The sequence below is a fragment of the Botrytis sinoallii genome (genome assembly GCF_014898435.1).
Source record: "Botrytis sinoallii strain Bc 23 chromosome Unknown BSIN_006, whole genome shotgun sequence".
Classification (NCBI taxonomy): Eukaryota; Fungi; Ascomycota; class Leotiomycetes; order Helotiales; family Sclerotiniaceae; genus Botrytis; species Botrytis sinoallii.
This window is the reverse complement of record NW_024066033.1, coordinates 2511946-2570831: the sequence shown is the minus strand read 5'-3', so window position 1 is coordinate 2570831 and position 58886 is coordinate 2511946. Positions and strand designations below refer to the sequence as shown.

The window sequence follows — 58886 nt, the reverse complement described above, 5'->3', positions numbered from 1 at the left end:
TTATTGATATCTTCATCAATATGTAATATAATTTATTGAAAATATATATATATATAATTCAGATCGATTTAAGCTTATTCTAAAAAATTTAGAATTTTAGAATTCTTCTGGATTGAGATCCAGAGCTTTAAAATATCGATTTTTTGATTTGTATGGGAATCACATACAAATTTAAAACTTTTATGAAATCTTAAATAACTTTTTAACAACAATTATTAAAAAAAAACTATATATCTTTTTGAAAGTTTTGAGCTTAAATTTATATAGAAATTCAAAAAAAAATTAAAAAAAAATTAATAGATATAGAGATATAATATATAATGAGTTTAGAGTAATATAAATAATCCCTGTCATTTTGAGAGTACCCCTTTAAATATTTATTTATAAAAAAATTTCAATTTTTTTTAAATCCTTCGAAATAAATATATTTAAAATTATAGTAAAATTTTATAATTTATTTTTAGCAATTTTTATTAAAAAGTTATTAAAGATTTTATAAAAATTCTAAATTTATATATAATTTTTATACAAATTAAAAATCAATATTTTAAAGCTCTAGATCTCAATACAGAAAAATCCTAAAAATATAAAAATTTCAGAATAAGCTTAAATCGATCTAAATTATATATATATAGATTTTCAATAAATTTTATTTATAAATAAGAAAGTTATAAATTTCATTTTTGATATGAAAAGTGATCGAAAAGTGGCCCAAAAGCGGGGTGGCCAGAAAGTGGGGTACCCCGACTTATGGGGAAGATGATGGTGAGGGGTAAACTTGGCATGAATGAAGGGGCAAAATGGTTCCGAACCGAGAAGTTTTCAACGAATAGAATCAAACAGAATGCAATGAATACCTCGTGGATGTTAAACGCGTGATCCAGGAACTCGGAAGTTATGAGGGTTCTTCCGCCGTGGGCAACGTCACCAGGAGTCAGTCCTTCTTATTAATGATTAAGATTTGAAGTGGACAACTCTTTTCGTCCCTCTCGCTATTTCCTCGAATGTTATACGAGTATACGAGTGGTGAATAACCACGGCAAGGCATTTCGGAGTTTTAGAATGTCCATGTTTACCACGTCGACCTACATATACGATATCCCGAGAACAGAAAAGGGTTAGGGAGAAGATGGATCGGTCAAAAGCTTGACTGGCCAACATAGTATTTCTTAAATAGGGTTGGAATGGGGAAGGAATGCGGAAGGAATGCGGAGGGAATGCGGAGGGAATGCGGAAGGAATGCGGAGGGAATGGATGAAGAAAGATAGAAGGGCTCGGAGTTTCTCATCGTCAAAAGTTTGACCAACTTGCTGTCCAAGGATAGAGAAATTCAGAGCGATAGGGGAGTCCAAGGCAACTTCGTTAGGTCATCTTTTCTTCGAACAGGTTCCCTACTCGCAAACAGAGAAGGAACCACCCACTGCATTAGGATAAAATTACTTGGTGAACCTCATCTTGACACCTCAAACACTCCGTCAACTCAGATAAATCACCCTTGTTTTATTTTGGCAATATCTTTTACTAGCACACACACCCAACGAAAGACCTTTCATTCTGTATCATGGCATCAATGACAATCAATCATGATGTCAACTGCACCCCTCTTACCTCCTTTGACAGAATGTTTTCTCTTCTATACCCCGAACTCCGCCAGTATATCTTCGACTTGACCCGTTTCCACTACCCGCCTCGAATGGTTCACTATGATGCTCGTAAGATATGGGGATCTTCACTTCCAGTCACACTTCTTGCCCTTTGAAAGCAGAGGGCGTTTTCCTTGTCAGAATGAGGATACAATAGATCAACATAAATACACTATGATCCCTCGGGATCCCGATATTAGACGTCATCCCCCTTGTTTTCACGTCTGCCGCGCAGCTCGACAGCAATGTTACAGAACTTTTACTTGGTTAAGAAATGGTGTTTGGTTCGACTGTGATCGGGAAACTCTTTTTATATATGATGCTTCACATCCTGAGGAGACTTTACCGGAGTTTCAACTGCTACCTTCGCCGCCTCCTGAGTGGGATGACGGAAAGCAGAATTGCAAAGAGCTGGATATTGGAAAGCTGAAGTATATTATTATAGATGAAGCTACTGTGGGGAGATTTATCACTAATGAAGATGGACCCGGCTTTCAGCATCTGTTTGAGGTGTTAATGAAGAGATTGATGGAAGTCCAAATTATACGTACTCCGACGTTCCAAACACCATCATGGGGACCACCACTTCTGGCCATACCAATGCCGATTGAGAGAAATGATATGATTGTTACTGGTACAGTTATAAGGCTGACTGGAAATGATATTTGGTCAGATAAATTAGAGGGGGCAAATTGGTAACGGCTGTAGACGACTCGGTGAGGTGTCATCATAATGGCCCCAGGAATCTGAGAGTTCGGATATCAACCATCAACAGCGAAGTAATAGTTAAATCACGTCAATTATAACAGCGACTCTTTCGGAAAAGCAGGTCAATAATGTATTTCTAATTCTTCAATTTGTTTGAATCATTGAATCCATTCCGTCCTTCCCAAATGACAGCTTTATCCTGAGTATCAAATAACAGTCCAATACTCGCAACGTCTCAAATAGTAAATACTCTGGGATATAAGATGACCCACGTTATCCATCACATTTTTGACGGCAGCATGGGCGGGGTGAAGCGACATAAAAAGAAAATGTAATCTTACCTTGAATGAAATTGCGGGATCTTGTGACCGATTTAGTGCTTGTATAAGATGAAATTTGAATAAAAAGGGCAAAGGCAAAGGCAAAGGGTACAAAAGATACGGAAGGTCTGCCAGCTGAGAAGCTGGGTCATTAGAATCACAGATCAGGGGAGACTGGATGGCTTAAACATTCGAGGTATTGCAATCATTCTTTATGTGCTGAATCTTCGAGGCGTTAAGGAATCACTTTGGATTGTTTAATGCAATTATGAGGATGTTTACGGAAAATGATGTTCATGTCAAGTATTTGTCAGTCAGTCAATACGCAAGGTCAAGTGAATTGAAAATATCAAACTTTTCTTATTGGGTTCAAAGGAACAACCTTTAATGAACTATTTACATGTCTTAAGACGAACCTGCAGTCCAGAGTTCGGGAGCCAAAGATTTTGGGAAGAAATTAACTAATATATACAGGTCTTGGGTGCTTGAATTAATTTCCTCACATCTCAGCTAAGTGATCGTCAAGGGCAAAAACTTAAGCGTGGTCAATTGGGGATGGACCGGCGTCAATTGGGTAGGAGAAGATGTTGTTGGGTCCCTCGGCCATCAATCCGTTTCCACCAGGTCTCATTTGGGATGCTGGAAGCAACAACTTCTTGTCAGAGGTAACCCACATAAGATCAGTCCAGATCAAAGCATCATCTTGAACAAGAATGGATGCGTATCCTTCAGGGGTGACCTTCCAGATCGCGAGCAAGTTGGTGTCGCTAACATAGACGTTTCCATCGCCATCGATGGTAGATCCACCGGTGCTTGGGGTCAAGGCGAAGGGCTCAGTGAGGTCACCAAGGCTGGCAGCCATGGTGGCGTTGGTCAATGCGGCATCGACGTAGGCGGTCTCGATACGGTAAAGTCCTCCGTTGCATGGTTGGTAGTAGAGGTAAACTCCGTCGGGGGAGACCTCAATTTGGTCGAGTCCAACGGCGAGTGCGCTACCTGCGGCACCGTAGCCTGGAACAAGGGTGTGTTTGTACATCATAGGGAAGAAGGCAACGGCGGATGGATCATCAACGAGAACGCGGACTCCGTCTCCAGTGGTCATGTTCAAAATGACGAGAGCACCGGCAGTGTCACTGAGATAAGCGATCTCACCGCTGGCACTGAAACGAACATCATCAATACCGCTGTTGGAAGCAATGATGCTGTCGAGGTAGTAGATCTTGTCTACGGTATCGGTGGTAAGGTTGCATCCAACCAATTTGGTGGATCCGTTGACACCGCTTGAACCACCATCGACCAACCAGTAACGACCATCGGGTCCGATTCTGGCACCGTCGATGCTGACAAACTGGAGACTCGGATCAGAGCTGGGGTCGCTTGCGTTGTAAGAGTTCCAATAGACGTCGGGATACATGACAGTTGTGTTGTCGGCGAGGAGCTCCACAGTGATTGGTGGCAGAGTAGTAGAGTAACGCTGGGAAAGGAACTTGCGTCCATCGGCGGAGATGAAGATACCTTGGGTAGGTAACTCGAGCGAGTACTCAAGGGTGAGGCCTGGTGCAGGAGCTGCAGCCATTGGCACTGCTGAGAGGAGGGAAAGAGCAAGAGTAGACAACATGGTGAAATTGATGGAAGATATTGAGATATTGAGACTTTGGATGCATTGGAGCAGTTACTATATATACTTGACTTCACAATGATTCTGCTAGGATATGCTCCATGGTAGACGGGCAAGCCGCAAACGTCATCACAGTGCCCGGTCCAGTTTTTGTTTCTATATGCAGGGGAACCTCTAGATTTCTCGGAGCTAAAATCTTTAATTCAGCAGGTGCTTCTGATACTCGTGTGGCGCTAGAACTTGCTCGATAGGTAACCCTCAATGCGCTAACAAATGCCATATGGTTGCAAACTACAAAGAGATTACCCTTGTTCCTTGGCGTTCAAAACTTCGGAGTTGTGCGCTTTCTGGTGGTCCAGGTACGTGTTCTCGGTCCCGGTGCATAATCTTGATCATAAGCTGTGCTGATCGATCATTTCTTCTTCTTGAATAGGAAGTTCCAATTTCCTTAGCTACATTCCAAGCTGAGAAGTGACTGTCAATATCAGATGCACTTTCAAGTGTTTCTGCTAATCAGTTTCCTGTAAAAGTCTATGACCTTCTATGAAGAATATGTCAGACTAGCTAACGTGACAAAGACTGCTGAGGAACTCTCAGAATAGTAAGCTAAGTACAGCCCCCACAATCAAACCAATCCGGTACTTCTCGGTGGCGTGGAGCTACATGGATACTGGAAGTATCTAACCACAGGTACGTACCCCCAAGCCCTCCCAATATGAGAAAGTTTCTTCATCAAGGTGATTCAAGGGTTGTCGGAGGTGTGTTCATCCCAACAGAGGGCTTACCCCGAAGACCTCGGAAGGAACATTGGTGCCAAACTGGAGTCACGACCATAGTTTTGATAAGATTTGTATGCTGTTGCTTGATTGAATTTTCATCCCTAGTATTAAGTACCGGTACATGGTATGCTTTAATGCTTCGTACTCAACCGGTCCCGAAGCTACTGGAAGCATAAATGAAGGTTATTTGCAAGCCCTGTCAGGCCCATTCTCCACCTTAACTCAAACAATGAAGACAAACATTTAAATGGCTGAAGCAACAAGCTATGCGTAGTCTAAAAACTAGAGTAGATACCATAACGAACGATTCTCCAAACGCAAAACATGTAGTATAGTAATCATGATGTTCTTCGGTCCCGAGTCGGTCCCGAAACCCTTGGTGGATTGGAAATCGCGCAACAACCATGATAAAAGCGCCGGGCAGCACAGTGTTGATGCTTGCTTGAAAGTAAAGGACAACTGTGCGGCGGTGACGATCATTGAAGGACGCGTAAAGGTATGGAGTTATCAGATCAAAATTTAGTCACAACCATCAGATACCTATTAAAGAGTATATATATATTATTAGTATATTATATAGTGTTTTACAGCTCTATTGAACCGAATTAGGGGGTAATACGGTATGAGTGATATATCGAAGAGATATCTCTTTTCTCTTGCAAAAGCCTTTAAACCACCCCTCAGAAAAGGTGAATAAGCTCTCGCATTCAGGATTAGCTTCTTTCCAAAGCCTCCTAGAATGATATTCAAACCACTCCTGTCGAATAGGCTTGCCTAGAGCTCTAGCTTCCAAAAAAGGATTTGTGTAATTGATCTTCAAGATCAGGCCAATGAGGCTTATAATGACGCTGTACCCCTCTAGCATCACGTTGAGAAACCTATATAGTATCTCTCTTATGTATCCAACCACTTATAGTACTCCTTGGGATCTTAAAGTATATAGATATCTCCTCTAGTGTAGGGGGGCGATATCGACTAATTTGAAGTGTTTCCAGATCATATACAGGAATTCGATGACAATCATGAAACATAATGACCTTCCGTTTAGTCTCTGTAGTTCTATGCTGTATAGGACGATCCACTGGAGGTGGTAGAACCCATGTTTCTGCACGCTGTTCGAAAGTTTTGTTGTGTTTGCCTCTTTTCCGAAGGGTTGTTGATTTTGAGGGTGTAATAGTGATATTTGTATTAATTTCAATCTAACATAGGCCTACTAGATGACGAAGACATACTGATAATATTTATAGAATCGATGATATAAAGTGGTTTGATTTATTAATATCAATTCGATATATCAAGCTGGGCCGGGGAAATGGCTGAAATTGATGAGTTGATAACCTATCACCGTGTTCTAAAATCATACAAGCGCCTCAAGCTACTCGGCTTCTAAATTAATGAACCTTCTAGCGTTGTAGCGAATTTTCAAATTTATACAGTAGGCTGAGGTTGGTGCGGGAAAGTACCGCGTCATCTGAAAGGGGGGCAAGTTCTCTTTGAAGTAAACTTAAATAACTCACATCGAAGTTCGAACCTAACCTCGTTAAGTAGCCGTTATATCCTCGCTTTCCTGAAAGTAATAGAAGTTTGTATTGGTTGTCAAATGCCCACCTGTTACTAGAACAAAATTCCTTGATCTTACATGATTCGTAAAACCATCGAACCCTCAATGCGACAATGGCACTGTTGCGTCTTTGATGGATCTAAATACCTGTGCTCACTCTTCAGATGGAATGTGTCCAAGCACAGAATTCATCACAGTTCGATCATTCTCAATCCACGCGTCCCCGTTGGTCTCTGGATCTTTGAACACTATCATGGATGTTACCCCAACTAGTCTTTCATTCGAAGAACATCTAAGAAAATCTATCTCAATCCTTAGGGAGAAGACAGGATACGACAGGGTGTCCAATAGTCCGGGTTGCAGTCCAATAATCAAGAACTTTGGAGTATTCAATCCCCTTCAAACAATGAAATTATTTCATATGTTGAAATAGTCCCAATTGTTAGATTGATTTGAAAGAATAAATATATGAAATCGATGATAGTACAGTCGGTCAGTATCTTCAAAATCACAAAACTCGAACCGTGAACTGGACTTGTAGTCCGGACTAGTAGAAACACTGGAATAGAAAGTTAGGTAGTCGTGGTAGAAGCCATCTATACACACTTCATTGATAGAGTTGCGATAACCTGTGCCCTATAAGAATGTATGTTGCGACAAAGGCGAGATAGATTGAGGTAAGCTCGCAAGGTGCATTAGAATGTTTATTCCGAAAAATTCGAGATAGCTGCAAATAATCTTGTTAACTTGAAAACTTCGTTTCGGTAATGCATTATTCCATACAACTTGATACAAGTGTTTTTCTATTCCGATGTTAAGCCATGACATCCTTAGCTCATGTACCCAGTGGTACGGAGTAGTGTCTCTAGAAATAGCTTCGGTATTTTGGGTGCCAATTCACTTCCTCGCCAGACAACGAAGGGGCTCCGCTCGTCAATTCATGTTCGTGCGTGATTGTGAGTTAATAACAGCATCAAAATCATTTACATGATTGACTTTAACATCGAATCTGAAGTCATGAGCATTGCCTATGAGCAACAGTTGAAATGCTCTGGGTGGTGGCGAACCAATAATGAAAGGAAAGTCTTCCGAGGTGGAGCTACCTTTGTTTGTCTACTAGGTCACGTGCCGACATCTCATCAAAGGTCAAATCCGAATTTCTAGCCTTTCAGTACATCACTCATCTGGAAGCATACTACGCTCGCTACGGCAATCGAATGAAGGATCAAAATTGGACTCGAATTCTCTACACTGTGGATATTTCCCGTGTGAGTCGGGATTTCATGATGTGTTCATGCCCAAGAAATCTGACCGCTTAGGCACAAACAATTCTACTCTATCGGCAAAGTTTCCCAGCTTTCACCTCTCCACTATTTTCGGATTCTTTTGAAGAGTTCCTGACTAGCTACTATGTCGATAAGGTAAGTTAAGCTTATATCAAACACAGAAGAATATTTTTCTTATCCTCAAAAATATCCACAATAATTCTTATCGTTCGAAAGAGAAATGCGAGCAGGCAGGTTGTCCGCAATATCACATTATCAATGTTGTGTTTGTATCTAGATTTTCCAACATTTTGTGGAAACAGTAAGTGAGAGTGTAACAGTTGAAGATAAGTACCTTTCTATATTACCTCTATTTCTTTCTCACATAGTTTGTGTCTTGGGCCGTTCTCTTATTCTCCAATATTGAACCCTTCCATCAGTGTATTGTACTATTTTTCAATATACTTTCATAACCTCATAATTTCCTTGATCTCGAAGATATGACCATTTATTCCTCCTGCAAGCCATGGCTTTGCAAAATGCTCAACGATGCCCCCAAAATACATACAAGCATCCATCATTATATCAATTGGTGGTATTCTATTTGGCCTTGATACGGGGGACTATTGGTCCCCTAACAGTGATGCCTCAATTCGACGAAACGTTCGGCAAACTCTCATCAACAGTTTGTGTGTAGCCACCCTTCTCATTATTTCGCCTTCGCTTGTCTTGCCTAACTAAAACTAACGCAATCCGCCCTCTCCAGCATGGCCTCCTTGTCTCCACAATCCTCATACCCGCAGCTCTCTCCTCAATATTCACTGGTCATTTGGCCAATACTCTTGGTCGCTTATCAGCTACTGCAATCGGCCTCCTTCATCTTTGGTATTGGTGCTGCTATTGAATGTAGTTCTTTCCATCTTCCTCAGATTTTCATCGGGCGCGCTGTTAAGGGTGTTGGCGAGGGCTTTTTCCTAAGCACATTAGTCGTCTACATTACCGAGATATCACCACCTTCCCAACGAGGTACTTTGGCTAGTCTTCCTCAGCTCGTCACCACTATGGGGGTTCTAGTAGGCTATTTTATGTGTTATGGTTCTGTGGGAATAGAATCAAGTTTGAGTTGGAGATTACCATTTGCGGTACAAGCAATTATCGCATTCTTGTTCACGGCCAGCACTATGCTGTTTCTACCGCAAAGTCCAAGATGGTTAGCGGCAAGAGGAAAATTTGAGGAAGCGGAGCGGGTATGGTCAGATTTGAAACCTCCCAGAAAAAGAGAGAGAAAGGGTGGACGATGATGTAGATGATAATGAAAAGGCGGACCAAGAAGTAAAAGCGAAAGACATGTTTGCGATTTTTGCACCAGATGCTTGGAAGAGGACAGTTCTTGGGCTATTCTTGATGGGAATCCAGCAGGCGGCTGGTATTGATGGTGTCTTATATGTATGTCTCTCTAATCTATTCCACATTCTCACGTCTCAAAACTTACAAAACCAGTACGCACCCCTCCTCTTCCAATCCGCCGGCTTAACTTCCTCAACGGCTTCTTTTCTCGCTTCAGGCATCTCCGCTCTCTTAATCTTCCTTACAACTATCCCAACCTTTATCCTCGCCGATAAATGGGGTCGCAGAACTAGCACCATCGTCGGTGGTGCTGGTCAATTCATTGTTATGTTTATCATCGCCTCTCTCTATGCCTCAGATTCGGTACATTCCTCCTATGGCGCCGGTCGCTGGGTCGTTATCATCTGCATCTATCTCTTCGCCATTATATTTTCCGCCACATGGGCCGTAACCTTTAGAGTATACGTAGCCGAGATTCAAAGTGCAAAGACGAGAGCCGGAGCAACGAGTTTGGGATTGAGTGCTAATTGGGTGGTGAATTGGATAATAGCATTTACGACGCCTATCTTTCTGTCAAAGAGCACGAGTGGATGTTATTGGTTGTGGGGAAGTGCCGCTTTAGTAAACAGTCGTTGTGGCAGCGTTTTGGATGCCGGAGACGAGGGGGAAGAGTTTGGAGGAAATTGATGCTAGTTTTAGGAAGGAAATAGGAAGGGTGCAATCAGGGGTGGTGGAGTTGTGGAATTGGGGCCCGTGGAGTATCTGGGAACACAACATGAGGAGAGATGCGAAAAGGACGGCAAGCATGATATGAAAGTTACTTCACGGGTGTGGTAGATACTCCAGCTTCGAGTTCTGCTGTATCGCTATCGTGATTTGGTGTGGTATGACATTTCAAGAAGTGGACGGAGGATTTTATGGATGGCTTCCATGGTATACAACCATGGTGCAGTGCACCAGTTTAACGAGTAATGACAACATAAAGTAGATGGCTAAGAGGTATAGAAGATAGAATGGTAACGGGAAAGATAGAATCGGTATAGAAACTAGAATTTCAATGAACTGGTAATGATTATTTACAAATCGAAATTACATTCAATTTTTCTTCGGTCAATCGTAAGTAGAGCTCGTAGTACTGCAATATGATAAATAGACTGATTTCTTTTTTCTTCATGTTTTTAACCTTACCAACCGTAACCGAATTTGAAACCGTATAAGGTTAAGCCCATCGAATCTAATACACATCGGACCCTTTTGAGTCAAGACTATCCCTTGTTTTACATTTCCAGATGGAAGAAGCGTAGATACTTTGTTCAATCTTACAATACACCTAATCGTACCTCCATTCAAATCTCATTCAATATTGAGGCAAGTATGTTTTGGATTTGGTAATTTTTATTCGTTGTTGAGAATGCCCTGATCACATGACCAAGTCTGACGCGTCAACGGCTCATCACACGCTCCACGACATTCCTACACTTCACAGTACAAAATCTCCCCGAACAGAGATCAAAAACGACGATCCAACAATTCGGACCGCCATGCCGTATTTTCAGATAGTGAAAAGCCTCGCAAGATGTTTTGTAATGACACACGTGCTCCAAGCTCCGAATACTTCGTTGAAGAACAGGTATTTGTCTAGTCTCAATATTCGACGATCATTCGATGATCAGAATCTCCTAAAATAGTTCTCCCTCAGCTGCATATGCAATTGACATCATATGCCCCTGATAGACTTGATTCTTATGGACCTGAGGTAAATCTTAATTTGGACATTGGCCATCCGACAGTATTGACACCGTTATCGATGTTCCTGTCGCAGTTGAAAGCATCAAGGTAAGACGGGCGATAACATGCACGAAGATAGGTGGAGATGAGTAGTGCGAATACAGTTGTGTCACTACCACAAATATTGGATAGGATGGCTAGTTGATCCAGATTTCCTATTAGGAAGTGACAATGGTACCCGCGTGGACCTAGTTTCATTTTGTATTTGCTTTTATATCAACTTTCTATTGCCGTGTCTTCAATGTCTTTTTATTTTTGTTTTTCTATTCAACTGACTAAACACAACGTCGACATTCATTTGTTTGTTTATATCTCTTTTCAAATTCATACCCGATTCGCTCACAGAATGAACTTTTATTAAATTCCAAAACATTCGAAACACCTTACAAATATGGGCGTCTATCATTTCTTTCTATTTCTGTCTTTAAATCTATTATTTAAGAGCGTGATTTCGATCCTCACCTCTACTACTACTATTCAGCTTGCGTCAGTCAAAGGCTCATTGGCTATCTCCAGTCCGCTTGGGAAATTTAATAATATCACCACGACAAGTCATTCTTCTGCGCCATCATATTGGCTCGAGGAAATCGCTCATCAGGGACTTGCCCCTTTCAATTTTAACGACACTTCATATCAAGTATTCCGCAATGTGAAAGATTTTGGAGCCAAAGGTTGATATAATCATACTTTTATACCCTTTATTAGTGCTTTCTAACATCGTCAAGGGGATGGTATAACAGATGATACTACTGCAATCAACAAAGCCATCAGTTCTGGCGGAAGATGCAAACCTGGCGACTGTCAATCTACAACAACAACTCCTGCCACGGTCTACTTCCCAGCTGGGACTTATATCATCTCATCTTCCATCGTTGATTACTACATCACTCAGATTATAGGTAATCCAAACCAACTCCCAGTAGTTAAGGCTACTGCAAATTCACTGGGTTGGGTTTGATTGACGGAGATACATATGGGGCCAATGGACTCAATTTTGGAGCCACAAATGTCTTCTATCGTCAAATTCGTAATCTGGTGTTGGATCTGACGGAAATCCCGTCTAATTCATCAGCCTATGGAATCCACTGGCCTACTGCACAAGCCACCAGTCTACAGAATATTGTATTTCAAATGAGCGATGCAATTGGAACTCAGCAGCAAGGCTTGTTCATCGAGGGAGGTACGTTGGCCACCTGGCGATTCTCACTTCTTATAGCCACCCACTTTGTTTATGTCATAACCCCAATGCTTAACGCTTACACATAATAGGCTCCGGTGGCTTCATGAATGATCTAATCTTTAATGGCGGCAAAACGGGGGCCGTATTTGGCAACCAGCAATTTACAGTTCGAAACTTAACCTTCAATAATGTTGTAACAGCCATTGACCAAATCTGGGACTGGGGATGGACATATATGGGAATCAATATCAACAATTGTACCACTGGCTTAAATATGTCCTCAGGCGGATCATCAGACCAAGCTGTAGTGTCTGTCACACTGATTGACAGTAGCTTCAGAGATACTGACGTCGCCATCATCACAGCTTACAATAATTCATCTTTGCCAGAGGCTGCAGGAAATCTTATCCTTGATAATATCCATTTGACGAATGTTCCAATTGCCATACAGGAATCGCAAAACACTGTTTTGGCTGGAACTAGCAACCAATCAATGATCATCAATGGATGGGGAGAAGGAAACCAATATACACCAAATAACTCAACCCGCTTTGAGGGATTTATTGTTCCCTTTCCTCGCTCTGAGTCTCTTTCTCCCCGTGGAAAGTTCTACGCCCGTTCAAAACCTCAGTATGAAGACTGTCCGCTTTCTGAGTTCGTTTCAGTCCGTACAGCGGGTGCTACTGGAGATGGGGTCACCGATGACACGGATGCATTGAACCATGTGTTTGCACTCGCGGCCATCGCCAATAAGATTGTCTATATAGATAGTGGAGTTTACCTCGTCACGTCGACTATTCATATTCCATCCCGTTCGAGGATTGTCGGTGAATCATATCCAGTCATCATGGGATCGGGATCATTTTTCACAGATGTTGTTCATCCTCAACCTGTTGTCCAAGTTGGACTCCCCCTGGAGAGGGGTGTTGTTGAATGGTCGGATACGATTGTTTCGACGCAAGGATATATGGGAGGAGCCATTCTGATTCAATGGAATCTAGCCAGTCCAGCGTGGTCTCCTTCCGGACTTTGGGATGTCCATACGCGTATTGGCGGATTCGTGGGTTCTGATCTCCAGTTGGACCGCTGCCCCGCTACCGCTAATAGTACTGAAATTGTTCTTGAGTGTAGAGCTGCTTTCATGTCAATGCACATCACCAAGTATGCATCCGGTCTTTACCTAGAAAACAACTGGTTTTGGGTTGCCGATCACGATATCGACGACCCTAATCTATCTCAAATCACAATTTATGCAGGCCGTGGACTTTATTGCGAATCTAGAAAAGGAGCTATATGGCTTATTGGGACTGCTGTTGAGCATCATACTTTATATCAATATCAGTTTGATAGTACGAGAGATATTTTTGCAGGGCAAATTCAGACGGAAACTGCCTATTATCAACCGAACCCCATTGCGATTTACCCCTTTCCAGCATTGGATGAATGGAATGATCCCGATTTCGCCAGCTTATGTGGAAATACAACGGGAGAGAACTGTGCAGAAGGATGGGGTCTACGAATCATTGACAGCGAGCATGTCTATGTATATGGCGCTGGAATGTACAGTTTCTTTGATAATTATAGTACTTGTAAGTTTTCTCCAATCTATCTCGATTGGCTACTTTACTAACATATCTGGACCAGCGTGTTCTGCCCAAGGAAATGGCGAGGCTTGTCAAGCTAGAATCTTCAGTCTTGAGGGGGACAGCTCGAAGATCGGTATTTACAACCTGAATACAGTAGGTATCACGAGTATGATCACTATTGATGGGATAGATATTGCGAATTATTCTGACAATATTGCGGGTTTTGTCGATCATGTTGCTTTATTTAAAAGCGAGGAATAATGTTTAGACAGTAGTGCAGTAATGAAGGTCATCAGATCTTCCGCTTCAAGGAGTCATACCATGAAATAAAGAATAGAAATCGCATTGTCTTTCCAATGAACTATGTTTCGTACCCCTATGCTGACTTCTATATATCACATGCCATTCTCAGGGGCATTCTCAAGATGATCGTACATGTAGAAAAACTCCGAAATAAAGCTAGTGTTCCAGATCAAGACTCAGTAGCTTATTTTAGTTAAACCAAAAAAAAAAAGAAAAAAAGAAACAAACGATCATATCGTTTTGTTGCATATCTCACCAAACCTACTTTTTCAATTGTGTTCTCTAAAAGATAGTGTGAAACAAACTGCCAATCAAACTCCTCTAACATCAATCCACTTAACCCATCCATCGAAAAGAGCAAAAATTCCCCCTCCTCTCAACGAACAAAGCTCTAAAACTCATCTCGATCCTAATTTCCCATCCTCCCCAACATCGATTTCTTATTCCCTAGCTCCAACATCTAGGATACTAGTAAGCATCACCACAAAGCCTTACTCCTTGACTTAAAACACTGTTCGCCTCCCCCTATCACCTATCCTCACACTAACAAAGGAATATTCGAAAGGTCGTGACATCCTCTGCACATTCGCCCACAATCGCAAAAGCCGAATTTGGTTCTTTGTTCATCGCATCGATTTTCTGGTCTCGCATCTTGTATTTCGAAAATTATATGACAAAGAAAAAGTAGTTTACCGGCAATTGTCCCCGCGTTCCGGACCGATTTGCAGATGTGCAACAGTTGGGTATCTTCGGACATCAGAGAGGGGGGTGGTGAATCTGTTTCGAGAGATTGTTTGATCAAAAGGGGAATTGGGTCTGGAATTAGATAGCAGAGGAGACGCGAGGAGCGGAGTGGACAAGAGGGATATGCAAACTGATTCTTTCGGACGAAAATGAAATAGACTACTGTGAAAACTCCCGCCTGATCCCGCTAATTTTTGAATGACTTGAATGAATAGATGAATGCTGAACGCCACTAATGCACAGATATCTCCCCTCTGTCTAGCTGCGCATCCCAATATACATACTCCGCTCCACACACATCTGTACAATCTCCCCTCCATATAAACAAAGATATGTAAGGTGGGGTACCCATCATAAACACAACTATCAGCACAGATGCCACAGACCTAAGGCGTCTGCACATATTCATGCGTTTCCGCCCTCAAAGCCGCAATGCCGTTTTCCTTCCCACTGCTACCAGCCACAGCCCCAAGCGTATCTCTCGTATCGACCTCTCCTCCCCAGCTTGAAAATCGTACATGTTTTCCCCTCCATGCTCTTTTTGCTTTCGTGCCTTCCTTTCCTTTTCCTTTCGCATTTTCTAGAGTTTCGTTCTCGATGCCAGTCCCGGGAAGAGTTAATGTGTTATTCATACCTAGTGGCATAGTCATTGGCCCCTGTCCGTTCACCCCCAAAGCCAAACCCCCCAATCTAACCCCCTCCCCGATATTCTCGCCCTCCTCCTCTTCCTCCCTAATCGGATCATAACTCCAAGCTCTCGCTCTCCCACTCCTCGCATTTCCCATCCCCCTCGCATTCCGCGCGCTCTTCATTCTCCTCCCAAATCCATCTTTTGCGCCCACAAATCCCGGATCGCCTTGTAGTAATTTCCTCTTTCTGTATTCTTTCCTGAGTATCCAGACTAGCATTCCTAATATCGATGCCGTGATGAGGAGTACGAAAGCATTAACTCCAATAGCTACTTTCCATGACGTGGGAATGTGAGGACCGGATGGGGGATCAGAGTCGTATTTAGCATGGTGGAATGAATGCGTATTGCTGTGGTATTCATAGTCGCGGAGTTCGAGGCTTTGAGGGGAGGATGATGAGGGGACATTGCAGTTTGATATGCAGATTGGTGGGGATTGGGGGTTCGATGTAATTCTGCGAGATACACAATTAGCAATTTGTTATTGAGGTAGGTTGAGATATGTATGTTGTCAAATCTAGGAAATTGGCACATACTCATTGATGTCAACATTTCTATCAGCAGAAGCTGGAGTTGAAATTACAGCTGCCCAGCTCACCGCCGGCAACAAAAGAAAGGAGAGATGGTATTCCATGTTAATTAGGTATATCTGCACTTTTCGTGCGCACGCAATAGCTTTTCCACGGAAACAAATAAACAAACAAAAAAATAGTTCACTCTATAAACAATCGAAGAGCACCTGCAAGAATTGGTCAAAAAGAATGAAACTGGAGTAAAAATTAAGGAAAGAAATCGTATTAATGAGAGTGAATGCCGAACAATTCGGCGTCGGTAAATGAATGACAAAGATAGATGATGATGGCGGTGAATTGCTAATTAACCAATATATCAATCAATGTCATACAGAAGGGTGACTAGACATTGAAAGACAGACAATAATCAAAATACCAGATGTTTATTGGTACCAAGAAAAAACATCACAAGCATTGACAGCAGCAGGTAAGACATTATTAATATTCGGACCCCAAGTATGCCTACCTTACCGTTCTTAAAATGCAACCTACCTTTCGATCATTAGATTGACAGAAAATATGGAAAACGAGAATTAGAAATTGATGTGTACAATAGTGCTACTGTAGTAAATGAAGTTAAAATTGAGGATCTATGCAGCGGCACTTTTTTCCAAACAGTCGATCTCCATGTCAAAAATGAAGGGGATCTATTGGTTATCTAGCCGCAAATAAGATAAGAATTGTGGCTATGAGGCAAGTGAAGTGGAAGAGATTTGATTAGATTCGTTCGCTTATCCGGTACCTAGCTTGGTGGATCAGGACTGTACCTGAACAAAAGCTTGGCCTTGAGAAAAAGGGGTATAGACACTGGATAATAATTATATGCATATTGAGATCCATGCTTATTAAACGCTCTGCTCCGCCGTGTGACAGAATCCTTCATAGATCCTCTTGGTTTACAATCCAAAATAGATACTGAAACACATGTGTTCGAAAATTCTACAGAATACCTTTTTGCGTTCATGTTAAATTGTGGTTCAATTTGAGCGTCGCGAAAATCACAGACCAAGCGGCGGTGTTGATCGATTGGCCCACTCATTCATCCATGGTGGAACATCGAATTGGAAATGGAAATTGAAAGTCTAAATAATCCGTATTTCAGGGGTTGAGGTTGATAAATATCTTGGAAGTTTTCCCGCCGTGCGAGGCGGATACTCGTATAGCAACTCAAAGTGCATGAAAATACAAACGGAGACTTTTTTCTTTTCTAAAAGTCATGGAAGCAGCTTTCCATAAGGGTGTGAAGTTATAATCAAATTGTGGAGCAGAGAACCATAGTTACATGTCCCAGAAATTGCCCATACTATGCATACATGGTATAATTTCGTGCAAAATAATGCGAAAAAAGAAAGCATTTATATGTCATCCTCGGTAATCGGCTTCTTCGGCTTGAAAAATCGTCCCCCCTTAGTTCTCTTCTCAGGCTTGAATATTCTCTTCGAATCTCTACTTTCCTCAAGACCTTCCATACCATCACGACCCATGATAATATTAAACTTATTCTTCTTCTTCTTTGCCGCTGATTTACTGAGGACCTTTCCTGGTTTGGATCCCTTACTGTTGACTGCACCTTCTCCTCCCCTTCCTAATCTAGGCTGCCGGGGAACTCTCGTTTTAGCACCAAGTGCCCAAAGATCTCCCCATTTGGATTTCCTAGCATCGCGGTACGCTACTTTACTAAAACTTTTAGGGATTGTCCATCGTTCCAACTTACCCGATGGTGTACAAACATCCAAGGTGACATGTCCACGACGTTTGAGAGGTGGGAGCATAGATCGTGGGAGTGATAATGGATGGAATGGTATATCACCCTCTTCAGGCATTTCTGGGCCATCCGGTAAATCATGCTCTTCATAGCCAGCGAATGATTGGTCAGTGGCAGCATCTCCTTGTAGAATAGCTTCTTCTTTCCTAGCGTCAATGCCTCTTCGTACCGCCAGGTAAGTATATCTAACATCTTCGTGATTGCGAGAAGAAGCACCTAAAATCTTCTGTAAATAAGGTGGTCGGAGATATCGCTGTTCGAAATGACAAAAATCCTTTCTACCCGGGGTAAGACCTGGGACTGGATACATTGGACACTTAGTATGATTAGTACACGGTGCAATGATCATACCCTCTTCTTTCTCCGCAAACCGTGATTCGTTGTCTGAAAGAGATTGAAGTTCTTTTTCGACGCTTTCGTCACCAGGCGAAGAAATATGTGAGTCAAGCAGAAGAGACCGAGCGCCTGCTATAGCCTCAAATCCACGTGGTAAGCCCTTTTCTATCAGGATAAGTACACCTCCTTTGGGATCAAGCATTGACCAGAGGTTCTGTACCATGTGTTTCCGGCGAAAATCTTCCTTCAGTGGGAATAAGGTATGCGGGGCGATTATCAAATCATACATTTTCCTAGGTTGTGCGGGTCCACCATCAAGTTGAGCCTCGCCACTGGATGAATGGACATAATCAGGAAGTCTTGGAAGAAAGGTAGTGTTGTCGAGAAATCGTGAAATTCGGTGTCGCAATGTATCTGCTCCAGTGAGAACCGTGTGTTTCCCAGATGGAGGTACGTCTCCTTCGACAATACCATCGTCTTTCAATACATCCCATTCGGCTCGTAAGATTTCCTGCCATGCTACAATACCAGCCCCACCAGCTCCTGCATCGAGAATTCGTGGACCTTGGCCACCTTCCCTGAACAACATCTCACGAATCCATTCGGACCCTAATCGTTTGCGTACCTCAACCAGCGTACTCATAACAGAAGTATAAGTACCTGACATTACACCAGCCAAATATGCATCTGCTTCAATTTCGCTCATCCTGTGTTGTGAAGCATCAAGTCCAACATGTTTTTGTGGTAAAAGCTTAAGCTTTCCTACGTTTGGAGTAGAAGAAGAATATGGTAACCACTTTCCACCAAATGCTTTCTGTGCAGCCTCTGTAACATGTTTCATGCTTGTTCTCTCTAGCAGTTCGGTAATTGGTGTAACAAATTGTTCTTTCGGCAGTGATATAGTACTTGGGGATGTGCCAAATCTAGCGGTCCTAGTATGCGGATGTGTACGAACTTCGTCCGAGCTAATATATGAATCGTATTCGTCTTCCTCAAATTCTTCGGGATCCTCAAATAATTCTTCTTCAGATTCTTCCGACGATTCTTCCTCCTCGTAGTCCTCGTCAAAAACAGTATCTTCTTGCTCTGCTGCTCGTGCCATTGCTTCGTCCATATCGCGTTGTAGCCGTGCGATAGCATCTACTTCTCTTTGGTTTTGAGCTTGAAATGTTAAATTAGTAGAATCCGTTCCCGCAGAAGCCTCTGCTGCCATTGATATTTCCTCGCCTTCCAATTCCACATCAGGTTCGCTTTCTTCCTCAACCCCCATTTCTCCAGCCTCACTGGCAGAAACAAACCCGTCAGTGCCATCTTCTACAACCTTAAACCCCAGCTCTGGATCGAATTCAATCTCTTCAAATTCACCATCAGCGTTCTCTCTCAAAAGAACATTCCTAGATGGGCCATCCTGTCCAATATCCTCTTCTTCAACCTGCAGATATTCTAAGTCCTCCGGCCTAGTTTCACGCAGTGGCGCACCGTACAATCGCTCATATAATTGATATTCCTCAGCAGATAGATAATCCTTTGGCAAAGTTTCTCCGAATGTTTGTCTAGCCTGCCTCACGAACAATTCAATTTCTGTTGCTCTTGCTTCTGTGGCTTTCACTTCGGGCCCTGGTGTAGTTGTGGTCGTTCGAGCTTCATTTGATCGAGCAAGAGTCGTTGAGAATAATCGTAAGGTATTAGGGCGAGGCTGAATTGATCGATGTCGGATATCGCGAAGTCTTGAATGTGTAGAAGCTGTCGAAGCAGTGGGTCTTGTGAATCCATATTCGAACAGAGAAAGAAGTTGGGATCTACATGACTGGCATGCTCTCGGAACTTTACGTGCGGTGAGCATAATTAATTGGTGCTTGAATGGTAAGATTATCAAAACACTCTTCGAAAAGATTGAAGATTGTTGATAACCTTGATCGCTTGAATATTTACCTGCGAACTTTTTTGAAATATTGCTTTCCGATATAAATTACTATATTCACACCCCTGCCCCGCGTGGGGTGATTTCTTAGCCAATGGATTACGAAGCATTTGATATACCGATACTAGAAAATGATATTATACCCCTTGTCTACATTTAACCATCGCCGCTGTTGTGTACTAGGTAGCTAATCGTTGGACAGTGATATCGTGAGCAATTGTTTCCAAAGAGAATCAGATCAGAAGTTATTGATCCAAAACCTTTAGTCAAAGTACCATTAATATCGCACAGATTACACGTTTACAGTATATCTCAAGTGAGTTACGAGAAACTGAGGAAGATGCCAACTCCCTGCCTCACATCAAGGCCAAGCTTTGGAGTAAAATTGTCAATTGATACTTTCTTTTATCCGGCCATGTTAGTTCCACCAATTCAATCTACTCTTGGCTTATTGAAATCATCATAATGTAAGCTTGTCTGTATACTGTACACAACACATGGTCTGGAGCCTGCTATTCCATCTTCTCTATTAGGGTTCTCGATATTTGGATCATTGGCAACATTTTCTGTATTCCATTGCTTCACAAGAGGCGTGACAACGATTGGGCCATTGAGATATCTCCTATGAAGAGCTTTAAAGAAAGCTACATCGACTGGAGCAATTTGTTACTTCAAACCAAACTGGTATAAAATTGGGTTGCGCCTTCGAATGTTACCATATAACTTGTAGTTGCTGGCCACTCTGGAGAAGACGGTTGTGTTGGTGTATGCACTATTGATCTGAGATTTTGTTTAGCTTAATATGTGCTTAGTGGGCGATTTTTGATGATCCTGTGCCTGGCATATCCCCATCAATGATGATCTGGTCAATATCGGAGTAAGAGCGTCGACTTCTTGTTGAAAATACAGCTATCGTCTAGACTCGAAGTGCCAGCGTACAAAAACCTGGGGAGATATTTCCATCAAAATCGCATCAAATCCCATTGTTCTTTTCTGGGTTGCGGATTTCGCAGGTTCCCCTACTATATTCTCGGTAAATGAGAATCTCATAGATGTCAACGGGTTATATTGCCGATTTCGAATCGCTGCAAAAATTAATATCTATAGCAAGGGAAGTCCTCCAAGAACAAAAGGCCACAGAATTTGGGGAAAACCGAGAATTGAAAGTACAGTCACCTTGATGTGCTTTTCAAAATTGTCACTCCATCATACGTGTGCAGGACTCTGTATATTCCACAATGTATTCAAGTATATTCAACTGAAGGCAAACTATTACTTGCACCTGAAGCGAGAAGTGAAGGGGTAGTACGGATATCTTGATCACCTCTCAGCGATGAGAACTGAGAAGGAACCATTATGATGGGAGGAAGTATCTGTTGAAAACAATACATTAGCGACTTTCCATCTTTGCTCTGTGTATATCGAATAAAGCTCTGTTCTTGCTGGAAGTTAGATTTCAATTGGCTCTTACAGACTCAGAATTCTATTCTTAACTTTATGACTGGTCATGTATTCCAAGATATGCAAGCGACGCAGTGTACTAGGCGAACATCGGAAGATTGTGGCCCATAGATGCGTAGAGCCAGTGGGGGTTGACAGAGTTTAGCTAGAGCTCTCGGTATTGATGGTAGTAAATCAATGGACTACCTTCTATTGATGGGCCACCTGTAAAGGGGACCAAGACAGGCCAATGTTTGAAAAGCTTCCACGATTGAGTCAACACTAATCATAAAATCTACTATGTACTAAGCCTTAAGCATAATCATCATCTAGATGACTTTCAAATAATCACAACCGGTTTCATAAATTTCTTTCAATAAAGATTGTTGGGGAATAAAATAACGACCTTGTGTTTTTCGCACTAATTCTTTATTCAACATCAAAGACATTCATGTAAAATGCAATTTTGTTCGAATTTACAAAACCTCTTTGTTGCTTTGTTCTCTATGTCTACAAATTTCAAATGAGCTATGTGCTTAGAGGCGGTATCTTTGCTGATATCATACGAATGATAAACTTCTACAAGATTCCAAATTGTACCAAAGATGCCAATCTCACCGACCCTTTATCAGAAGAAAATATGGTGCTCCTCCGACTCCTATAGCCATTATTATCGGCTCACACCGCAGCGGACTCACCCCAATATCTGCATACAACCTTACCAGTCCGTATGACAATGCCTCCCGTGAAGAAAGAACAGCGTATCAACAATCCAGGTTACGTGGATACACATCGCAACTTCTAGTTGACCTTGACGTTGTATCATTGAAATCATTAACCATTCCAGAAGATTCAAATCCGATCGATCCAGCAATGCAACGAAGCAGATGGGTTGAATCAAGTGACCTAGTACTTCCAATAAGTAGTTCAGAGAAAGAAGGAATTTCATGGACGGCGCAAAATCCTCTCATTTGGGAGCATCTTCAACCGTGTCTAAAACTCGCTTCGAGGTTGTTGGCGAGAATGCATTTAGACCCTTTTGTATGTGTTCTCGGTTCCCTGTGATTTCTAATCGGAAGCTAACGAGAATAGGTTCAAGCTTTACTACTCGGAAGTACTGAGACAATTCCGATCGAAGAATTCAAGCCTCAAGATGTATTTCGTTTTGGTCCTGGAATCCAAAAAAATTTCAAACGCTTCCATCTCCTGCCATACGATTCGACAAACGCTTTTTGAACAAGACAGGAATTAAATCGTATCGAGAAAAAAATCCTGATGCGCCATTATACGCTGGGATTTGGTGTTGACGAGTCTGCCAAAAGCCAAGGTGATGAAGGAATGGAATCATCTGCTCCTCCAAAACAAAGCTTCGTTGCAGTTTCCACATACAACCGTCAAAATATGACAATAGTCACTGAGTATAATATATACAGCTTTCGAGTGCTGATGAACCCTAACTTGTCTGACGCAGAAAGGCTTTCTGAGGAATGGTATGTGGCAACGTCAATGTATCATGAATTTATGGTTTGTTGTTCCACTCTTCATTGTCTTATCATTTCATAACAGTAGACCAGCATGTACTTGGCTATGCTAAGGAATTCACCTTCGATGGAGACTCTCTCAAAGAGGAAATAAACGAAGCGGTTTCTTATGGTGCACTTTATGAGCCAATGTGGCGTCGAGAACAAAAGTCTGAACTTGGATGGGCAGGCGAGGCTTCCGTAAGAAATCCCAGGCAATCCAAAGCGTTCATATTAATTAGATCTACTTTAGGTGTTTGGAGGCACACACTCTAAAATACTGTACAATAAAATAACGGACGGACCTGGTTTAGGAAGCACTCTAGATCCTTGGCCAGAATACGACGCAGCAAGGCATGGTGATACACCTCAGCTTGTACTGCCCTTGGGCTCAACATGGGCATCTCCTCTGCCTATATATATGCATACCCAGTTTCGATCAGAGGACTTCTGGTCGTTACATACCAGAAAGTATGGGTTATTCCACCCAGTAAGTTCGATAGGCTATGCACATGCAATCACCATCGAAGATGATTATGCTAAAGATATTGATTATCAATACAAAGTTGTTCTTCCGTCTAATTTCAACAGATATTTATCGCCCGTGTCAGTCATTACCCCCACCCTGCACGGGTTTTCGAAACCGAGTAAACGTACTTATGCAGAATATCTCTGGTTAAATCAAGATGGGAGAACCGACAAAGCCAAAACTCTTCAAAGTCGTCTTGAAAGATTTCGCGATTTGTTTCATGATATCAACACAACTATGCATCAACAATCCAAAACACTCATGGATTACTCGTGGTTATTTGCATACTTTGAAGAGCCACCAGAACCAGATATCGAGGAAGCAGATTACGAGAATGATCTTGAGAAATGGCTTGATAAATGGACCGAATCCTTGAACAAACTCACTGAAGCCTTGGATGCGTGCCTACAAAATTTCGACATTTGCATTCACAGACTTATCGTCTGGGAAACAGCCATTAAATCCAGTTTATACAGCGACAGGTACCATGAAGAAGAAATTAATCAACGTATCTACCTCAAGAGTTTTGGAGCAAATCTATTGAAGCTTATCGAGTCACTTAAATTCATAGAAGGAGAAAATGACAGGAATTTGCAAAGGTACTATAATAATAGCATCGATACCTACTGGGCCAGTCGCAGAAAACTCTCCCCTGAATCCGATTACGCGACTGTCGTTGTGGACAATGCGCCGAGTGTACAAAAGAACAAAGCCGTCTTTGAAGCAAAATTACAAAGAGCTCGAGCGCCCCTGGCACATATGGACGTCGCTTCCTTGGAGCCATTGTGTAATCAGATGCTCCATGATGATCTGGGAGCGGCTCTGAAACCAGCATTGAGAGCAGAACTTTTCATACTGCTAACGAAATGCACGAGTCTCCATAAAAGTGAATTAATTGAATATGCGCGGGGAGCGAGAAAAGCACTTCTCTGGTTAACAAGGGATCCGACAGCGTCGGATGAAGAAAAGTTGCCGGCACTGGAGAAACGAGACGAGCTCCAAGAGTATATAAACGCAAATAAAAAATCGTGAATATTTTCAGATGTTCATCTGAAGCTTTGGGTAGTATTTTGCAGGCACAGCTTCAAATGTTCGAAGTAAGTAAGCGAGCAATGAAGGGGTAGAAGGAGATTCTCAAGGGAAAGGATGGACCACGAATTTTTAGGGTTATGAACACAGCTTCCTTTTGTGGACATTGGGGCTGTAATTTTGTTTGATACCCATATGATAATCAATATTTCTCTGATAAAGAGCGTTGCATCTGGCAATTTAAGGACAAAGGAATCAAATAAGAGGCAGTTTCATACATTTCATTACCGCTTGGTTGATAAAGCCTTCATGTATACAATAGCTGTTTTGATGCTGAACTTATCGTTACTTGAAAAAATGATGGGCTCAATTTGAATAACTTAAATTCAGATTTTCTAGTAATAGCACCTGTGTTAATTATACAAAGACCGAGCAGTTGATAACACGATGGGAACGACTGAAGTCGAAATCTTTCCGACATTGCCGGATTGCTATGGAAAGCGAATGATCCAGGGTATTTGTCAGCATACGCCTCTTGAAACCACAGCGCCAAAAAGCTTAAAAGAGACCACAATATGCGCTCCTGTTCAAAACAAAGCGATATAACAATTATATGATTGATATCATAACAATACACAAAGGGAAAATAAATTTCTGGAAGCAAATTAACAAATCTTAGAGTACGATGTCTTTCCAAGCTGAGTATTGCTATGAGAGTTGCGATAACATATTGTTATCCATTTTGGACCTCATTACCCCTCACCATTGGGTGTAGAGTATGTACCTATGTTACCGTACGTGTATATATCGATATCTTCATGCATGAAGTGTAGAAAGATGGGTTAGACTTCCTAGATAGTATTATCTATCGCGGCACAAATGGCTATTATTTTATTGGTGGGCGTATTCAGTCATATCAATTATTGAGTCATCGAAGTATCCATGAACTCACCTCGATTGTTATCGATATCAGTCATACAACTATTCTTCCCTATTTAAACCTTCACAAACCCTACCTTACTCAATTGACCTTTCTTCCTCAACTCATACTTGCCATGGCTCTTCTCGAGCAGGTTTTAGGTCAATTAACCACAAACCCATTCATAGCTCTAATAACAATTACAATCCTATCCCTCCTCCTCCGCTGCACCTACCGCTGCACCCTGCACCCTCTCTCCCACATTCCCGGTCCACTCCTCCCCAAACTCACATCCCTCTGGCTCCACTACCATGCCTACATCGGCGACGAAGCAAGCTGCATCCACAAACTCCACAACCAATATGGTCCCATTGTCCGCGTCTCTCCATCGGAAATCGACATCGCAGATGCAGATGCCATAACCCCAATCTACATATCCAAAGGCGGATTTCCCAAAGCTCCGTGTTATGCAAATTTTGATGTCGATGGTCATAAGACGATATTCTCGACCACAGATGCGGAGTTTAGGGCTCCGAGGGCAAAGGCGGTTATGCCCTTGTTTTCGACGAAAAGTATTAGGGATAATGAGGCTGCGTTGTATGGATGTGTGGAAAATATGGCGAGGAGAATGAAGGAGGATTCTGAAGGAGGGGAACCAGTCAATTACTTGAATCTGGCGAGGAGTTTGGCGCTGGATGCTATTTCTACACATCTGTTTTCGGAAAATTACAATGGAACTTCTGAGAAAGGAGAAAGACTTTCGGCTTCGGCATTTGTTGATGCGTTTGTAGCTGTGGGAAGATTCTTTTACTTGCCAAATACAGTCTTTATTTGGTTATCATGGTTTATGGAAAAATTCATGACGGATTCACATACTGAAAATTCCATAAAGTTGGTGGACCAGTTTGTGGATAATCTTGTGGAATCTACACCCAAGGAGAGTAAGAATTATCCCGGTCGATTACTCAATATGGGGTTCAGCAAGTCGGAAGTGAAGTCTTCATGCAAAGATCTTATGTTTGCGGGAACGGATTCTACAGGTATGAATATGGCAACTATCTTTCGATATTTGGTGTTGTGTCCGGAAAAGTAAGTCAACATCCTATCGTCGTGGTGATCTTAGCGGAAGAAGTATTTACAGACTTGAAGGTATGAAATCCTCCGGACTGAAATCATGGAAAATGAAAATTCTCCCATCAAACAAGAAATTCAAGCTCTTCCCTACCTCTCCGCTGTAGTGAAAGAAGGTCTACGCATCAGCATGGCAAATCCCACTCGTCTACCTCACGTTGTCCCTATCGGTGGATGGACATTCAAATCCGTCTACTTCCCTGCTGGATCTATCGTAGGCTGTTCTGCCTACGAGCTCCACTTTAATCCAGATGTCTTCCCAAATCCCCATGAATTTCAGCCTGAAAGATGGCTGGAAGGGAATGTCACCCCGGAAGCGAATAAATATTGGTTTGCTTTTGGTGCAGGTAGTAGAGCGTGTATTGCGAGGAATCTTGCTACGGTGGAACTTTATATGGCGGTGGAGAAAGTGGTAGAAAGTGATGTTTTGAGGGGTGCGAGAGTTTGTCAGGAGAAGGTTGAGATTTTTGAGTGGTTTAATTCGAGTGTGAAGGGGGAGAAACTAGAATTCGTTTGGGATCTGAATGACAAGCGCTGATCAATTCTAATTTATCTGCAGGCGATATATATATATATATACACTAATATTTTGAACACTTGATATAGTTGAAGTTGCCATTATCATTAGCTTAGAAGTCTCGATGTTTGAACCTGGCCAAACACATTTTCATTCATTTTCTAACCGGAAATTCTACAGGCACAAGCGAAGTCTTTATCCAGACCTCAAGAACACCCTATCATCAATACCCTTGCCCACTCCATCGCCATTGCTCAACACTCCCCTGTCCCTCCATTAACCACTCCAATCGATCTTCAACTGTTACCCATCCTTTCTTCCCTTTTACAACCGCCCTCCCAATAACATTTTTCCACCTAGCACAAAAACCCTTAATTAGCATTTCTAAAAATCCAGCACCCCGAAAGTAAATAAAAAGTAAACTCACTCATCAAACCACTCCTCCTCCCCCATAACAACACACCTCCTTCCCTCGATCCCTCTCCCCACATCTGCAAACGGCCACACACTACTAACAACCTCATATCTCTTCGTCCCCATAAAAACCTTCGCAACGCTACTAAAAAACGAGTTCACTCTGTCTGGCGGTCTTACCACAACTCTCGAATGAGTGATTGGGAAGCTGATGGTAGTGTGTCCTGGATATCCTGTTTGCGCTATGAGAGCAAGTATGAGACCCTGGAGATGTGTAGTTGAGAGATTGGGGATTTGACGTGTTAGTATAAATCTAGTTCAGTCAGCAATCAATTTGCAAAAGAGAGGCACAATGATAACAATAATGAGAAAACATACTCCTTGACACCCGCCTCATCTCCACAAAATGCCCTAACCCATCCCTCCAGCCCCTTCTCCCCTTTCCCCCCATAATCAGGCTCCGTCGCCTCTCTCACACCCCCCCTCCATCCCATTTCGCCTTTCCCAAGAATTTTCATGTAGTTCATTTTTCGCTCTCCTTCCCCAACAATTAAACCCATCAGATTAATCCTAATATCAAAATCCGAGGCCGGGGCATGCATTCGCTGGCCCACAATTCTCAACATAGGTTTTGGAGGGATGGTACACAGAGAAGTGATCAGGGGAAGGAGAGTCCCGGGATTAGATAGATGCGCCGAGGAAGAGGTTATGGTAGTTTTATCACTTGATAGTGTGAATGATGGAGGGAGATACAGGTTATAGGGTAGATTTGGGATGCCTGGGGAGCGGAGCTGGGGGTTGGAGCGGAGGGGCACGGGAGGAGAGAGGGCGGCGGAATAGGCGGGGGGAGTGGACTCGTCATTGTGGTTGTGATTGTGGGGATTGGAGTCGGACAATGTGTCGAGGTGGTTTTGGCGGGAGGATGAGGGACCGGCTTGGGATGTAGGATTGATGGGCTCGAATGATCCGGGAGTGTGGTGGGAGATTGATGGAGATGATTTTTCGTGAGACATTGTGGGGTTTGTATTTAGTGGTGTCTAGTAATGCTTAAAAAGTAGACATGAACACACTATCAAGCAATTACGATTGCACTTGCTATGCGTATGCTAATAGATTGTTAAACATTTAAAGCACCCAAAGAATGTTTTGGATGTTATCTTGCGGTTCCAAGGTTGTACGTGATTTTGAAGATGACCAGCTGAACAGTTGTGGCTGTGCATTTTTTGGTTGCCTGCTAATGCTATTGTCATACGGCTTTTCTTTCACAATTCAGTATTTGAAAATAAAGCGCAAGTCTGTTATCCTAAAATGAGAATGGGTCATACTTCATACTTCATAGGTCATGGATCATTAATATTGTCCTTTTTATTCCATTTTTAATTCCTTAAAAAATTAGTCTATCATCATAGTGTCATCACCATCAACAGCTGGTCCTGCTTCTTCAATAACTACACCACGACCACGTCCTGCTAGCAATTCCCTTCTAACCTCAGGACCGATTTGTGAATGTCCCTTTACATTAATCAAATCTAATAGCGACTCTCTCTGATCTTCTGTAATATCATTTCTATATCTTTGTGCAAATGCCAAAAGACATTGATGCCAAATGACTGGTAGTTTCGCGTCTTTAGAACTGGTTACACCTTCCATTCCGGATCCAATATCTTCGGGTCGAACACCGGCTGGGTCGACACTTCTAAATCGTAGGAAATGGAAAACCAACGCATCGATGACTTGGTATGGAAGTGCGTACTTCTTGTCAAGCAAAGCCTTGATAAAAATGTTTGTAGCTCCACCACCTTCGGTCCCGGCTGATGATTCTTGAGCTGCAATATCGCAAAGGCCTTTGATGGCAGCGGCGGAATGTAGGACTGGGATCGAAACTCGCACAAGCACGCCTGATATAATTCTGGCTTCACGTAGTGTGCAGGTACCACTTCCGATCAATGGGAAAAGGAATCCCTTGAAAAAGGCGGCTGGCTTGTAAAGTGCCTTCTTTAAAGCTTTGAAAAGATGGACATTCAAGTGATTGGTTTCGAAAATATCTTCCCGGACCTTTTCGAGTAGGACCATTTCCACGAATCTCTGTGCGATAATTGGTGTCCTTGAGACGAATATTCTTGTTGCTTCGTAACAAGCATTTGGCGTCCACTTGTCCGGCCTGGTGATCACGAGAATATCTTCCCAATTTGGGATTGTAGGTAGAATCTTAAATGGTTTCGGTAATTTTCCTGACTTGTATCGCGATAATATCAAACCAATTCTGTATTCTTGTTAGTACTTGGGCGGGATAAACGCGAAGGTAGTCCTCACTTTGTATAAACTTCCATAACCTTAGGATGAACGAAGAATCCATCATCATCAGGTGCAGCAGGTCCAGCTCCAGATTGTCCCGATTGTTTTGCTTCAAACTGAGCGATTCTCTCTAGAATTAATGCTGTCAGATCTGTGCCTTGTCCCCCTTGATTTTCGTCATTTTCCCCTCCCCAACCAGCTTCCTTTAACTTTTGGTCTAGATCATCCTCGCCATTCTCTGGGAAGAATTTCCCAAACGTATCGCGGTCTTCTGGCGCCAATTCGACTAGTTCTGGAACCTCATCATCATCTCCCCATTCTTCACCATCCTCATCTCCAAATTCTGGCTCATCCTCCTCATCTTCATTCTCAAATCTTGAATCAAAATTGAAGGCTGCATTCGGTTTTGCTGCTTGATTTTCGGCTTCGTCTTCATCGGCAAGTTCTTGACCTATCTTTAAAATCCTCCGCGAAGATTTTGAATCCACGAACTTTTCTTCCTCATCCTCATTTCGAGACTTTCTTTTCCCGGATTTTGTTTTGAGTGGACCACTGGCTGTCAAATCTGCTTCAAGAGGATTATGTCTTCTTCCGTTTCTGGCGAGTTCTTTCGGACTCATTGCTTTGGGCATTTTGTGTTTTGGAGAGATTTTGTGAAATTTTGGTGATGGACGGAATTTCTTTCTGCGAAATCAATTGATAAAATTGAAAATGTTCAAAAATATTAGCGGAGGTTGCCGGAGCTAAGATAAGGATTTTCCCCGCCAAAATGTCTAGTGCTTAGTGCCTTACAAGAAAGAGTTCATGCCTGATATCATTGATCAATTAATCAGCGTCATCACATTTGCATCGGTCAGCTGACCAACACAAGTGAGGGGAAGCAATCGTACTTCAGTTCGTCCTATTGTCCACAACGAACCATTCGTGATATATTGAGAGACAAACAACTCATACTAGGTAACAAGATATCCCTGAAAAGATGTCATAGTCTTCTCATTTTGAATTACTATCGCTGCTTATATCGCTGCTTATATCGCTACTTAATGCTTCGGTTGACAACTTGCATATACTTCACATCACAACACTCATGATGACCTTTCAAACCTCTATCGATGCTTCTTATCTCATAGTGGGCTCAGGAGTCTTTGGTACATCAACTGCTTATCATCTCTCACTTGCACACCCCAAGTCATCCATAACCCTTTTGGATCGTTCATCTTCCTTCCCATGTTCGCTTGCTGCTTCTCATGATTACAACAAAATTGTTCGTGCCGATTATGAAGATATATTCTATTGCGAGTTAGCGCTCAAAGCCCGTGAAATGTGGAAGAATGATCCACTATACAAACCATACTATCATGAGTCTGGCTTTGTTATCGTTGATGATACCGGTCTTGGACGGAGAATCATTCAGAATTATGAAAATTTGGGAGTCTCCGATCATCAAGCTAGGATTGTTGGACCGGATGAAATGAAAAGTTTGTATGGTGGATTATTCAAAGGAACGGATTGGAGAGGGGTGAAAGAAGTCTTCATCAATGAAGGTAGTGGATGGGCTGAGGCTACAAAAGCAGTTCGCAAGGTGACCGAAATGGCTATGGCGAATGGTGTAAAGTTTGTCAAGGGAGACGTGGAAAATCTTGTTTTGACGATGGATGGGGATTGTATTGGTGTAATGACGAAAGACGGTAGGACCTTCCGCGCAGACAAGATCATATTATCAACTGGAGCAGGTACAGCGAAGTTGCTCGCAGATTCCGCACAGCAGATGCACCAAATCCTGGCTGAGGATCGGATTACTGCAGCTGCAATTGTGTCTGGCCATGTAAATTTGAGTAAGACCGAGTACGATAGGATCAAAAATATCCCAGTGTTCGATCATGCAGTCGGGGATGTCTTAGGTAAGTGGTGGCTGAAATGAATGTCAAATAACGACATTAATTTCAAATAGGTGCAGTACTTCCTCCGACTGATGGGATTCTCAAATTCTATCTGGATGTAACTCTCAAAAATACAACACTCCATAAACGCTCAGGGCATATAATATCAGCCCCGCCTGATGAAGCTGATCAAGCGCAACATAACGTTCCCCAAAAGCTTCAGGAGGAATGTTACCGAGTAATGAAAGGGATTTATAGTGAATTAGCCAAAGATCTCAAATTCGATTCTTTTCGCATGTGCTGGTATGTTAGATCAAGGATCTTCCCCATTTTCAAATCTAATGCTTTAACAGGGATGGAATTACCCCTGACCAAGATTTTATAATCTCGGCACATCCACGATGTCAGAATTTGCACATTGCTACAGGCGGTTCTTTTCATGCGTGGAAATTCCTACCGATCATCGGATACTATGTTGTTCAGATGCTTGACAACAAATTGGATGCTAATCTTCTCAAGCGATGGGCATGGGATCGTGATCAAAAGGGAAGTGTACATAAGAAGTTTGTTCCCAAACGAGAGCTGATGGATTTGATATGACTTGAAAGTGCGCTTTTAATTAATGACTAGGAGTAAAACTAGGAGATCTAACAATTTATCGCAGAGCTGATACAGTCCAAGTGCCCTATTGCAATGTCCTTTGCGCGAACTAGAAATATGCAATGGGAGAGTTCGTTTGTCTGAACAGTGGGAATGATCCAGCTTTGACTTTTGGCTTCTTCGGAAAATCATCTAAAGGAGGATTTGGGCTTCTCCTGGCTGGACGGTACCGTTTCCGATAGCATAGCCATGGGCGCGGGCAACCAAGGAGTATGGAACTAAGTATCTGTACATCTATTAGTATCGCTTTTTTCCTTGGAAATTATGATCTGTTAACTTACTTGTCAAGGTAGGGGAGAACCTCTGCGGCACCAGGAGTGTTTCTCCAATCTCTCATTAAATCCATGGTAATTCCAAACAATCCCATGAGATGAACACCAGCTTGCTCCATGCGTCGGTTGGCATCCGAAGCCAATTTGTCACTGAAAGTACCACTTGCTTCGGTATTGGCCCAGACATCATAGCCTGCCTCAATAAGTGAGAGAGCGAGGAAAGAAGTACCTGTTGGTTTGCATTAGAATGGGACTTCGACATGCAATCCGGATAAAGGGTCAACTCACAAACTTCGGTGACAATACCACCAATAATTAATTGTTTCTTGCCAGTGGCTTCAACAGCGGCACGGAACTCAGCATTGTCCCATGCATTGACTTCTCCTTGGCGCTTGATGTAAGGGGCAGTTGGGTGCATCTATCATCATTAGCATCATTTCGGAATGATGCAGCTCATGGGTACTTACGGCAATGATCTCCTCTGGGAGATTGCTGTTTGGTCCTTGCTCAGCAGATGTGGTCAAGATGGTTGGAAGATCAAAGAGATTTCCAAGAGCTGCATGACCGAGAAGTGATTGTCTGAAGACAGTTGGATCATAATCTCTCACGAGCTCGGAAAGCCCAATTTGGTGATCAATGACAAGAAGAGCGGCATCACTCTTGTTAAGACGATCAAAGGTAAAACCTGATGGGTTGTCAGCATTCGAGCTCGTTTTGCAAAATTTGAAGGTGGCAGTCTATATATGTACCTTCAACGGCAATGGCAGAGGCCAAGATCATGGAGGTAGAGAACTTCATGTTGTTGATGGAAATATCTAGATTGAACTTTAAAGTATTCAAGTGAGTCTGATGATGAGATGAGTGATGAGGATGATGATTGAATTCGTTGGAAATTCTCTTCCTCTTATACACAACCTCTTGACTATCAAACGACCTCGGGGCGACAACAGTACATCAATATCTCGAAATGTCTCACCAACCTAGATCCACCTACCTCGTCACTCACAGGGAAGTAATCAGAATATCGGCCCCCAGCTGTGCATCTAGATGATTCAATCTCCGTCACAATTCACAATTTTCTAGTAGTCTACACGATTTCCATATCTTTATCTAACGCTCAGCCCGAAAACCGACGGCAAATTGACCGTCACGCCAGAACAGACGACCACCATCAACGCCCAACACAAAATACTACCTCAACTCACCTATGGATTCCCTCCGATACTATGAAGAGGCTCGCTTCAAAACGAGATATTTCCCCTCCGGGCACCTGGTCCGTGGGCATTAATCGTGTCGAGAGCTCTCATGCAAGGACTTTACTCAGCGCAGAAACAATCATGCTTAATGCAACGACTTCTGAATGTGTAAGCAGATGTTCCCATCTACAACCGAGGGTGGAGTAAAATGCGATTAATTACCATTCTTTTACAAATGTGCTAGCGCGGAAAAATTTCCATTTCGGGAATAGTCGAATTTTCGATCATATATAACGTGAGATGATTGGACAGGATAGGGGAATAGCTTGGTGGTGGTGCTCCATAATTCTTGATGAGTAACGATCGTTAAGAGAGATGTCAGCAATTGACAACGACCTTGTGTAAGCTGGCTTGGCGAGATTTGGTACCGTTTGGTAAGAATCTTCAAATGGGTTACTCAGGTACGGTAAGCAGATTGGCGAAATGAAGAGGTGGTTATTAATCGAGGTGCAGCGATGCCCAGATCACGGGATGGAGAAACTTAGGTGTATATTGTATATTGTACTTTGTGTCAGGATTGGGAAATCATTAGGGAGATCTTGGTAAGCGGATTGAATGGATGTTATAGGGTCGTTAATTGACTTGGAGGGAGGCCGGTCATTTTACTCCTGCGTTCGTGACATCGGTGTCTAGATGGTGATATGTCTGATGTCTCAAAAAAGTTTCTCTGGCCGTGTACGCATATAGTTTGGAGATGATGGCTCTGCGATGATGTTTCTAAGAAAGTTACACTTGGAAGGCTTAAAGTGATGCTCCATATTCCAAACTCTCAACAAAAAGACTTGTTCTTACCCAAGGACTAAACGATTCATTGAAACCGGTTGGGCGCTGTGGAACTTGCGTGATGCAAAAGAGTACTTGCAATATCTTCAGTATTGCCTTTTCCATGTCACATATGCATATTTCAGCAGTATAGCGCAAGATATTGATCATCGAAAGGTCAAGAACCAGATCAGGAATGGGTTTCAAACTTCTCGTTAACGGCGACTTCATCATTATTCCTATGGTTGTCGCATTTTCCATCCCCAGACATCGAGAAGTAGTCGAGTACGTCCTTCTCTTACTTTGATCTGAAAGTCTCTGCCTAAACTCTCTGATTATTGAGAGGAAACACGATCGTCTCGCTCCTTCGTATTCATTTAGACGGCCCAGAGATACCGTGACGATCATCAGAAAGTTAGCATAAAGTATGGTCTGGACCAAGATGCATCTTTTCGCGAAATTTCCATATTGCCACAGTGAGTGAAGATCTAGAAACGGAGGGATACTTGCGGTCAAGGAAGGAGTGGGTAGTGTTGCGAGAGTCTACGCGGTATCTGGAATTCCAGGTGCTATGTCAGTTGTTACTGATTGCTCAGTAATATTCCCTTGATAGGAGTGAGGTATATGTATCATGATTTTAACTCATGTTATTTATACTGAGGGCTCATATCGAAAACATCCTCTTCTCTGATTTCCTTCTAATATTGATTCATAAGTCACCTTTCCCATATAGAACCCCCTCTTTCACACACTACCCACTCTCCATTTCTCATAAAAGTTTCGCCTCAATCTTCTCCTCTTCCACACCAAAAACCTTCATAATCATCCAGCGCCAGTCAATCCTTTACCTTTGTGCCCACTTTCTACCAGTTCTTTTAATCCATTAATCCGCCAGTGGATATACGGATTAGCGGTACACTGCAAAAACAGACTTGAGAATATCTTTTGATATATCAAATTATGTACCTATTCTAGGAATTGTTATGATTATTGATTAGAGACAGGACAATCACAGTGTTAATTCTGATATCAAACAATTGAACAATGAATTTATTAAAAATCCGAAAGTTGGGAAGCGTCCCGTCAATGTATGCACCCATTGGTGATCACCATCTAGTCGACGAGCCCACCCCTCACATTTCAATATCCTGATTCATATTGACTACCAAAAAAATAATATTTACATCAAACAATACGCTTTCAAAGAGTCGAAGAGTCGAGTTCTCTAACACGTATTCTCCTATGTAAAGTATGGAAATTCCAAGTCTCAAGTGAAAGAAAAGTCATAGAAGATATTCAAACTCCCAGTCCTAGTACTTCATTCAACCTCGCAATTTTACCATCCTCCATACATTCAAGAATACAAGCAATATGTATTCCAGTCAAGGTTCACCAGATTATATGCAATCAGCCAGTGTTTACAATAATGTAAATCAATGACTTTTAAGAACCCGCTGTATTGATGTTGAATGATCCAAGAAATAAATTAATGCAACTTGGGTATTACTATTCGAATTATCGATTCTGGCTACACTGAATGATCCAATCTTTTGATAAGAGTACACTTGGTTGATCTCTAGCCATACAAGACGAATTGGTGATTGATTGACTCGCGATAATCACTTACGTATCCAGATGACCGTTATCACAGTTTACCTATTCCCATCGCGAGTTTCTCTCCATTCCCATTCCCATTCCCAATCCCCCGTTACCAGTTCTGTCCCTTTGAGACTTCGTAATTGACATCGAGACCTTCAACGGAGCATCTCTGTAGGATGTACCATCGATAGCTCGCATAGCCTCTTCAGCCTCCTCGCGGCTGACAAAATCAACAAAACAAAAGTTTCGTCTATCATCCAGATCGTTTTCACGAGGGCTCACCCTCTTACTCACTCCATCGCTAGAAAATATTAACACCGGTAGTCAGATCCGAGACAGCCAAGATAAACTTACATTTCGAAGCCATCGAAGATAGATCGAATCTCCAATTCATTCTCCGTCTGATCCAGCATTCTAGGCAACCCACCAACATACAACTGTCTACCTTCTTCTTTAGCCTTTGAAACCTGGAAATGTCTCAACGCATCATTTGGTCCGCTTTGTCCCGCAAGTCTATCGTGTTGCGAGTCCCTAGCCCTCGACTCCCAGTTGCCCCAGCGATTATAGCTAGAATTGTTATTCTCGCTACCCGTCCCTTGATCTGGACCACCACGCCTAACATTTCCCTTAGGTCGACAAGGACGACATTTGACCGGTCGACCCGATATTGTAAGGCCCTCCAAAGTTTGCATAGCCTTATCTGCTACCTCCTTCTCTGCAAACTCAATGAAGCAATATCCTGGACAACGGCCCGTGAAAGGATCAATAGATATATGAACATTCTTGACAGAAGCTACGCCGTTTCTGGTAAGAAATGCATTAATAACATCTGGTGTAGTGGTATAAAGCAAGTTCCCCAAATAGACACGACGACCTTCTGCGATGGCCTGGAGAGTTTCAGACGACTCTTCATTTTGTCGTTCTGGTCTGTGGACCTTCACGTCCTCGGCCCGGCTTCGTTCTGCGAGAGGTACGATAGGTTGTCTTTGACGGCGATCATCTCTAGGTTCTTGGTTGGACCAGTTTGTTGGTCTGGATTCAGAGCTTGTATTTGCTGGGGCGCGAACTCTCCAGTTTGATGAATCGGACATGATTGTGCGGCCGAGTCCAAGAATATTTGTCTGAAATGCAAACGGAATGAGAAAAGGGATTAAAAGCGTATTTTGAAGGAGTGATAAATTCGATTTTTACTCCTACTAGAGTGGAAGCTATAAAAGATGCTAGAAAATAATTATCTGAAATGAGTTTTGCATCAAATTAGCTTTGTACTGTAGTATTCACTGTGACATCTGAATGGAAGGATCTTGCCTACCTACCTAGGTAGGTTCTTGAATAAAGACTTTGTAAGGAATGCAATGATGTGACAATGAAGAAGCTTTTCCACATCAAGGTTAGTCAGCAAGGTGCTGGACTTCGCAGACATAAACTTATTAATAAACACTAAGTCGGTTACCCTACTTTCGGGCCACCCCTGTTTTGGGCCACTTTTCGACCACTTTTCACACCAAAAATGGAATTTCTAACTTTCTTATTTATGAATAAAATATATTGAAAATTTATATATATATAATTCAAATCGTTTTGAACTTATTCTAAAATTTTTAGATTTTTAGGATTTTTCTGTATTGAGATTTAGAATTTCAAAATATCGATTTTTTAATTTGTATAAGAATTACATACAAATTTGAAAATTTTATAAAATCTTTAATAACTTTTTAACAACAACTATTAAAAGAAAACTGTATATCTTTTTGAAAGTTTTGAATTTAAATCTATATAGAAATTCAAAAAAAAAAATTCAAAAAATTAATAGATATAAAGATATAGTATAACGTGTTTTATCAGTGAGTGGTTCATATCAGTGAATGGGTCATTTCGAAAATCACCTAAATCAAGCTTCTTAAAATATTAATATTTTAATAACCAATCATTATTTTCTTGAATAAAAGATCTTAAAAAATAATTAAAATCTAGATTTTCTATTGATCTAATTTTTATAAAATAGTTTTATCATTTTCTAAAAAAAAAAGGAAATTGTTACGATTTTCGTTACAAAAAAACTATTTTTATAATAACAACTTTATAAATTCGAATTTCCTAAAACTAATTAGATTTTTGAGATTCTTATATATTCAAGTATTTTGTATCAAATTTTCAGAAAATTATATCCATAAATAAAGAAAGTGCACGGTTACGCACAGACGAATTTTGTATGTAAAATAAGTGACCCATTCACTGATATGAACCACTCACTGATAAAACACGTTATAGTGAGTTTAGAATAGTATTGTTGGGATAGGGATCATGTGACTGACCGCACTAGCGCATACGCTAGCGCCCCCGCACTATAGCATATACATTCATAGCCTTTAGCTTTTAGAACCTCGAGTAATATTATAATAATATGAATCATTAGTATTATATTATTTTACCATCCCTATAGTGATATCAACACTGATTAGTGATATCACAGATCAAAAGCCTGGCATCTTAATTTCAAATATAATATAGATTTGTAACTAAGGTTGGTATTTTTCTGAAGAGATATAAGTTCTTGTATTAAAGCAATATGGTTTGATATCTGTCCTTATATGAATAAGGACTGTCGGCAATATAACAGCAGTTTTTGTGTTCAGCATTAATCCAATGTGGTTTAATACTAACAAATCAAATTTAGTTGGTAATGTGGCAACAACCCTTACAATCAATCTTAATCTACATTTTATTCTTTAAGGCAATGTATATTGAAAAATACGAATCAATAACTATCAGCTCAAGCTAAGCACCATTTTTTAATGAATAAGTACAACTTTGCCGGATTTTAACAAAGTTATATTTAAGCATCTTACCTTATTATCTATCTGCTATCTGTCAATATGGCAGGATCTTATAAAGACGACTTTGCGGAGTATAAGTTTAAATACGATAACGATGTTGGAAGTGTGGCCAAATCGATTATACTATTAGTTATTGCAATTGATAATTTTAATATAATGGTTGAGTAATGACAGAACAACCCTATTGATCTTATAAAGAAAGTAGGTATAAAAGAGGTTAGGGATTTTTGTAAGTATAAACTTTATGAATATCAACAATCGAAGTATTATGACAGCGAGCTATGGTCGAACTACTTTCGCGAATTTGAATATTTCAATTCAGAATATTTTCAAATAGTCGATATGCGTTTTTTATACAAGTTGAGATACGAACTATACTTGTATAGCATATTTGTTACAAAATACAAGATCTGCACAATACGATCTATTTATAATACTTTAGTTGATACAATCTGATTACTATATAAAGAATAATTAGATAAAAAGATTATGGATATATTTGTAGATAAGGGATTTATATTTCAATCGAAAAGTATACAAAAGAGAATAGATAAAAAAGATATTCGAGCTTTTGTATATATATTATTAAAAGAATTCGAGGTATTTCAAGTAAATGATCAGCCCGGACCATCAGATTTCAATCAATACAGACTATCGCAGTTATCAAGTGTTCTATCTCAGATCGCGACAATTTCAGGATTCAGCCTTTTAGATAGTAAAGGAAAAGGTATTGATATTAGATAAAAAGCATTATCAAAATCACAAGTACCCTATTACTATAAATCCGTTCCCCAATCTAATACCGGCTTTCTACAAGAAAATAATAAACCCAACTTACCCACATATTTATTCTATAATCAAAAGAAACCATTACCTTCACGGCCAGTTCAGTATAAACAATTTCAACCCGAAATACCTTTTTGATAATCCGACCCTCTATTATTACAACCGTCTCCATTATTATAAAAGAGAGGTAATCAATTATCCAGTGATTCATTTGATAATAATAATAATTCGAGTAAAGGAAAAAGAGGAGGAGGTAATGGAGACAAAGAAAACGATTTCCTATAAGGTAATTATAATAGGAATAGCAGCGGCGAAGGTAAAAGCAATATAGGAGGAAAAGGAGAAGGTGATTCAGGATATAATTATAATATTTTGGAGATCTTCCCAAATCCATTATTAAGAGTTATAAATATTAATCAACTTCTTAGAAATCTTATAAAACTTTATGATAAAGATAACAAATACAGCAAACAAGATAACAATTTCATATACAAATTCAATATATTCCTTAACAATTGCTAATATATTGATTATCTAACAATCTATTTCTAAAAGCATTTTCTGCTATACTTGTTGATATAGTACTTGATTTCTATTATATGAATTTAGAGACTATGCCGATATTGATATAAAAGATTTGTAAATTGTTTATGAATATATTCGAAGGCCCCAAGTACAAAAGGAATATCATATGGTAATGAGAAGTTGTTATATTAAAGAGTGTGATAATACAATCAAAGAATAATAAGAAATCAATTATTCATTATTTATAACAGATAATAACAAGATTACATTACTTATATAAAGAATTCAGTAATATGATTAGAACAAAGGATTTATTTCATCAAAAGATCATTAACGTATATACACCAATACCAGTATGCTTTCTAGCTTGTTTTCGCCTAGCTAATAATATACCAAATCTCCTTAAAGAACTTTATTCAATTATTATAATATAAAAACTGACTTATCCGAACAAAAACATAACATTCTACACCAACCGAAAGTATCAATATAAAAAAGAATACAATCAGAATAAAGGATTTGAACAAAGTAATCAACAATTATTCAAATTATAAACTAAAAAGAAATATTTTATTTACAAAAAGAATAATTGTTGATTAACCAGATACAACAAAGAGAAGCACAACAAATCATAACACAAATACAAAAAGCAGTTTAAAAATATTAATAACAACTTTGATAAAGGTTTTAAGCAGTTTCTTATTGAATACAAAGATCCCAATCAAGATGATATTGAGAAATCTGATATTAATATTAATAAGGAGATCAAAGTTTACTTTGCTTAATATAAACTTTAAGATTTATTAAAACAAAAACTATATTCAAACTTTATTATTCAAAACAAACTTATTAATGGTAAAGAGATTACAATAAGATTGGCTAATAAAATACTCATTTATGTTTTGATATACTGAACTCAGAAGGAAACTATATTTATAAATGGATATGACTTCAAAAAATTCAAAAGTATTATTATTAATACAACTACAGTAAAATGGTTCACAATAGAATTCAATCAATATATAGCATACAAAATAACTATCGAGGATATTATTTTAGATAAAAGCAGAGCAGGAATTGCAAATATAGTATTCAGGATTGGAAGAGCTGAATCTTTCGGATTAGTCAAACTTTACCTACCCCTAGAAATTATTGAATTTCATATTATGAATACAGAAACACTATTCCTATTATCATTTAATAATATAGATCGTTTCGGCATATACTACAATAACATTATCGACACTGTTATTACAAGAACAGAAGAAAGTTACCCTTACATTCGACACAACAAGCATATAGTTCTACTATAGCAAATAAATATACAGCAATTCATACAACAAACTATTAAAAGTAGTGAATATTATCTTACCAATACAAAACTATAATGCCTACACCATTACTTTAATCATTCATTGGTATATAGACTTTTACAAATACTATAGCAAGCTAGCTACAATGACATCTCAAAAGCCGAGATTGATAAGCTCAACAAGTTCTATCAATATTATCAAAAGTATAGAAAATCACTGGATCGATTTAAATTCAATCTACAAGATAATATTGACTTTAATTACTCAATAATAATTGATATTATATATATTAATATTCATCCTATTCTATATATCATTAATAAAGATATACGATTCCAAGCTACATAATGGCTGGACAACATTACCGCAAAATACACTTTCGATATACTTCGAAAATACTGGATAAATATTTATACCGATCCACCAGATTTTATTATATATAATACTGGGAAGAACTTTGTAAGCAAGGAATTCGTTTAATACGCTATGATCATATCGATAAGAACAAAGAGTATACCAATTGAAGCACATTGATTAATTAGCATAGTTGAATACTATCATACAATTATTAAGAGAGTGTATACTATCATCTTCGATAAGCTCAATAACTTTATTACAAAAGAGATAATGTTACAAATAACTATAAAAGCAATAAACAATACTACAGAACTAGACAAATTAGTTTTAATACTTCTAGTCTTTGAAGTATATCCGTGGATATCTGAATCTAATCTATCTGCATCTACAATTCTATAATAACAATTAATGATCAAGAAAGCAATAAATAAGATTTATAAACTATAAGTGATACGATAAGTATCTGACACTTTAAGTCAGCGAAATGGATTATCTACAATAGCTTTATACGATTTACCTATCAATTCGAAGATTTGGGTATAAAGAGAATATAAAGGATAGATAGGATTATATTATTTATTGGGTATAAAAGATAAGACATATACAATACGACTACTAAGCAAACCAATGGAATTCCGTATTATTCAGATTAAACCTCATATAAAGGATATATAGAATCAGCCTCAGGATTAACCCCAATCACCTGCCAAATTAGTATAAATATTATTTATACAAGTTGGATTGATATAGCAAGAGCAACTTACTATACTTAATATAAACAAAACAATTTTACCAAAATCTAGCAAAGTTATATCTATTCCTTTACTAGCTACTATCAGGAATAGGAATTCAGAGGAAACCCTTTTAAATATATTCAAAAACCCCCAACCTCAATAACAATAAATCCCTCAAATAGTAATTCCAATATAATCAACACTTTTTACGAAAAAAGAAAATATCGAATCCACAAAACACTCACCGGATTTGTCGATTTTTCTATCAGAGGAAGATGAGTCTAACGATATATAGCATATTGAATACTATACAATATCTATTGATATCTTACTATCAACAATTTTCATAAAATCAAAACAAAAGGAGATCAATGGATTTATGGAAAACGGTATTTTCCAACTCATAAAGATTGCAGATATCCCCATAAGTATAAGGATTTTTAACTCTCGTTTTATTGATAAGATTAAGAATAAAAAAACTAATAAAACATTTCCCAAATCCCAATTAGTCATACAAGCATAAAAAGATCAAGGAAAAGATACTATTTTAATACAATCGCCAACAATACAATACATCAGCCAATATATTATACTAATAGTAATAGCAATACTACCCAAAAACAAAATAACCATAAATATTCACAACATCACACAAGCATATACACAATCGACATCAAACTTAGTTCAGAAATTTTATACTCAACCACCACCAAAAATGAATATTCCAAAAAACTTTATCCTACAAGTTATACAACTATTATATAATATCCCGAAAACAGGCAATCACTAGTTTAGCATTTACCACAAGCATTATACCAATACTCTCAAGATGATATAATCGACCTACAATCTATATTTGTTATATACAACTAAAAACAATATAATATTTAGCATTATTAAATTACAAATAAATAATATATTCATTATAGCTAATAAAGTATTTACAGATCGTAAACAAACTAAACTCAGAAACACTAAATTCACAGCAAAAGAACGTAAGATACTCATATCAGATACATTACTTAAATTTAATAGTAATCTGATTACTCAATAGAATAATAGTACGATCTATTTCAACCAAAAGAAACAATACAAAAACCTTCATCTAATAAATTCAAAACCATCTGACATACAAAGCACACACAACAAGCTCAGAAAGTCGGCGATAGCAAAAGACTAGTATGTTGTACAATACACTCGAGAAGCATATATAACAACTATATATCAACCAGAGGCAGTTTTTGACTTATTATATATAATACAAACAATCAACCCAAAAAAAAAAGATATTAATACGCTCAATAAACATATTCAATAACAGATTGATAATTTAGAGAGAGAATTATAATTTATTCCATTTGATATAAACTCTCTTAAATTGATTATATTCATAAATACATTCTTTATTAACAACAAAGATTTATCCTCCCAGATTAAATATATTATCATTTTAATAAACAAATTCAATAGAACTAATATCATTTATTAATCATCAATCAAATATAAAAAAATTACTAAGAATATACTAACATCAAAGCTTTATAATATAATTTTAAACTTTGATATTAACACAACAATCAAAAATACACTTGATAAGATCTTTCCAAATCGCAAGATACCATTAGTTATATGTATCAACTCGAGATCATTATACAACTGTCTCACAAAGTTTAATATAATTACCGAAAAGAAATTAATGATCAATATAATAACAATTCGAAAGGTATACAAGAAATAGAAGATTGTAGAAATCAAATAGATTAATAGAGAATCTAACCCAGCAAATATAATAACTAAATCTAAATCATATCAAGCCTTAAAGAACTTGATTAACAATAATACCATAAAAATTAAGGTTATGGAATAAATTGAAAAAGATTAGTAGTACAAATAGTTATACTGAGAAAAGGATATTAACTAGAAAAAACATGATACAATGATTTTAGAGAATTGCCAGTATTGGGATAAGAATCATATAACTAACCGCACTAACACATACGCTAGCGCCCCCGCACTATAGCATATACATTCGTAGCCTTTAGCTTTTAAAACCTCGAGCAATATTACAACAATGTGAATCATTAGTACTATATTACTTCACTATTCCCATGGTGATATCAACAAGTATAAATAATTTCTGTCATTTTGAGAATACTTCTTTAAATATTTATTTATAAGAAATTTTCTATTTTTTCTGAATCTTCTACATAAAATATACTATAAATTTCTAATAAAATTTTATAGTTTATTTTTAGCAATTTTTATTAAAAAGTTATTAAAGATTTTATAAAATTTTCAAATTTGTATGTGATTTCTATACAAATTAAAAAATCGATATTTTAAAGCTTTAGATCTCAATATAGAAAAATCCTAAAAATCTAAAATTTTTAGAATAAGCTTAAATCGATTTAAATTATATATATGTTAAAAGGAATAGAAGTTACCGGTGCTAAGCACGTGTAGTGATTAGTAATACAGCTACCTAAATGGGCTAGATTAGACAAACCATAGACAGGCATATTGATCCCCTTATATAATACTATGGGGAGATCAATATGCTTATACGTATAATTAAATAGTCAATATAGAGGCCTCTTCCACCCAATCTTCTAATAGATTATGAGACCCGGTTAGTATGGCCTTTGGATAGAATTGATGTGATCAATATTATATTCAGCTCGCAGAGCTGAAGAGTGCACAGCACTACCTTATATCCAGCTCACAGAGTTGAAGAGTGCACGATACTACCTTACGATCAGTATATAATACTACGATTGATTATTACTATTAACTTGTAAAGTTGAAGAATATATAGTGTTATTTATATTTATATATTTATAATTACAAATCTGTATGATATTGTTTATACAGAAAAAAAAAAAAAAAAAAAAAAAAAAAGAAAAAACTCTGCAAATTCTCTGTACAAATACCAAAATAAATAATATCAAGAAACAAGCCAAGTATATCCCAATTTTTATTCAAGAGACTTATAAGAGATGATTCCGGTAAATAAAAATATAATTAAGAGGAAAGGATTGGTTTTATACAATTGAATTTATACTTCAGGATTATGTAAGGATCAGAGAACTTAGGATGAAGATTGATAATACTAAAATCTTCTTAATTACTAAAGATATTATAATAATATATATCAAACTCAATATTAAAAAGAAAATTATATATTTAAAGAATAAAGCTAGTGTATTTTTATATATATACAGATCGCTTAGTAATAACAATAAAGCGTTAGCCGATGAATACAATATAGTACATATATTATAAAATTACCTGAAATCCAAATACTCAAGAATAAGTAATATTATAGTAAACTTGTACCTAACAATAATTCAGACATTTATCTTCAAACCCTCAAATCAACCAGAGATAATTATTATTAAAGTCTAGGATAAGCTTAAGGAATATCAATATAAGTTTAGTGCAATCAATTCTATATTCAAAGATTCATATAAAGATTAAGCTTTCTTTTTAATCCTTACAAGAAGCTTATCAATTAATTACCAAATAACAATCGATATTATAAATATTCAAAGTATACTAGCAGTTGAAAACAAGATTAAGTATTTTATAGCTAAAGAACTTAGCATTAAAGAGATAGAACAAGTTTATATTATTAATGGAAAGTATGTAATTTTGGATCAATAAAGAGAATGTAGAGGATTAAGCTTATTTAAAAAGCAAAAATAAAATAATAATATAAAATCCTCTGCTTATTATTTATATAAGTAAGAAGAACACTTTTTATATAATTACAAAGATCTTTTATTTGCATAAGCTCTAATCTACAAATACTATAAAGCCTAGTAATAGAGAGTAATATTTAAAAAGATAATCAAAGTGTTATTTTCTAAGAAGAATAATCAAGCTTATCTTGCAGATAGCAAGAGCCTTCTAGTTAATCTTGATTTATTAGAAAGCAAAGAAAAATCTGATAACAAAAAATGCTGTATATCTAAAGAGCTTGTCCATAAGATTATCCCTTTTTATTGGTATATAGATACTAATGCTTTCTTACATATATCTAATCAACTTTTTTTTTTTTAGAAATATTAAGAAAATAAAGAGAAAGATAATAAAAATCGATAAAAAAATTATATACTATAATCGGATAGGTATTGCTGTAATGAAACTGGAAAATGAAGATATAGTTTTATTCTCAAAAATATTATATGTATTGGGATTAGAAATTAATCTCCTCTTTAACAAGAAGATCTGTAAAGCTAAACTCAAGGGCAGGTTTAATTCAGATTGTATATATTTTCGAAAGAATAGAATAAATATTATCAAAGCAAAAATGAATAGAGGAATTTATATAATCTCGAATATCGCAAAAGGATATAAAGATATTGCTTTATCGAATACAGAGATCATTAGTAATATTAAGCCAAATAAGATTATTCTAAATATCTCTTTAGACAAAACCAAAAAGAATCTAGAAACTTATCTATTATAGTATAAATGATTTAACCATCTTAACCCAAAAAAATACAGAATCTTTATAAAGTTATTATATTAAGAAAGCTAATCAAAGTTCTATTTAAGATTTCTATATGCAAAATTTGTATACTCACCAAAATAAAGAATCTAATCCCGAAATAATTCAGTCTTTATAAGATAAAAAGACTAGAGTTTATTCACTTTGATATTACTAACCCATTCCCAAAATCATTATAAGGAAACCGCTATTTTCTATTAATTATAGATAGCTAGATAAAAATGAATTGAATTTTAATTTTAAAAAACAAAAGATAAAGTTATATTAAGATTAAAGAAATGAAAAACCAAATTGGAATTTGATATTAATAATAAGATAATAGCTGTTCGGATTGATAATATACCGGTTGGGACAGGGATCATGTGACAGGAGCCATGTGATCGCACTAGTGCAAGCGCTAGCGCACCAACACTATATTGTACGTTTTATAGCCTTTAGCTTTTAGAATAGGAAGCAATATTACAACAGTGTGAATCATAGTACTATATTGTTTTCACCATCCCTATAGTGATACCAATACTGATCAGTAATATCATAGATCAGGAGCCTGACACCTTAATTTCAAATGTAATATGGGTTTGTGATTAAAATTAATATTTCTTTAAAAAAAATATAAGCTCTTATATCAAAACAATATGATTTGATACCTGCCCTTATATAAATAAGAACCGTCAGTAATGTGGCAACAGTTTTTGTGTTCAGCATTAATCTAATATGATTTAATATTAACAAAAACCGAGTTTAGTTAACAATATGACGATGACCCTTACAATTAATCTTAGTTTACATTTTATTCTTTAAAAACAATATACATTAAAGAATACGAACCAATAGTTATCAGCTCGAGTTAAGCAAATACATATTTTCTACGAAAAAGCAACAAGTTTGTTAAATTTTGATAAAGTTATATTTCGATATCTCACCTCATTTCCTACCTGCTATTCATCAATATAACAGGATTATATAAAAACGATTCCATAAAGTACAAACTGAAATATAAAGATAAAAGATTGACTAAAAAATAGCTAGATCACTTTATCAATCTTACTAAAATGAATATAAAGAAGATTAGAGATTTCTATAAATACAAGCTATACGAATATCAGCGAAAAAACTATTTCGATAACAAATTATAATTGGATTATTTTCAAATATTCAAATATTTTATACCAAAGCATTTTCAAGCTCTCGGTATGTATTTGCTATACAAGCTTCGATATGAGCTATACTCATATAACTTGTTTATTACAAAGCATTACATTTATACAATACAACCTGTTTACGAAGCTTTAGTTGATACAATTCGATCACTATACAGAGTGTGGATAAATAAAGAGATTGCTGATGCACTTGAAGATAAAGAGTTTTCATTCCGATCTATAAGCATATTAAACAGAATAGTACCAGAACCCTCTCTTTTCGAAATATCTATTAACGAATCAATTCAGCACCCCCTCTTTCCGAAAATCCAGCACTACTATCAGATAGTGATTTGTCAGATAGTAAGGATGGTTCGAATAAGGGTGGAGAAAAAGAAAATAAAGGTAGAGGAAGAGGTTTTTCACAAGGAGGATGTAGTGGAAATAAGAATGGCAGCGGAAGAGGAGGTATGGGAGGAGGTATGAAAGGAGGCGGAGAACAAGCATGCTCTTTAGCTTGTTTTTGCCTAGCTATTATAATGTGGGATTGGTTTATCTGAATAATAAAGATAGAGAAAACGGTTTTCCACAAATAGGAATAGGTTGATTGGGATAAGGATTATGTGAAAGATGGTTTCATGGAGAGGGAGAGGGAGAAAGAAAGGGATTAGCTAGAAAGGATACGATCCGACGACTTTAAAGAGTTACCAGTGTTGGGACAGAGATCATATGACAGGAGCCATGTGATCGCACTAGTGCAGGCGCTAGCGCACCAACACTATATCGTACGTTTCGTAGCCTTTAGCTTTTAGAACAGGAAGCAATATTACAACAGTGTGAACCATAGTACTATATTGTCTTCACCATCCCCATGGTGATACCAACAATACCAAAGCTAATTCAAACTATTAAAAAATGGAATTTTGGGATTTGATCAGAATTAATATTATAGTATCATTTTATCAGAACGGAGTTGCCGAGAGAAATATTGATATTGCCGAAGCCAATATAAAAGCTATACTAAAGGAATCCGGATTGCCACTGGAATTCTGGGATAAAGCTATTAAATATGATGTATACTGTAGGAATAGAACAAATACTGGATCGATCATTGATAACAATGTAATCAGCCCAATCGAAGTGTTCATAAGATCAACCCCGGATATCAGTTATTATAGAATATAGAAAAGCAAGTATTATATATATATTAATCTAAAGATAATCCTAAGGATCAATGATACAACAAATTACGAGATATAGTTCGAGAAGGTATCTTTGTGGAATACTTGGTTACAATTAATAGATATATTAGAGTATATTTATTGGAATTAGATTATATTGTATAAATAAGCCGAATAATTATAAACGAATCCAAAAGGAAGAAGATTTAAACTTGAGAATAAGGAAACTCAGTATCAGATCCTCAAAGTACAAAGAATATCGTTTCTGATAAGAAATCTAAAAATAAACCTTACAAAGTACACAAGAAACCAGAATGCCCATCTGATTCATTATAAGATACTGCTATCCCTGAGATTCCAAAGATAATAATCCCTAGTGTATTTAAGATAAATAATATTCAGAAATTCAATAAAGATAGCAAAAAGAATATTATTGAGATCAATCTATTTGAGAATCTAATATTATCTTCAGGAATAATAAAAACAAAGATATCAGATACTGTATTTATAACTTAATCCTCAATCAAAACCCCGATTACATTTATAGATATAGATATTCCTGAAAGATATTCTTTTCGAAAACATAAGCGAGATGATAATGGATTAAATAAGTATATCCAGAAACTGATCAAAGCAATAATAGCAATACTCATAGCAAATCCAGATAGAAATATTATTGAATATATTATAATCTTTATATCGCTTATATTAAGAATTGATACAGTATTAAAACAAAACTATCCAAAAACCTATAAATAATCTTAGGAAACCCTATAGATAAGGATACAGCCTTCTCTGTAGAATAGATTCTAGGAATCCTCATTCCTATTACATATCATCAAGCAATCTCGAACTCTAAATATAAAAAAAAATGAAAATAAGCTATTGAAGAAGAGATTAATTCATTGATTACAAATGGCATCTAGGAAGAATATATTCTATTGAAAGGAGGGAATCTTGTTTCAACAAAATGGGTATTCATAATAAAACGAAGGATAATAAGATCGAGAGATTTAAGGCATAATTAATAGTAAGAGGTTTTAGTTAAATTCTTGAAAAGACTATAACAAAACCTTTACTCTTACAATACAACTCGATATACTCTGCTTATTCTTAGTAATCATTACAAAAGAGAATTCGGAATACTGATATTTCAATATAAAGAATACTTTTATAGAATCCCATTTTAAGGAAGAGATATACCTTGCATTATTTTAGGGATTCAAAATATTAGATAAATATGTTTTTATATATATTGAGAAGCTTATATAATCTTAAACAAACTAGACGAGATTGAAGTTAACTTTAAAATCTCAATTAATCAATTGGGGCTTTATCCAAAATCTCACTAATCTATATTTCTATATGTATACTATTTGCTAATTTAATTTACTAATATATATCGATAACATAATTACTTCCTCAACCTCAAAAGATCAATTTAATTGGTTTTCTATAATACTTTTATTGTATTTCAATATCAAGAATCTGAGGAAGATTAATAAGATTCTAGGCATTAGGATTATAAAAGATCAAGCAAACAGATCTTTTATATTGAATCAAGAAGAATATCTGAAAGCTATGCTTACAAAATTCGGAATCTTATACGCTTAGCACTATACTAAGAAGATATTTTGCTATTAATTATTTATACCTATGACCTGCTATAAAAAACAACAAACTAATTGATATTATTAAATATCAATAAGTTATAGGTAATCTTATTCATCCAATAATATATATAAGACTAATATCTCCTTTATATTAGATTAACTATTACAGTATATAGCAAAGCCAGCGAAATGCTATGGAATAGGAGTAAAGAATTTAATATAATATCTGAGAGCTATAATCATTCAGAAACTCAAATACGAACCCGAGGGAGTATAATACCAAATCATAAAAGAATATAATCTATTAGTAGATACTATAAAAGTCTTCACTGATATAGATTGAATAAGTAATCGATATAATCAGAAAAGTATTTCTGAGGGAATTGCTATATTCTATAACAAATCAATATTGTAGACTAGTAAAAAGCAGAATTCAGTAGTGATATCAAGTGCTAAATCCAAATATATATTAATGGCGATATTTATTAAGTAAAGGAGATAATTAGTTTAAGTACTTAAAGATCTTGGAAAGGCTGAATATATATCTATATACAGAAATACTATTTAACTGTTAGGCAATAATTAAGAAATAATTGCTTTAATTAAGAAACCCGCATTTACATAAACAATCAAAGCATATTGATATATATTATTACTTTTATTAGAAATCTTACTGAAAAAGAAAAGATAATAATTAGTTATATTAATATATCGGATATAATAGCAGATAGAATAACTAAACCTTTAACGAAAGTAGTATTCGAAAGATTCAAAAATATACTAGAATTGAAATAATAGAGGTACAGAAGATTAGGAAAATCAAAGGTGGTAATTTCTATAGGGGAATGTTAAAAGGAATAGAAGTTATTGGTGCTAAGCATGTATAGTGATTAGTAATACAGCTATCTAAATGGGCTAGATTAGACGAATTATAGACAGGCATATTGATCCCCTCATATAATACTATGGGGAGATCAATATGCTTACACGCGTAACTAAATAGTCAATATAGAGGCCTCTTCCACCCAATCTTCTAATAATATATATATTTTAAGTATGACTCTCTATAGGGAATAAGATGGAAAGCATAGGGTAGAAGTGATAGTATTAGGAGAACTAGTATATTAAGTATATTCTTTTATTTCCAAAAGAAAGAGCTTTATATAGGATAAAGCTTTTACTAATATTAATTAGGGCTAGCTCCCTTTATTCTATGATTATATAATTATATCTTTTAATATTCCTTTTAGATCAATTATAATAATCTGTCATTCCTAATATTTCTATAAACTTTTTGAATATATTCTTAATTAATAGTTTTGTTAATTTATCTACTACTATTTTATTTATAGAAATATAGCTAATATCAATCTTCCTTTTATTTGAGATCCTGTATTACGGGGGCAGGCGGGCGGGATAGGGTTCTAGTAACTTTACCCTAATCTGACAAAGTTATACTGATTCGGGTAATAGGTTCAGATTGAGGATTAAGACATAGCTCAAAGAGCTATAATACAGGATCTTCTGAATTGAAGATATACAGAATTTTCATAATAAGTTAATCTAATTGAATTCTAACTTGCTTATACTCCAGTATGAGTATTCCTTTCAGTTTTTTTTAATAGAATTAATATATTATATAAACTTACATTATAACATTATCCCCTTTTTAAGGATTAGCTCTATCGAGGCGGTACGTTATGATTTACAATCTACAGGCAGGCGGGGCCCGGTCAAACGGGATCGGGTTTGTTAGAGTATCTATAATGGAAATTGCAGATCAGTTCTTGTATGTCTTCCAAATAGCTTGTAAGTTTTCGATCAGTATATTATAATTAACCCAATGGATAGTGTATTTCAGGCGAGGTTCTCTACAATCTCTTCTTTTCCAACAAAAGTTCAGGATTTCGATAACCTCAAAACGCTTGAGGCTGTTTACTTTTATAAGGGGTGGTGACGAATTACATTATTTAGAAACAGAATCATTATATACAGAATATAGCAGGTTAATATAGAAAACAGAATGAATCTTCATTGAGACTGAAAGCTCCAGTTTATAGGTATAGGGGCCTACCGGATTTAAGATTTTGAAAAGCCCGAGGTTCTTCCAATCGAGCTTCTTTTGTAGGTATAGGGTCTTAATATTTCTAGTATTTAATCAGACCAGGTTGCCAGGCAAGTATTTATAGGCAAGGGAACAATAGGTATTAGTATTCTTCGAATATCAAGCTTGATTAGTGGTTAGTTTAGTTTATAAGTACAAAAAAATAGTTTTTATTTTAATAATGAATTCTTTAATATTTTATATAACAGGATGGTTATTTGGGATAGTATAGATTTGAAGTCTAGGTGGGAATAGAACTTATAATTCAAGAAGAACGGGGTTATCCGGGTGCTTTGGATTAGATATTGTTGATGGAGAATTCGGCAAGTGGGAACTATTCTGCCTAATCATTCTGTAAATATGCTATGTACGATTAAAGATATTGCTCTAGCATTACATTAGCCCTCTCGGTTTGTCCATCAATTTCGGGGTGGTAAGCGGTCGAGAGCTTGGCAGCTACATCCAAATGCTTATAAATATATTTTCAGAATTCAGAAACAAATTGAGCTTCACGATTAGATATAATGGATAAGGGTAAGCTGTAAAGCTTTCAGATATTCTTTCGAAATAGGCAGACAACCTCTTTGGAATTGCAGATATTATAGCAGGGCAAGAAATATTTCATTTTTGTTAATCGGTCGATTACTATCATGATAGTATCGAAATCAGTATTTTTAGATAGATATATAATAAAATCTATCAAAATATCTTATCAAGTTCTCTACAGGATCAGGAGCAAGCGGAGAAACTCCCTCCTAGCCTCTATAATTCGGGGTAGCACAATAATAACTATAATAATTACAGACCCACTGCATAATATAATTGTAATATCCAGGCCAGTAGTAATTTCGGGACAGTAATTCGAAGATTCAGGTACGGTGCGGGTGACCGGCAGCGGGTGATTTGTAATACAAGCGGAGCAAATAGGTTTTCAGGGGGTTGTGGTTAGAAATGTATAGTTTCCCTTGATAATATAATAGGTTATTGTTTTCGGTATATTCGGCAAGAGTGATTTTCGGGTGTTTTGGGGATCCCTCTCGTAGGGATTTCAAAACAGATTCGGGTATAGGGTCAGCTTGGTAACCTTTGTAGAACAGGATAAGTAGGTTGGCAGAAAGGTTTAAAAGGATTTTTGAGTTTTCTAATTGTATTATAGAATTGGGTATAGATATAACAAGTAGAATTGTAGGCTTTATAACTTTACCATTTCTAATAAAGTTATAGTATTATTGGAATCTAAATAATCAGTGGTGTTGGTAGGATTGGGGTTTCTTTGGTTGCGGGTGATTACAGCGAAGTATACTTTCTTGGCAATCTTGGGTTCGATTAGAATAACAATAATGAGAAACAGATCGGAATCTAGATTTTCTTGTTTCAGGATAATACGACTTTGGTGTAGAAGGCGTTTATCCCCCTCCTTAAGAAAATCTTCTAACCTCCTGATCAGCGTATCGGGTTTGGTATTTAGCTTTTCGGGTGATAAGTGATTCGGAAATTAAATCGAAATAGAAATTCGGATTAGCAGGCTTGATAATAGTTTAATAGTTTTATAATGGTAAAATACTCCAGATTTCGATAATCGGTGATAATTTGAATTGGGGAGGCGGCGCCTTCCAGTTCCGGGCGTTATTTTTCGAAATAGTGAATGATAGTTAACAGTTCTTTGTTGTAAATCTTGTAGTTATATTTAACTACCGAATGTTTTTTAGAGAAAACGTAATAGGTTTTAGTACTTCCTTATCGTTGTATTGGGAGAGTACTCCGGCAGATATATAGTTGGAGGTATCAGTTTTTAAGATAACTTTCTTTTCCCAATTGAAGGAAGCTAGGATAGGAGCTTCGATGAACACTCGCTTCAATCGGTCGAATGCTTTTTGACAGGCAGGGCTCTATAGAAACAAGGTATTCTTTCTGATCAGATTTATTATCGGGTTGATAATTTTCGAGAAATCTCTAATAAATCGTTAATAGAAGTTTGCAAATCCAATAAACGCTTAAATATCAGTTATAATAATAGACGGTTTCCAATCTATAATGATTCTGATTTTCTTTGGGTTCATTCGAATACTATCTTTTTCTATAATAAGGCCTAGGAATTTGGGTTTCGGATTTCAGGAATTTGTACTTTTCGAATTTAGCAAACAAATCGGCTTCCTATAGTACTTACAGAACCTTCTAGATATAATAAACATGTTCCTCTCGGGTTCGGTTGTATATCAAAATGTTATTCAAATAAACAATGCAAAATATATCCAAGTATTCTTGCAGAGAATCATTAATAAATCTTTAAAAGATTGCGGATACTTCTATCAGCCTAAACGGTATAACCAGAGATTCAAATAATCCAAATCGAATACAGAACACAATCAGATATTTCTATCCTTTTTTTACTTTTATATTGTTAAAGGCAGAAATGATATCAATCTTATTGAAATACTTTATTCCCTTCAGATTATTTAGAGATTCCTTTATTAATAATAAAGAGTATCAATCCTTAATTAAAAGATTATTCAAAACACAGTAATCTATATAAAACCGAAGACCTTTATTAACCTTCTTAACAAACAAAATAAAAAAAACAATAAAGGAAAAGCTTAGCCGGATGAATTCTTTTCTAAAATTCTCTTTCAGTTATTCTTTCAAGACTTTTAATTTAAAGTGGGATATAAAATATAAAATGTTGAAAAGAGGAATAGCTTCTTTTTTGAAATAGATCTCATAGTTATATAATCAATAAGGAATAGCTTCTCTATATTCTTTAGGGAAAAGATATCTTTCTAATTTTTGGAATTCGGGTAATAGATCTTTAGGGTCGAATATCTTTTTTTTCTTATTTAGAATATTATTGATTTATTCGATTAATATCTAAACATTTTATATTTCTGATTAGATATAAGTTGAATAGGCTTTTAGGGAGATTGTGACTATATCCTTATTTTTTAACTCTTCAGGACAGGCAGGTAAATATATAGATCAGGCTTTTAGAGGAATATCTGACAGAGTTTTTATGTGGGATAGATGGGATGGAGTATTACAAATCGTAGTAAAACGAGCTATCAAATTAAAACAAGTTTATTGCGAAGTCAACACGGGGGTTGTATTTCTTAAGTCAAGCTATCCCTAATACAATAGAATAGTAGGCTAGCTCGGTTACATACAAAACGATCTTCTTCTCGATATAATTATTGATTCTGAATCCTATTTGGATATAGGAGATAACTTGATTGTTGGGTAGAGTATTTTTATTGAATTCTATAACTTCGAATATTGTAGATAATTGGTGTACTAATATTTTCTGGGAAGACACCCAGTTTCGATTTGTGAAGGCAATTCCTTCGTATCCACTATCGATTATAGCATATATCAGGAGGGTGTCTTTTTCTAAGAGTAGGGTAATGAATAGAATCATTAAATCCATATAATTGTTTAGTTTATTTTCCAAAGGAAGGCTATAAGTAGCAGCAATAGATAAGTGGAGAGTACACGGAGGATCGTTCTGATTGCGGTTTAGGTTAGGCGTATCCCGTTTCCCGAATTGACTGAGCTAGTTGGTAAGCGGGGAGAAAAGTGAGGTGGGGAATGAATAGGGACTCGGCCCCTCAAAGAACTGTTTGGTACAAAACTGATTCTTATAGGACTGGTTGTAGTAATAATAACTCAGAGTTAAACAAAACAAGTATCGGGGTACAGGTAGTCTCATATCAGATGGCTAGCAGAGCTGTAGCGATAGTATTCGCTGCATTCCCACTGCAAACCTAGATTTCTAGTAATGTATTCCTTTTTTCCTAAACTCAGATTTATTAAATCTCTAGGAATAGACTTCGAGCTAGTGAGTCATAAAGGTAGAACAACGATTATTCTCCAGAGTAAAGTTTTGAAAATAATAGAATAAATACAATGGACTTGTTATTGATATTAACAGAATTGGTTATTGAATTATTGTAGATAATTAGTATATTAATGAAATTTACAGGTTGAAGCGGGGTTATACAACAGTATATCTTATAATTCGTAAAAGATTCCTTGAAATAGAAACAGGATTAGAGTATCATTAGGTATCTCTCCTTCTAAAACGAGTCTCTGGAATTTTGTAAAGAAGGTACTAAAATCGAGATGTCTTTGCTTCAATACATATAATTTATTCTGTATATTTTGTATTCGATTAGGATTCTCAAAGGCGTTTTTGAGATATTCGAAAAGTATGGTATAATCGGTGAACTGAGGAATTCCATAAAAGATCTTAGATAATATAAGCTTATATATCTTTCCAATAAATCTTCTAATAATATAAATCAAACAGGCAGAAGTTATTAGAAATCTATCATTATTCGCATTCAATTTTCTATATATCTATTGAACAAATCTATACAGATCGGAGTAGATACTATCAAACTCTTTTGGATTGGGGATATATTCATTTAATCGAGTAATTGAAACAGGTATAATAGATTCAGGAACAAAGTCAGTAAAAGTTTCGGGAGATACGGTTTTCAAATGAATAGATATAATAAATGTGGATTCGGTAAGACAATCGAGTAGATAAGCGTTTTGAGTAGCAACCTGTTTGTGCAAAGCGGTTTGAATATGTTCGCGGACTAGGGATTCGGAAATTTCGCGTTCAAGCGATCTGTTGGTTTCCTCCAGCTCGGCATAATACGCAGATGCCGATTGGAGGTATTAGTACCAAACCTAGGGGTTCTCCAATATAGAAACGCCAAATTCTGAGGAGTCCCCAAACCAGCCAGACAGGTGCAGAGCAGTTATCGCAAAAGCAATATTTTAATAAATAGAAGCTATGTAGTATCACAAGAGCAGGCAGGCGGGATAAAGTTCTAGTAATTTTACCCTAATCTAATAAAGTTATATTGATTCAGATAATAGATTCAGATTGAGGATTAAGATGTAGTTCAAAGAGCTATAATACAGGATCTTCTGAATTGAAGATATACGGAATTTTCACAGCGAGCTAACCCGATCAGGCCCTAGCTCACTTGCACTCCGGTGTGAGCACTCCTTTCGGTCCTCTCCGATAGGACTAGCATATCACGTGAGCTCACACCGTGACAATCCTGTATATAGTAATATATAATATCAATATACTTTGATCTATTAATTAGTTATATGTTTTTGACTAAAGCTATAGCCTTTTGATTGTCTCCCTTTATATTAATAATGAATCCGTTCTTTATAACAAACTTTCTGTATCCTATATCTCGAAGTATTTGGGCTAACCACTAGCCTTGTTTTACTACAATTGATTGAGCTATATACTCTGATTCAGTTGTTGATATTAATACAAAATTCTATTTTCAATTTATCTAAAATACTGATCCTTTTTCTAAAAGTATAATTATTCCTGATATACTTTTTCTGTTAACCATATTATTAGTGTAATCTGTATCGGAATAGATTACTAGATTTTGAACTCCCTTTAATC

The 58886-nt window shown here is 37.5% G+C and overlaps 15 protein-coding genes across 15 annotated transcripts; 7 read left to right on the top strand and 8 right to left on the bottom strand.

The window, feature by feature from the left end:
* Positions 1-1817: 1817 nt before the first annotated feature.
* On the top strand, positions 1818-2342 carry EAF02_004460 (uncharacterized protein; the record flags this gene model as incomplete). The annotated part of the gene is made up of 1 exon (XM_038900508.1): positions 1818-2342. One exon carries the CDS (start codon positions 1818-1820, stop codon positions 2340-2342), a length of 525 nt encoding a protein of 174 aa, XP_038760215.1.
* Positions 2343-3206: 864 nt separating this feature from the next.
* On the bottom strand, positions 3207-4289 carry EAF02_004459 (uncharacterized protein; the record flags this gene model as incomplete). The annotated part of the gene is made up of 1 exon (XM_038900507.1): positions 3207-4289. The coding sequence occupies one exon, from the start codon at positions 4287-4289 to the stop codon at positions 3207-3209; it is 1083 nt and encodes a 360-aa protein (XP_038760214.1).
* Positions 4290-8039: 3750 nt separating this feature from the next.
* On the top strand, positions 8040-9928 carry EAF02_004458 (uncharacterized protein; the record flags this gene model as incomplete). The annotated part of the gene is made up of 4 exons (XM_038900506.1): positions 8040-8050; positions 8661-9141; positions 9176-9340; positions 9395-9928. 4 exons carry the CDS (start codon positions 8040-8042, stop codon positions 9926-9928), a joined length of 1191 nt encoding a protein of 396 aa, XP_038760213.1.
* An 889-nt stretch (positions 9929-10817) lies between these two features.
* EAF02_004457 (uncharacterized protein) lies at positions 10818-11081 on the top strand (the record flags this gene model as incomplete). The annotated part of the gene is made up of 2 exons (XM_038900505.1): positions 10818-10871; positions 10941-11081. 2 exons carry the CDS (start codon positions 10818-10820, stop codon positions 11079-11081), a joined length of 195 nt encoding a protein of 64 aa, XP_038760212.1.
* A 339-nt stretch (positions 11082-11420) lies between these two features.
* On the top strand, positions 11421-14143 carry EAF02_004456 (uncharacterized protein; the record flags this gene model as incomplete). The annotated part of the gene is made up of 5 exons (XM_038900504.1): positions 11421-11700; positions 11755-11928; positions 11958-12209; positions 12299-13798; positions 13854-14143. 5 exons carry the CDS (start codon positions 11421-11423, stop codon positions 14054-14056), a joined length of 2409 nt encoding a protein of 802 aa, XP_038760211.1. The 3' UTR covers positions 14057-14143.
* Positions 14144-15228: 1085 nt separating this feature from the next.
* EAF02_004455 (uncharacterized protein) lies at positions 15229-16164 on the bottom strand (the record flags this gene model as incomplete). Its single annotated transcript, XM_038900503.1, has 2 exons — positions 15229-15985; positions 16067-16164. 2 exons carry the CDS (start codon positions 16162-16164, stop codon positions 15229-15231), a joined length of 855 nt encoding a protein of 284 aa, XP_038760210.1.
* Positions 16165-17457: 1293 nt separating this feature from the next.
* Positions 17458-20046, bottom strand: EAF02_004454 (uncharacterized protein; the record flags this gene model as incomplete). The annotated part of the gene is made up of 1 exon (XM_038900502.1): positions 17458-20046. The coding sequence occupies one exon, from the start codon at positions 20044-20046 to the stop codon at positions 17458-17460; it is 2589 nt and encodes an 862-aa protein (XP_038760209.1).
* Positions 20047-20556: 510 nt separating this feature from the next.
* EAF02_004453 (uncharacterized protein) lies at positions 20557-21479 on the bottom strand (the record flags this gene model as incomplete). Its single annotated transcript, XM_038900501.1, has 4 exons — positions 20557-20777; positions 20802-20904; positions 21070-21209; positions 21401-21479. 4 exons carry the CDS (start codon positions 21477-21479, stop codon positions 20557-20559), a joined length of 543 nt encoding a protein of 180 aa, XP_038760208.1.
* A 1360-nt stretch (positions 21480-22839) lies between these two features.
* EAF02_004452 (uncharacterized protein) lies at positions 22840-24645 on the top strand (the record flags this gene model as incomplete). The annotated part of the gene is made up of 3 exons (XM_038900500.1): positions 22840-23088; positions 23139-23285; positions 23338-24645. The coding sequence occupies 3 exons, from the start codon at positions 22840-22842 to the stop codon at positions 24643-24645; spliced, it is 1704 nt and encodes a 567-aa protein (XP_038760207.1).
* Positions 24646-25697: 1052 nt separating this feature from the next.
* Positions 25698-27230, top strand: EAF02_004451 (uncharacterized protein; the record flags this gene model as incomplete). The annotated part of the gene is made up of 2 exons (XM_038900499.1): positions 25698-26650; positions 26711-27230. 2 exons carry the CDS (start codon positions 25698-25700, stop codon positions 27228-27230), a joined length of 1473 nt encoding a protein of 490 aa, XP_038760206.1.
* A 91-nt stretch (positions 27231-27321) lies between these two features.
* Positions 27322-28636, bottom strand: EAF02_004450 (uncharacterized protein; the record flags this gene model as incomplete). The annotated part of the gene is made up of 3 exons (XM_038900498.1): positions 27322-27565; positions 27637-27936; positions 28002-28636. 3 exons carry the CDS (start codon positions 28634-28636, stop codon positions 27433-27435), a joined length of 1068 nt encoding a protein of 355 aa, XP_038760205.1. The 3' UTR covers positions 27322-27432.
* A 320-nt stretch (positions 28637-28956) lies between these two features.
* On the bottom strand, positions 28957-30550 carry EAF02_004449 (uncharacterized protein; the record flags this gene model as incomplete). Its single annotated transcript, XM_038900497.1, has 2 exons — positions 28957-29886; positions 29937-30550. The coding sequence occupies 2 exons, from the start codon at positions 30548-30550 to the stop codon at positions 29016-29018; spliced, it is 1485 nt and encodes a 494-aa protein (XP_038760204.1). The 3' UTR covers positions 28957-29015.
* Positions 30551-31008: 458 nt separating this feature from the next.
* EAF02_004448 (uncharacterized protein) lies at positions 31009-32398 on the top strand (the record flags this gene model as incomplete). The annotated part of the gene is made up of 3 exons (XM_038900496.1): positions 31009-31819; positions 31870-32101; positions 32152-32398. 3 exons carry the CDS (start codon positions 31009-31011, stop codon positions 32396-32398), a joined length of 1290 nt encoding a protein of 429 aa, XP_038760203.1.
* A 192-nt stretch (positions 32399-32590) lies between these two features.
* On the bottom strand, positions 32591-33528 carry EAF02_004447 (uncharacterized protein; the record flags this gene model as incomplete). Its single annotated transcript, XM_038900495.1, has 5 exons — positions 32591-32684; positions 32740-32959; positions 33019-33148; positions 33198-33415; positions 33480-33528. 5 exons carry the CDS (start codon positions 33526-33528, stop codon positions 32591-32593), a joined length of 711 nt encoding a protein of 236 aa, XP_038760202.1.
* Positions 33529-36404: 2876 nt separating this feature from the next.
* Positions 36405-37438, bottom strand: EAF02_004446 (uncharacterized protein; the record flags this gene model as incomplete). The annotated part of the gene is made up of 2 exons (XM_038900494.1): positions 36405-36648; positions 36702-37438. The coding sequence occupies 2 exons, from the start codon at positions 37436-37438 to the stop codon at positions 36405-36407; spliced, it is 981 nt and encodes a 326-aa protein (XP_038760201.1).
* Positions 37439-58886: the final 21448 nt, after the last annotated feature.